The sequence below is a fragment of the Monodelphis domestica genome, chromosome 4, assembly GCF_027887165.1.
Source record: "Monodelphis domestica isolate mMonDom1 chromosome 4, mMonDom1.pri, whole genome shotgun sequence".
Lineage (NCBI taxonomy): Eukaryota > Metazoa > Chordata > Mammalia > Didelphimorphia > Didelphidae > Monodelphis > Monodelphis domestica.
Window position 1 is genome coordinate 137,974,897 of NC_077230.1, and position 72,089 is coordinate 138,046,985.

The following is a 72,089-nucleotide window of genomic DNA, read 5'->3' on the forward strand; positions in this document are numbered from 1 at the left end:
TTATTTGTTTTTTTAAAGTACCAGTGTCTAGTCTTATTAATTGAATCCATAGTTCTTTGATTTTCAATTTTATTAATTTCTCCTTTGATTTTTTAGGATCTCTAATTTAGATTTTCATCTGAGGATTTTTAATTTGTTCGCTTTCTAGCATTTTAATTTGCAAGCCCAATTCATTGACCTCTGTCCTCCCTAATTTGTTCATATATGAACTTAAGGATATACATTTCCCCCTGAGTACTGCTTTGGCTGCATCCCATAGGTTTTGAAAGGATGTCTCATCATTATCATTGTCTTCAATGAAGTTATTAATTGTTTTTACAATTTGTTCTTTAACTAACCGGTTTTGGAGTATCGTAGTGTTTAATTTCCAATTAATTTTTGGTTTAGCTCTCCATGTCCCCTTACTAATTATTATTTTCATTGCATTGTGATCTGAGAGGTTTGCATTTATTATTTCTGCTCTTTTGCACTTGTTTGAAATGTTTTTATGCCCTAATACATGGTCAATTTTTGTGAATGTACCATGTGCTCCTGAAAAGAAGGTATATTCCTTTTTGTCCCTATTTATTTTTCTCCACATGTCTACTAACTCTAGTTTTTCTAAGATTTCATTCACTTCTATTATATATTTCTTTCTTTTTTTTTTGTTTGATTTATCTATTTCAGATAGAGGAAGGTTCAGGCCTCCCACTAGTATAGTTTTTCTATCTATTTCATCCTTGAGCTCCAGTAGTTTCTCCTTTAGAAATTTGGATCCTATGCCATTTGGTGCATACATGTTAAGTACTGATATTTCCTTCATTGTCTATACTGCCTTTTATCAGGATGTAATTGCCTTCCTTATCTCTTTTAACTAGATTTATTTTTTACTTTGACTTTATCAGATATCATGATTGGGACTCCTGCCTTCTTTTTATCAGTTGATTCCCAATAGATTTGGCTCCATCCTTTTACTTTCACCCTATGCATATCTACCTTCCTCATGTGTGTTTTTTGTAGATATCATATGGTAGGGTTTTGGATTCTAATCCACTCTGGTATTCACTTGCATTTTATAAGTGAGTTCATTCCATTCACATTCAGTGTTATGATTACCAGCTGTATATTTCCCAGCATTTTGATTTCTACTCCTAGTCCTGCCTTTTCTTCTTTCACTATTTCCTTCTATACCAATATTTGTTTTTAATCAGTCCCCTAGTTCCCACCCTTATTTTAATTCCCTTTCTACCCCCTCCCTTCCTATCCCACCCTTATTTTCCCTGTAGTCTTTCTAAAATTAAACATCCAGCCTCTCCCTTCCTTGTACTGCTTCCCTCCCTATCAGTTCATTGATTACCCTTCTACTCTCCTATAGGGCACAAATCTACTCTCTGCCCCAATGGATTGGATTGTTCTTCCCTCTTTGGGTCAATTTCAAAGCACGTAAGAGTTGAATATTTCGTATCTCTAACCTCTTTACCTTTCCAGTGCATTGATGTTCTCCCCCCTCCTTCCATGAGCTTCTTTGTGACGTATAAATTTACCCACATTTTCTTCTTTTCCCATTTCTTTTAGTGTTAACCTCTTTTTTAGCTCTAGTTGTGTATATATTTATATATACACACATATATGTATTTATGCATGTACATATCTATATACCTATTGATGTCTTGTCCTTTCATCCTATACAGTTTGTCACTGTTCCCTCTAAGTGTAATTCTTCTAGCTGCCCAGGTGATAACAACAGTTTTTAAGAGTTACCAATGACCTCTTTTCTTATAGGGATACATATCATTTTAACTCATTGAGCCTCTTAAAATTTTGTTGTTGTTGTTTTGTTTTTCTAATTTCCCTCTTTTTAAATTACCTTTTGATGATTCTCTTGAGTTCTTGCTTGGACATCAAATTTTCTGTTCAGGTCTGGTCTTTTCTTTACAAATTCTTGGAATTCTTCTATTTTCTTGAATGACCACACTTTCCCCTGCAAGAATATAGTCAGTTTTGCTGTGTAGTTGATTCTTGGTTGTAGACCTAGTTCCTTTGTTTTCCAGAATATCATATTCCATGACTTTCAGTCCTTCAGTGTAGTTGCAGCCAGATCCTGCCTTATCTTCACTGTGGTTTCATAGTATTTGAATGAATGACTTCTTCTTGGCAGCTTGTAATATCTTTTATTTGGTCTGATAATTCTTGAATTTGGCTATAACATTCCTGGGTGTTGTCAGTTGGGGATTAAGTGCAGGAGGTGGTCTGTGGATTCTTTCAATCTCAACTTTTTCCTCTTGTTTTAGAATATCAGGGAAGTTTTCTTGAATAATGTCCTATAGTATTGTGTCCAGGATTTTTCTTTGGTCACGGTCTTCTGGTAGACCAATGATTCTTAAATTGTCTCTCCTCAAACAATTTTATAAATCCTCTGTTTTGTGAAGGAGATGCTTCATATTTTCCTCAATGTTTTCATTCTTTTGGTCTTCTTTTATAGTGTCCTGCAGCTTTATGAGGTCACTTAGTTCTAGTTGTTGTATTCTCATTCTTAAAGACTGGATTTCTTCCCTGGCTTTTGGTCATCTTTCTCTTTATGGTCTGACTTTCTATGGAGGCCATTTTTCATCCTCTTTACCTCATCTTTCATCTACTTTGCCTCATCTTTCATGTTCTTTGCCTCATCTTTCATCTCCTTTGCCTCATTTTCCAGCTGGTTGATTTTGGCTTTCAAGACACTATTTTCTCCTTTTAGTTCAAGTGCCTATTTCCAGATGACTTATCTTAGTTTTTAAGTTTTTTTTCCCCCAACTGTCTTCAGCCTCTCTTAATTGTTTTTTGAATTGCATTTTGAGTTCTTCCACAGCCTGTAACCATTTCACTGAGATTTCTGATTTATCATTTGCTTATCCCTCTCCCTCTGTTCCTTTTACTGTGCAGAAGCTGTCTATTGTAATTTCTTTCTTTTTTTCTGTTGATTGCTTATATTCACTCCTTCTTTGCTCCCTGTATTTGTCTGTGCTCTTGCTGCTCTCATTTATTTTTTTTGGGGGGGGGGCTTCTGTCAGTCTCCCCTCTTGGAGCTTTGACAGAAGATCTCTTGGTGCAGTCTCTGGGAGAGTATTGTTGGGGGTTTGAGCTTCCCTGTTCTCTGGAGGCTTTTGATTTGATTAAAGTACATCAGTCAATGAGGGAGGGGTGTGGAACCTGGGCTTCCCTGAATTCTGAAGACTTTTGATGGGATTAAGTTCAGCTCGGTTGGGTTGGATGTGCTCTGAGGCTGAAACCTCCTGGAGGGCTGGAGCAAATATTGAGGATCTCCATGGCTCTGGCCAGCCTGCCAGCTCTATGCTCCCTTTCTAGCTCCTTCCCCACCATCTGTGGTCGACATTCTGAGCTTAGCACAGGCCTGCCCACTAGGTACACCCTGCAGACGAGCACCTTTGCCAGCCCAGAGGTTCCTGCTGCTGCTGGAGTCTCAGCACTCTAGTTGGGTAGGGGGAGGGGTCCTGGGACCTTCCTTCTGCCTTCCCCTTAAACCAGAGTGTTCTCAAATTCTGGCTTTTTTGGGGGCATATACTTTTTGAATTGAATCCAGCAGGAGGGTTCCTTGGCTCTGTCTTGTTTTTAGGTTTGATTTTTAGTCCCCTAGGAGCATTCAGTTTGTGATCAGTAAGGAAGGGTATTCAGAGGTCTGACCTTCTGCTCCTTCTAGGCCATCATCGTGACTGCGCCTCCCTCTTTATAGTTTTTCTAAGTGCTTTCACATGATTTTCCAATTGAGACTCAAAACAAACTCTGGGAGGAAGGGATATAGAATTATTCCCAATTTGATCATGGGGAAATTGAGGATAGGAGAAGTAAGTTGGTTTTTCCATGATCACATAGTAAATTAATGGTAAAGTCAACACTAGTAGCTAGGCTCATGATTCTTTTCATATGTCTTTAGATAATACAACTACTGAGATACCATTTTTCAAATTTTGTAATTTAATAGTTCCAAGTCTAGAGTTATTTCAACTGTCTCAGTCTTTTGGTTGTCTGTATTTCGTAGAAAGACAGAATTTGAGAATAGGAATATGCCTCATAGTCCATCCAGTAAAATGTATGCCTAGAAAAAAAAAGCATCTTGCAAGCATTTTGCAAGCATCTTGACAAGTGGTCACCAAACAGACATTTTAGATCCTTAAATAAGGGGAAGGATATGCAAACACTTAATCTATTCCAGTGATTTTTTATTACTTCCAGGATCAAATATAAACTCCTCTATTTGGCATTTAAATATCTTCCTCATTTGGCCTCTCCTATGTTTCCAGATTTTATGCCCTTCAGTGAACTCTGTGACCCACCTGTACTAACCTTCTTGCATTTACTTGAACCTGACTCTCCATTTCCCTTTTCTGAGCCTTTGCACTGGATATTCCCCTCATCTGATAGGTTCTGTTCTTTCTCCTAGGCCTTTTGGTTTCCCTGCATTACTTCAAGATTCAGCTTGTTTCAACTTCTGCAGGAGAAATTGCTACCACTAGCCCAAGTAGTTAGTGTCTTTTCTTCTCAGGTTGCATTCTATCTGCTCTGTGTATAGAATGTCTCCCCATATGAGCTCATGACAGTTTTGACTTTTATTTATATCTTGAACAGTTAGCACAGTAAAGGACTCAAATACTTATTTACCAATTCTCAGATTTACTTTCTGGTAATCTTATTCTTCATCCAGTTTTCAGTGTTTTAGCAGAAGTTTGAGGTGCTCCTTATTTGGTAAGATAAAGAGGTCATACAAGAAGCAATGCCTAAGCAGATATTAATGACTTTTCTTTCACATCATTTCTCCTAATAAAATAATTAGTGTCTTGTGTTGAACAATTTGATAATGTCCAAGACTTTATGGTCAGGAACTTTCCTTTCTCAATCTTTAGTAGCTGTGTCTCTAATATGCATTGCAGTTGTTGGTTTTTGGTAGCTTCAATTTTATCTGATTCTTCAGGTCCACATTTGGGGTTTTCTTGGTAAAGATAGCGAAGTAGTTTGCCATTTTTGTTTCTAGATCATTTTACATATGAGGAAACTGAGGCAAATAAGGTTTAGTTATTGTCCCAGGGCCAATTTTAAACTAAGGAAGATTATTCTTTCTGACTTCAGTTTTACATTCTATTCACTGTGCCATCTAGTTGCCCAAAGGAACAATTACTTGGCTTTATCTCCACAAAAGTTTCTTCCCAGGATGATGGCTAAGGGCTCTGGGCTAAAAATGTTATTCCTAAGGTTTGGGGGCTCAAGGTCATGAGGTATCTCCATTAGGGATTTCAAAGAAATAGTGGTCAAGGTGGCAGAGTTTCCCTTGCCTAAAAAATGATGATTCCTATCTCTCAGTACCTTTCTACTTCAACTATCCTGGCTTGCTTTTTAAGCAAATGCTCCTTAATGGGAATTTGAAAAATTCAATAATAGCAGCAGTGGGGAAAGGAGTCCCTTTATCGAAGCACTAGGGGATTCGATGAGCAAGTGTGGCAGTTTGGCAAGGGAAAAGAGAGCTCTGGAGGGAAAGGTGAAAGGTATCTTTAAAATGTCTGACATTTAGGTCATGACTGAATACAAAAGGAAATTTTACTTGAATAGGGATATTTGATTGTAAGAATGGCAAAGAACTGAGGTATCTAATGCCATGTAGAAGTGAAGATCAAGTATGAAAAGATTGAAGGATTAATGGAGGTGAAAGTATAGGGAACTGGATTCATAGAAGTGGATTCTTGAGTTTTATATCTGGGAGGCAGAACAATTTTGGGTGATACTAAGGATGAAGCAGAATGTTCCTTTCTTCTAGATGTCCTCCATTCCTGAATTGCAGTGCCTCAGAATTCTACCTCATAAAACGTATCTTTTTATTTTAAGATACAGTTTCATCTTGAAGACTTTCTTAATCTTCCCTACAATTGGGGAACTCCTTGCCAAAGTGTCTTGTCAAATGAATTAATATTTACTAACTTTATATTTTTTACACATCTTTATATATGAAGTTGTTTTTTCCCCATAAGTTCTTTGAGAGCAAAGATTGTTTCTTTCTTTGTATTTATATCATTAAAATTTACCACAGTGATTAGCACAGAGTAGGTTTTTAAATGAGTAAAAGTATAGGTGGCTGATTCCTCCATCTTGTGTGGGCCCCTTTCATTGTACTGTTTCTAAAAAATGTCAAAATGTTATACTCAAATCCTTCATATAAATGAGAAATTTATATCTTGTCTCCAAAATTTGGGTTTTTTATTAGTTTAAGAATGTCAGAAAACTCTAAATATGGATTTGCCCTTTTCATAAATTTGAGTGAAATTTGGTTCCTAATTTCCTCATCTGCAAACAGAGAGATTGAATATCATCATCTATAAAGTCTCTTCCAGATCTAACATTTTAAGACTATAAACTGTAAAAAATTCTTGCATTGGTTTTTGCACTGGTAATAGGTTTGACGGAAGGACAGAGTGACCAAAACTCCTAATACCCTTGCTTCAGTCATTTTAAATTGTTATTTTAAATACATTTTTGTATTTAATTTCATAAATTATCCCAATAAATTGGCATATGTTCAAATATGCTTTTAAGCATTTCCCATAATTCAAAATTACTCAGAAGTAGAATAAAGACCATAAAACATGCAGGATTGCTTCCACCTGTGTCCCTGATTATTTTTTTCTTTCTGTCTCACCTACATTTCTGTCCTCATTACCTGAACTCTGGTAAGTTGCCTTCTTAACAAAGAGGTGAATGTTTTAGTCCAGAAGGTACCCTGAATATGAGGTGCACAGGTTTGATTGATTGCTGTTTCCATGATTGATATCCAAATGTTCTGATCATAGCATTTTCTGAGCAACCATAATCACAATTCACTGAAAGTCCTTGTGCAACATTTTTGGTGATTTAGATGAACTAGTAGGAAGGTCCTTCTCTTAGCTTCATCTATATGATACTAAAGAAACATCCAGAGTAGCAAAAAGAAATATTTGAGTAGGTTTGCTGTGGGTTGTCTAAATGGCCTACATTGATTTAATCATCGGATTTCAGACTCTAATCAAAACACAATTTTTCAATATAAGGGAGGGCTTTTGTTTGCTCTGTTTGATAATGGCCAGTTAAGACAGTTGGATCGATTCAAGCACATTTACTGTCATTCTCTGTATAGTTTGTGTTGCCTAATTGGCCAATCTATGATGGATAGATAGTCTTGTTCACTTAAAATTGGCCAAAATATAATCATTTTTGTGTCACTGCTATTTTTGTTTCTTAGTAAAGTGGCCTCTGGTGGGAGAAATTCTAGTTTCTGGAATATTATACGATTGGGTGCACAGTTTTACAATTTACATGAATGAATGAATGAATGAATGAATGAATGAAAAGGCCTTTATTAAGCACTGACTGTTGAGGAAGACCTGAGTTAATAGATGGGGATATAAATGTAGGTTAGGAAGTTGAGAAAAGCGTTCCTTCCCTAGAGGATATTAGACATTTCAGTTTAGTGGGGGGAGGGGAGATAATATAAGGGACTAAGGAAAGGTGTTTGGGTTTGCAGACTTTCAGGGATAATGAGTGGAAATATATGTGGATGAAGTTGATGGAAATCAGCATAGCCTCTCTTTCTAGTAATAGCCACTCAGAACTTCAGGTTCCTCATCTATAAAATGAAAGCATTAGATTAGGTGATATACTTTCTTGTGCTAGGCATATGATTATATAAATATAATTTAACTCCTCAGGGACAAGCCTAGCTAAATATGGAAAGACTCAGCCTCAGAAGAAGGTGAAATTCCTGATTATGCCATTCCATGAAATACAATTTTAATGTATATGTATGTATGCATTTACATATACAGTATATCAATATTTATCTATTTCTAAAAGGACATATATAGGCAGGCAGGCAGACAGAAAGACAGACAGACAGACAGACAGACAGACAGATAGATAGATAGATAGATAGATAGATAGATAGATAGATAGATAGATAGATAGATAAAGATAGATATATGGATAGATCTTAATGAACAGTTTTCAGAGAGTAATGTTTCAAATCACAAGCACCAACAATATTAGTTTATTTGCCAAATTAGCAAACTCTTGAATTTTGAATGAAGTCTGAAAGATTTTTCAGATGTACTTTAGATACCGATGGAATGAAGTTTCTAAGGTTTCTACAAACCTCTAGATTTTTTTAGGCCATACCATATTTTCTAAAAAAAAGGACAAAACTTTTTCAGTTCTTTTCTTGTGCTCATCTTCACATTTAATTTACCAAGTAGTGAAGTAAATATCAATTTAATTTGAAGGATATTTTCTCTCTCCTTTATCAGCAGCTGATTATACTGAGGTTTCCATAATATTCATGGCAGTCAATATGTATGAATTTATTATAATTCCTCCTTGGCAACATTACTATGTATCCTATGAAAAGATGTTGCTATCTGTGGTTTCATGATGAACATAAGCCTTCCAAGTGCTTGTGTATATCTCTGAGCATAATGTAGGTCATTTTTTCCCCATTTAATCACTTCTTTTACTCTTCTTTCAATTGTAGCAAACATAAAATTTTAATCAATTTAATAAATAAATAACAAATAAAATTTGATCCATTATTTCAGTAATTTCAAATTATTGATAAAAAGAAAAAGATTTCAACTTAAAATGGATATGAACAGTTAAATTAATGATGAACAAATATCTGTGAATTTTTGCATTTTCTACTCATTTTCCTTTCTAAAACTCAATTTTATTGATCTCTATTATTTTTACATGATATAGATTTTCCTATATCGTCTTCCTCTTCTGAAAGAACTATTATTAATGAGGCCATTTTTTAAAAAGGGAAAGAAAATTGTCATCACAACTTACTAATGGTGCAAAAAAAATCTCATGTATTGTTCTTTACCTCTACATCCTACCCTCCCCTTTGTAAATGCACTGGTTTCTTTTCATTAAAATGAAACTTAGGGGGCAGCTGGGTATCTCATTGGATTAAGACTGAGACCTAGAGACAGGAGGTCCTAGGTTCAAACTAGTCTCAAACACTTTCTAGCTGTGTGACCCTGGTCAATTCATTAATCCCCATTATTTAGTCCTTATAACTCTTCTGGAGTGGAAGGTAAGGGTTTAAAAAAACTTATTCTTTATAATGCCACAAAATTTAAACAGTGAATTAAAAAATTTATGTGTTTATTTTATTTACATTATAGTAAACTTACAATTAACAAGCATTTAATAAGTATTTATAATGTTTCACACAGGTTGCTAAGTGATAAAATCATTGTATATATTGTTTTCCTGGCCTTCTTTGACTTGGATCTGTCTGTGTAGTCTGCTTCTCTATATTCTTTAAATCTGTCATTTCTTACAGTCATATTCCATTACACTTATGTGCCAAAATATATTTGATTTTTTGACAATTTTCTTTTAAAAAATATGGTATGACCTCAAGAAATGAAAAATGTCAAAGGTTTGTAGAAAGCTTAGAAACTTCACTCCTTTGGGATCTAAAGTATAACTGAAACAGCTAGGTGGATTAGTAGATTGAGAACTAGAATTAGAAATGAAAAGTCCTGGATTCAAATATGACTTCTTATTCTTCCTAGCTGTGTGATGCTGGGCACATCAATTAACCCCCATTGCTTCACCCTTATCCCTTTCTGCCTTAGAACCAATGCACAGTATTGATTCAAAGATGGAAGAAGAGGATTTAAAAATTAAAATAAAATATAACTGAAAAATACTTCAGACTTCACTAAGAACATCAAAAATTGCTAAGCTTCACAAATGATGAATTAATTCACACATACAAACAATGAAATCGACTTTTTCTAAATAGAAAAGGAATTAATAGTTACCACCATTTTAAATTCAGCTATCTGAGTAAAGCCTTATCATACATCAACTGTTAAAAGAAAAATTGAAAATCAATACCAAATTAGAAGGAAGGATGGCAATGAGAAGACATGTTATATAATTATGTCAGCTGTAGTATGATTTTTAAAAAAGATATTGATTTTGGAAAAATGGGAATCATTTTTTAGAAACCTTTAATCAATTTAAGGAGTCACAACAATGAGGAGCCAAGATCTTTATTCAGTTAGCACATACTATATGATTTTATTAAAATATGGATTAAGTTGCTAGAAGATAAAGGTATTATTACCTCAGAAAGCAGAAAAGAAGTTGAGAGAAAAGTAAACAAGTAGCAATATTAGCATGTGACACACATATAAGGCAGATTACTCAAAGTGAATTCATAGAGGAAAATAGAAGGAAGAGAACAGTTACATGCAAACTGAAAAAAAGATATGTAGACAAAGTTTTTGTTTCTCTTTTTTCAATTAATATATTTCATTTTGCCACACTTTCATTTATCTTCCCCACTTTTCCTCTGCTTCTCTTAAATGGTTTTTGAAGTCTTTTGAGTTTTTCTAGAATCTGCTCAATCCATATTTTTCTTTTGGACTTTGTGTGTGTTTCCTTTGCTTTTGCTGTTGTCTTCTGTGTCTGCACCCTGTTCTTTTTCTCCATAAAAATTCTTTAGTTAGGTTCTTTCTTGTTGTTTGCTCATTTTCCCCAATTATAGGTAGACTCTGTTTTCTGGGAAGTTGGGGGTACACTTTTAAACTTCACCCCTTCCTAGGTATTGCTCTCAGCTTATTTTGGGGGTTTTACCAGTTTCAGTTCTTGGAAGCTGATGGGATAGTCTCAGGGCTGAGAGCTCTGAGAGCTCTCTCCCCCTAAAGATTCAATTGTCATTTGAGTTGCTGATGGCTTAAGGTCTTGCCTCAGTCTTGGGCATAAGTTTTTGATCTCACTCTGAACTTGATCAGGTCAGAGGGTGATCAAATTTTAGCCCCAGGTTTAAGCTCAATTTTTTGGTCTCACTGTGTCCTTGATCTAATTAGGCACACCCTTGATTGTCCTGTCCTGGAGCTCTGTCCTTAGTTTTGGGCAAAAAAAGATCAGGGGGAACCCTGTGTTAATTGTGTCCTTATCCCAAAGTGTGAACTGTGTCCTCATCCCAATCCCAGACTGGGATTCATGGCCTAGATCTGGGCCCATAAAGACAAGTCCACTTCATCCCAGACTGCTCTGGTATGGGACTCCAGACTTGACTAGGGGTTTGAAATTTCAAGGATTGTAAGTTGACTTGTACCACTATTTGCCCAGGCAGGATCTCAAGGCCTGAATGTTGGCTTGGACTTAGGTTCTGAATCTGTGACAGCAGATATGGGGTGGGAGTGTGTGGCTTACTCTCAGCTTACTCTTTACTCCTTGCTACAGGCTTTTGCTGGTTCTGCTCTTCTATCACCCCAGTTCCCAGATGTTCTCTGCCTACTTTTTGGGTTTTTCTTTTCTTGAAAGTTGTTTTATTCTGTCTTCTTGTTAGTTTTTTCACTCCTGTATTTGTTTTTTGATGATATTTTAATCTTGGTCAGACAGGATTCTTGTGACAGGGAGCTGCTCTGGTTTACTCCTCTATCTTGGCTCTGCTCCTGGAAGTCTCATATCATCTTCTTCCCAGTTTTTCCTTCACCAAACTGAAATGAGGTTGATGCCAATTTTTTTCTCTCTTAAAGGTAGAAGCCAGAAATTTCTGAAGCAAATGCAGACCCAAGGATCCTAAATATACTCCATTAGAATATTATTATGCTGAAAGGAATAAAGAAATGGAGGAATTCCATGTGAACTAGAACAACCTCCAGGATTTGGTGCAGAGTGAAAGGAGTAGAACCAGAAGAATATTGTACACAGAGACTGACACATTATGGCATAATCAAATGTAATAGACTTTTCTCTTAGTATCAATGCAATGACCCAAAACAATTCAGAGGAATTTAGGAGAAAGAACACTATCCACATCCAGAGAAAGAACTGTGGAACAAGAAATGTATTTGAAAAACGTATGATCAATCACTTAGCATGATAGAGATGTGATCAAGGTTTTGCTGTTAAAAGATCACTTTACTACAAATATGGATAACATGGAAATAGATTTTGAACAATGATACATGAATAACGCAGTGTAACTGCTCATTGGCTTTTGGAGGGGAAAAAAGATAGTGTGAGGGTAGGGTCATGAATCATGTAATCATGATTACATTCTGAATAAAATATTCTGAATAAAAATTAAAAACAAAATAGACTCCATGTGACTTAAAAGAGTCTGGAGATTTTCTCTTTCGTGTTCTCACCAACTCCACTCTGCCCCTCATCCAGGCACAAGGTACTAATAAGGTGAGGGTCTCATGTGGAATTTGGATTATGTAGAAAAAGTGATGGGAGTGAGCTATACTGAAGTGGTAGAATGAACAAGGATAATGGATTTGGATCTGGGCATTGGGATAGAGGAGGGAATCAAAAATGATCATAAAGGGATAAACACGGGTGCTTAGAAAAGGTTTATGTCATCAGAAATAGAAAACTTTTGGGGAACTATGGGTTTCATAGGGGAAAAATAAAATCTATTTTGGATATGTTGAGCTTGATATGACTATTGGATATTTAGTGGAGCTATTTGATAGGCAGTTGATAATATAAGAATGCAAGTTAGGGGAGATTTAACTTGATGATAATAGCTAATCTTTTTGTTTTCCTTTATGGCTTGCAAAGCTCTTAACAGAGTATCTCATTTGATCCTCACAATAACCCTGTGGAGTAGGTGCTATAGTAATATGAGAAGGCTGGGGCTAAGAATAATGACTTTCCAGGATTACATAGCTAGAAAAGCATTTAAACCCAAGTCCAGGTTCAACTCTCTATCTAGTCCCTTACTTAGTTGATGGGTAAATTTGAGAAAGTGACAATAGCCTTTAAGAAACTGATATCAGAAAGAGAAAATGGAATAGAAAACAAATTCAATACAATTCAAGAGATGTTTAAGGATACAAATTCAATATGGTGTAAAATTCTCTCCCATCTTCTCAAAAGTTGATGGTACTTTTAACAAAAGTTGATTGAAATACCATGATGACTACAAATCATATAACTATATTCTTATACCTAGCAAATCTTAATAAGAAAATTCTATTTATATTTGGTTGAGATTTATACCTAATAAGGAACATTAAAAAGTTATCAAATACAAACATGTACAGAAAATGATATAGGTCAGTTATGTCACAAGAGAGCTAATACACCTAATATCCAAACAGTATTAATATTACAAAAGGTAGACATCGAGGTAACTGGGTAGATCCTGAAAGGATACTTCCTAGAAAGATGTAGATGATCATGATGCCTGTACTGATCAAATCAGAGATCCATCTAAGCACTTATGTAATAAATAGTAAATATTTTTGGGGGGATAGTGATGTTTGTTTCTATAACTATCCTCCATACTCTCTCTCTCTCTGTCTCTGTCTGTCTGTCTGTCTGTCTGTCTCTCTCTCTCTCTCTCTCTTTTTCTCTCTCTCTCCCATTTTGAAAAATATAGGTCCATCTTTCCCATGATGCTTACTGTTATTTCACATATTTTTGCTAAAGCTTAGGGACTGGAGAGCAATTCCAGAAAGTAGAGGAGTAATTTCCTTTAGAGATGGGAAAAGGAGATAGAACTCATGGTTTTAGAAACAACTTGCTCTAATAGCTGCAACACAAACCTTGGGAAAAATTCAACTTGACATCTCACAGTATCTTCTCTGCCCTCTTCCCCACTGGGTTCCAATTAGTTCAAAGTACATTTTTCTGTAACACTATTTATAAGACATCTGGGACTTGGTGTTAGCTCTCTGATACCAACAACAATATTTAAGTACAGTTGTAACCAGCATGAGCCTATTTCCACCATAGAAAGAACCTCTCTGCAAGAACTTAAAACTGTAATATGCTCACTTTCACTATCACATTTTCTTTCATTAGCCTTACATGCATCCTTATACCATAATTTCAGTAAATTATGTTTTGAGAAATTTAACAATGACTTCATTATTGGGGTATCTTATCTCTTGAATCTCTTATTTCTAAAGTTCCCCCCACAACACAAACACACACACACACACACACCTACCCCATTTGAATGCCTCAATATTTGTTTTAATGTCACAACACCTATTGTTGGGGAAGCTATCAAACCATTCTGAGCAGCTTGTATAGCAACCTCTCCAAAGTGAGCTGCTGAAGGTATTTCCCTATTTCTCTGAGTTCTCCAAACTTTGCTGCTATAGAACTGAGGTATGTAATAGAGAGAGTGCTCATTTGAGATTCAGCAATATCTGGAGACTCACAAAGACTTTAATAGCAAGGAATATTACCACTTGAAAAAGAGAAATAGTAATAAAAAGTTACAATTATCTTACAATGATCTTAATTAAGGTCAGAGATAGTGGACTGAACCTGTGGTTTCATTGATATAGGGAAATGATGGCAAACCTTTTAGAGACTTAGTGACTAAACTGCATGCTCATATCACATGTGAACTGCCCCCTTACCCCATACAGGGGAAGGAAGAAGCATTTCCGTTGGGCTACTGGGCAGAGAGTTGGGGGATGTGATAAATGTCCTCAGATATGGTGGGGAGGGGGAAGGGAACAGTCTCTCTTGACATGTATACCATAATGGGTTTGCCAACATGGTTATAGTGTTTCCCTCTACTTCTCCTCTGTAACTTATAAAGTTGTCTAGAGAATTAAGAGGCTAAAAAATTTGCCTACAACATGATCAGCCTGTTAGAGGCAGGAATTAACACAGGTCTTCATGGCTTTCAGGGAGCACTTTCTCCACTCTCAGCATCTCTAATCAAAAATGAATTGTTTTATTATCATTTGTCTAAATTTCTCAGTTATTCATTTTAAAAATCTGATGCTAGGTGATTGTTTTAGATAATTAAATATTGGTTATTTGCATTAAAACTAGTATTTCTATAAAATTGTTATTTGTAGGTAAAACTTCCTGGCCTGCAAGATGTTTTAAGTTAGGAAAATAGAAACAGGATAGAAGTTTTGAATCCCATGAAGGGCGTGAAAGAGCCGACCTTTGAGATATGAATAAATGAGTCAGTAATCAATTATTAATATTTGGGAGCCACAGCCCTGCTCCGACCACTGGACATTACTATTAAGGCTATTCACATCCAATGATCCCAATTTAACACTACACTGGTCAGAGGATAATACTAGCTCAGTAGGAAAGGAGATTAGAAACTAAAGGAGTTAGATAATGCTAGGTATTAGCATTGGAAAAGAGAGAGAGACAGGAAGGCCTGACTGAAGGGCCAGGCCTCAGGGAAAAAGATAGAAAGGAGAGAGAAAGGAGAGAAGTTGCTCCTTGGCAAACCTGTCCATGTCCTCAAAGTGGGGGGAGCTTGGCTGTGTGTCTCCCTTTTATTCTCTTTGATACACAAATGAGCTCAATACATATTGATAAATTACATGATGCCTCAATACATATAGATGAGTTACATAGTGTATTGCCATTGGATAATTGCAAATTATGACAAGGTGAAGGTGGGGTTATTATCCTTGGGTGAGTGAGACAAAGGGAAGCAAGGTTTCGCGCCCTAACTTCAGCCACTGGGAATAGAGTTCATTCTCATGCGCCGAATGGCCATGTGCTCACTCACAATCCTTGTCTCTCCATAATACCTATGGGCTGGACTGCTACAGTAGGTAACTTAGCTTAGGCATGGAGAAGAGAACCAATATTCTGGATCACCTATTGAGTATTGACCTCATTATTTAACATATATTTTAATATCTATACACACATACATACATCCTTTGCTGTTGCATCAGACTCAATCTTTTTGCTTTCTTTGTATATCATAAATATAGATTCTAACATGAATCTCCCAGTCCATGATCACAGTGTTATGATAAATGCACAAAGTTTTGCTGGTTGTAAATCCCTTCAGGGATCTCAGAGGCTCCAGGGAGATATTTTCCCCTATGTTCCTCTAAACCAATTGATCAGTTACCATCTCCCAAATATCATTTAACCAGTAATGACTGGCCTACCACAATTTTGATTAGTTGATAAATTATTACTATGACTGATAATGAATTAGCATCAATTATATTTTAATAAAGATATATCTAGAACTAAGTTATAAAAACCTCTGTAATTGGTAGCACTTCTTTTTTTCTACTACCTTGGTACCCATGGAAAGAAGTCCTCAACTCTAAGAGCTGATACTAAAAATCTTAACAAGATTATTTCTGGGTGTGACATAAGCTATGAACAAGCTGCTGTTAGCTTTCAGGCTACAGTGTCTAAGCTGCTGAGTTAATTCAAAGATGGGTGATCAAGCAGGTCAGTCTTTAGGGCTATCTCTGCTGCAATAACTTATAGCATCCTTTGCTAGAGACTCCAGTAGTGGAGCTTCTGATTGTTCTTCAGACCTTTCAAAGAGCATAAGGTTCTGACTTGGATCATTCTTCTCTGAAAGAATGAAGAAAGGAAAGAAGAAACTACAAAAAGACAGAAGGAATAGAGAAAGCTATGTGTCAAAGATCATATGGTAGCCCAGGTGGGAAGAGGAGGCAAGCAATGGCAGCACCAGTTACCTCTCTACTCATTTAGTTTAAAGGAATTCTTATTTTTTGGGGAAAAGAGGGGGCTTTCCTCTGTGACTTTTGGATATACATTTAGTTCTAACTCAGTAAACCATTTTAGAGTCTTTTAGTTCCCAAGCAGCAAACTGATAGGAAATTGAATACACTTTTCCATTATGCATCAACATATGTTTCTAGAAAATATTTGTTTATCTTCATCTGTGTTGAAACCAAGAATGGCAAATTGAAGTCTGGACTTCTAATTGACTTCTATTCCATGCAATTTTGCTGAAAATCATAAAAGAGGGAATGGACCCAAATAGGATAAGTACTTAACTTTCCATTTGTCCCATTGATATGCTGATTCTTCAGCCATTCCCCAATTGAAGGGCATCCACTCATTTTACAATTTTTGGCCACCACAAAGAGAACAGTGAGGAACATGTCTTTTTCATTATTATCTCTTTGTAGTCCAAACCCAATAGTGCTATGGCTGGATCAAAGGTCAGACAGTCTTTTATCACCCTTTGGGCATAATTCCAAATTGCCATCTAGAATTATTGAGTCAATTCCCAACTCTACCCACAATGCATTAATGTCCCGACTTTGAGACATCTCCTCCAGCATTCATTACTTTCCATTGCTGTCATGTTAGCCAATCTGCTAGGTGTGAGGTGATGTCTCAGAGTTGTACTGATTTGCCTCTCTCTGATTATAAGAGATTTAGAACACTTTTTCATGTGAATATAAATAGTTTTGATTTCTTTAATTGAAAATTTCCTATTCATGTCCCTTGACCATTTATCAATTGGAGAATAGCTTGATTTTTTGTACCATTGATTTAGCTCTTTGTAAATTTGAGTAATTAAACCTTTGTCAGAGGTTTTCATTATGAAGATTGTTTCCCAATTTGTTGCTTCCTTTCTAATTTTGGGTGCATTGGTTTTGTTTGTACAAAACCTTTTTAATTTGACGTGATTAAAATGATTGATTTTACATTTTGTGATTTCTTCTAGCTCTTCTTTGGTTTTAAAGTCTTTCCTTTCCCAAAGATCTGACACCTAGTTTGCTTATAGTTTCCTTCTTTATATTCAAGTCATTTTATATTCTTTATATTCAAGTCAATCACCCTTTCTTACTTTATCTTCATGAAGGGTGTGAGATGTTGATTCAAACCCAATATCTCCCATACTGTCTTCCAATTTTCCCAGCAGTTTTTATCAAATACTGGGTTTTGGTCCCCAAAGCTGGGCTCTTTGGGCTTATTATAGACTGTTTTGCTGAGATCACGTACCACAAGTCTATTCTACTGATCCTCCTTTCTGTCTCTTAGCCAGTACCATATTGTTTTGATGACCACTGCTTTATAGTAAACTTTGAGATCTGGGACTGCAAGGCCACCTTCCTTGGTATTTTTTTTTCATTATTTCCCTGGATATCCTTAATCATTTGTTCTTTCAAATGAAATTTGTTTGTTTTTTTCTAACTCAGAAAAAAAGGTTTTTGGTAGTTTGATGGCTATGGCACTAAATAAGTAAATAAGTTTGGGTAGGATGGTCATTTTTATTATGTTAGCTCATCCAACCCATGAGCAGTTAATATTTTTCTAATTGTTTAGATCTAGTTTTAATTGTCTGGAAAGTATTTTGGATTTTTGTTCATATAGTTCCTGTACTTGTCTTGGCAGATAGATTCCCAAGTATTTTATATTGTCTAGGGTGATCTTAAATGGAATTTTTCTTTCTAATTCTTGCTGCTGAGATGTGTTGGAGATGTATAGAAATGCTGATGACATGTGCGTTTATTTTGTATCCTGCAACTTTGCCAAAGTTGTTGATTATTTCAACTAGCTTTTTGGTTGATTCTCTAGGATTCATTAAGCAAACCATCATATCTGCAAAGAGTGACAGCTTGGTCTCTTCATTACTTATTTTAATACCTTCAATTTCTTTTTTGTCTCTAATTGCTACTGCTAGTGTTTCTAGTACAATGTTAAATAATAGAGGTGATGATGGGCATCCTTATTTCACTCCTGATCTTATTGGGAAGGCTTCTAGTTTAACCCCATTGCAGATGATGTTTGCTGATGGTTTTAGATACATACTGTTTATTATTTTTAGGAATGGCCCTTCTATTCCTCTGCTTTCTAATGTTTTCAATAGGAATGAGTGTTGTATTTTGTCTGCATCTATTGACATAATTATGTGATTTTTGTTGGTTTGCTTGTTGATATGATCAATTATGTGCATGGTTTTCCTAATATTGAACCATCCTTGAATTCCTGGGGGAATCCTACCTGGTCATAGTGAATAATCCTTGTGTTCACTTTCTGTACTCTTTTTGGCTAGTATCCTATTTAAGATTTTTGAATCTATGTTCATTAAGGTGATTGGTCTATAGTTCTCTTTCTCTGTTTTTGACCTGCCTGGCTTTGAAATCAGTACCATATTTGTGTTGTAAAAGGAATTTGGTACAATTCCTTCTTTGATTATTTTGTCAAATACTTTCTATAATATTGGGATTAGTTGTTCTTTGCATGTTTGATAGAATTCATTTGTGAATCCATCTGGACCTAGGGATTTTTTCTTAGGGAGATTTTTGAGGGCTTGTTCAATTTCTTTTACTTATATGGGGTTGTTTAGGTAGTCTATTTCTTCCTCTGTTAGTCTAGGCAATTTATATTTTTGTAAATATTCATCCATATCACCTATATTTCCATATATATTGCCATAAAATTGGGCATAATAATTTTTAATGATTGCCTGAATTTCCTCTTCATTAGAGGTGAGGCCTCCCTTTTCATCTTGGATACTATCAATTTGGCTTTCTTCTTTCCTTTTTTTAATCAGATTGACCAGTACTTTGTCTATTTTATTTGTTTTTTAAAAGTACCAACTTCTAGTCTTATTTATTAAATGAATAGTTCTTTAACTTTCAATTTTATTAATTTCTCCTTTGATTTTTAGGATTTCTCCTTTACTCTTCATCTAATGATTGTTAATTTGTTCACTTTGTAGTTTTTTAATTTCCATGCCCAATTCATTGACCTCTGCCCCCTCTAATTTGTTAATATATGAACTCAAGGATATCAATTTTCCCCTGAGTACTGCTTTGGCTGCATCCCATAAATTGTGAAAGGATGTCTCATCATTGTCATTTTCTTCAATGAAATTATTAATTATTTCCATGATTTGTTCTTTAATCAATTCTGGAGAATCATATTGTTTAATATCTAATTATTTTTTTATTTGCCTCTCCATGTACCCTTACTAATTATTATTTTCATTACACTGTGATCTGAGAGGTTTGCATTTATTATTTCTGCTCTTTGGCTCTTGTTTTCAATGTTTTTATCACCCAGTACATGGTCAATCTTTGAGAATGTACCATGTTGCTGAAAAGGAGATGTATTTCTTTTTGTGCCTTTTTATTTTTGTCCACATATCTACTAACTCTAATTTTTCTAAGATTTCATTCACTTCTCTTACCTATTTTTTGTTTATTTTTTGGTTTGATGTATCTAGTTCTGATATAGAAAGGTTCAGGTCTCCCACTAATATAGTTTTTCTATCTATTTCATCCTTGAGCTCCACTTGTTTCTACTTTAGAAATTTGGATGCTCTTCCAGGTAAGCATGGCTGCAGAGTAGTCTTGACTCACTTCCTCTCCTCAGACCCAATGACACAGATGACCTCAAAAGACCCCTCAAAAACAGACAAACAAAAAAACCACCCATCCTCATGAGAAAGGAGAGACCCCACACTAAAGCGCAGGACTGAAGGTAGGTGGGATCCCGGCATTTCTGCAATATAAGGAAACAAAATGCTATCTCACCCTCCCCCACCCACCACACCAACAGGAGCCAGAGTTTAAGTGAGCAATGGCAAGAATCAACAAGTGAGGGAGGGACACCCCAGAATTGAACAACAGGCAGCCCCATGTCTGGGGACCTGAATAAGACCACCAAGAACATACTTCTGAGAGTAGTAACACACAAAACCCCGGCAGGTGGGCGAGGGGAACTCAGATCTCGGGCACCCAGAACTAGCATGCTATAATCAACGAGTGCACGAAGGGATCCCCTGAAGTGAGCAAGGAGCACCCTCAGGCTTTGGGAGTTAACTAAGACCACCAAAGACCTACACCTGAGAGCAATAATACCTGAAAAGCTGGCAGGCAGGGAAGGGCAGACCCTGGGCTACCCCAGGAAGACAGTGCAGCTGAGGAGAACCAAGAATTAGCCCAAGGCTAAAGCCTTGATCATTGGACACTCACACTAGAGCAAGCCCTCCTCACTCAAATTTCTGACTGGAAAAGGGAGGGAAAAAAAAAAACATAGAGATGGCAAACAGTGCACAGGAGCAACAGCCTCCCAACACCAAGAAAAGCAAGAAGAAGGGGGTGACTTTGGATACATTTTTTGGAGGAAAAAACATAATAAAGAGGAAATAGAAGAGGAAACACAAACAAATGCTCCAAAACTTTCCAAAATAAATGGAAATTACTTCTTTTTAACAGTTGGTAATATTTTTTCCTTGGTCTGATAGTTCTTGAATTTGTCTATAACATTCCTGGGTGTTGTCAATTGGGGATTAAATACAGAAGGTAATCTGTGGATTTTTTCAATCTCCATTTTTCCCTCTTGTTCTAGAATATCAGGGCAGTTTTCTTGGATAATTTTCTATAGTATGATTTTTGCCATGGTCTTCCGGTAGACCAATGATTCTTAAGTTGTCTCTTCTGAAATGGTTTTCTAAATCTGTTTTGTGAATGAAGTGCTTCATATTTTCCTCAATTTTTTTCATCCTTTTGATTTTGTTTTATAGTGTCCTGCTGCCTTGTGAAGTTGCTTGTTTCTAGTTGTTGTTTTCTTGTTCTTAAAGATTGGATTTAATCCCTGGCTTTTTGGTCATCTTTCTCCTTCTGGTCTTATTTTCTTTGGAGATCATCTTTCATCTTCTCTGCCTCATCTTTCATGTTCTTTGCCTCATCTTTCATCTTCTTTGCCTCATTTTCAAGCTGGTTGATTTTACCTTTCAAGACACTATTTTCTTGTTTCCAGATGACTTATCTTAGTTTTTTAAGTTCTTTTCCCAGTTGTTTCAGCTTCTCTTAATTGTGTCTTTAATTATATTTTGACTTCTTCCAGAGCCTGTATCCAATTAACTGGGGCTTCTGGTTTTTTGTTGTTGTTGTTGTTGTTTTTTGCTTAGTGTTCCCTCATCCTTCTCTATTCCATTTGCCGTTTGTTTATTGCTTGTATAGAAGCTGTCAATTGTAATTTCTTTTTTCTTTTTCTGCTGTTTGCTCATATTTAGCCCTTCCTTACTCCCTGCAGTTGCCTGAGCTCCTGCTCCTCTCATTTTTTTTTTTTTGTGATTTTGGACTTTTGTTTCCACCTTGACCCTTGGAACTTTGTCAGTAAATCTCTCAGTTAAGTCTGTGAGGGAGGGGTATTGGAGCTTGAGCATCCCTGCTCTTTGGAGGCTTTGATTGGATTAAGTAAAGCATTCTGTAGGGGATGGTGTTAGGAGCTTGAACTTCCCTGCCTTCTGGAGGCTTTGATGGGATTAATTCCAGCTGGGTTACTGGGTGTGCCCTGAGGCCAAAACCCGGGGAAGGCAGGGGTTGGGGGTAATATGGAGTTTCTAAAAGAGAGGTTTGAAACACAGGGGGCCCATGAATACTGGAGCAAGAGCTGAGGACCATCAGTGGAGATATAAAGAAAGAGATAAATCTATAGAGTTAAAATAGGAGGGAGGAAATAAAAATATACAAGACAATTCAGAAAAAGAGAATTAACAGCTTGAAAAGCACAAAATGTTAAGGAATATATTGTCTTAGAAACAGAATTAGCTAATGTGAGATTCAAAATGGTTGAGGTCTTAAACTGTAGTGATTAAAATAGTGGAAGATATAAATTGTGATAGACATAAGAGAGGGTGAGTAAATTTGACCACAGAAATATGTTTCACTACAGTGTCTTGGGTTTTAAAATCAAATATAAGGTGGTGGCCAGGGAAATATTCCCAATTATTCAAAATATCCAAGTCAATTGGGTTTTATAGAAATTTTAATTAATAATACAATGAGTAATCAAAGAAGGAGAGAGAGAGTAAGAAAAGAATCAGTTTTTTTAACACTCACCACAAGGTCTGACTAAACAAGGATTTCTAATGACACCAGGCCAGCGTCCTTCCTCAAAGAGTCTTCCAGCCAGAGATTGCTTCAAAGGGCCTCTCTCAAGAGCCTCCAGAGCTCCTACCCCAGAGGGACAGAGTCCTTCAGAGGAGCTCCTCAAGGAACTCTCCTTCAGAATGAGAGTCAGAAATTGAGCCTCTTGCTCTTCTCTGAGCTCTTATTTTTAAGGGCAAAATCTTCTCTGTCACCTCCCCTAAGTCCTTACATCTACCAATCACTGTAGATGTTTCTAAAGGACTGCCCATTCTTAGTCCATACCTAAGAAGGTGTGGATTTTTGAGTAATTCACACCAGGAAAAGCTCTGAGTAAGTTTTCCAGTTCTTTGTTCCTTGTAAATTCACAAGTTGCTTGACCTTTATAGGTACTTAGTTTAAGAAAAGTATGGGTTTAATTCCTTTTCATTGTTCAGAAAAGAGTTTACAACTTTATCTTCCCCTAGGGCAGACCCATGTAGGTAAAGTAGAATTCTCACATTCATGCTTTAAGTAGAGTTCACTGCCCAAATGGGGAATGGTCTTAATCCAATCTTATAAAGTAGGGTCTGGGAAATTTTAAGGTTTACACTAAATGGTAAAAGAGGTAGAAAAAGTTACTAAAGAAAAGAACTTTCATCAGAATTGCTTCAGAAGGAAGAATATTTTTATATATTTGTGTGTTATATACATTATAATATTAGATATGTATGAGTACACACATGTATGAAGAGAATAAAAGCTAAGGTGGGAGTGTATACTAGGGAGGGGATAGTGGCTAGAAGCAAAACAAACTTTTAAGGAGCTATGGGATTAAAAGGGAGAGAGAAAGATAAAATGAAAAGTTGGATAAAAGGAAATGAGCAGTTAGTTATCCAAACTATGAATTAGAATGAGATATACATCCCATATAAACAATGGAAATAGAGTGAAGAATGCATTACAAGTCAGAATACACATGGGACAGAATGGCATGAAGTTAAAGTAAAGGGTTAGAGCACAGTCTATTATGCTTCAACTTAAGTGAAAGGGGCAAAGGTGAAAATAACAATATCAGACAAAACGAAAGCAAAATTAGATCTAATTGAAAAAAGATAACCAGTGAAATATACTTTGCTAGAATTTACCCTAGAAGACAAAATAATATGAAAAAGTACATCAAGTTTCTCTGATATTACATCTCATTTCTCAAATACATAGGACACTCAGTAAAATTTATAAAAATAATTGCCATTTACCAATTGATAGTCAAAATATATGATCAGGTAGTTTTCTGAAGAAATAAAAGCTATCTATAGTCATATAAAAATCTGTATTGATTAGAGAAAAGTAAATTAAAACAACACTGAAGAACCATCTCACAACTATCAGGAGTGACAAATGCTAAAGTGAAAGAGGAGGAAAATAGGTACATTCATGAAATTAATGAAGTGAATGGTTGCAACCATTCTGGAGAAGAATCTGGAAGTAGGCCTAAAAAAGTATCAAACTCTATACCCTCTGATTTAGCAATATGTTTTCTAGATCTTTATCCCAAAGAGAGGGAAAAAATGGAAAAGAATATATGTACAAAATATTTATTTCAACTTTTTGTGGTAGTAACGAATTGGAAATTGACAGGATACATATCATTTGAGCAATTGTGCTATATGATTTTAACGAAATAATATTTAATGTAAAAACTGGAAAGGGAACAGGTGAATTCAGTAAAACATGGCAAGATCTCTATGAACTGATTCAAAATGAAGCATGAATTGCGAGATCATTGTGCCTAGTAACAACATTTTAATGATGATTAACTATGAAAGACTTGATTATTCTACTCAATATAGTCATCCAACACAATTACAAAGGGCTGATGATGAAAAAATACTATCTACCTCCAGAGAGAAATGATGAAATCTGAGAGCAAATGGAAGTATAATTTTATCACTTTTTAGCAATCTTTGCCATAGTTTTTATAGAAGCATATTTGCATATTCTCACATGTATATTTGACATCATATTGCTTGACTTCCTAGTGAATGGGGAAGCTATAGGAGAGAGGAAAAGTATCTGAAATTCAAAATTTTAAAAAGAATGTTTAAATATATATACATATATGTATATAATATTTATTTTAAAGATATTTTCTCCCCTTTACCTTCCTCCAACTACCAGGGCTCATTTCCCTCAAAAAAAAATCATAGAATATTAGGTTAGAAGTGACAAAAATTTTAGTTAGTCATATCTAATCCACTATTTTATAGATGAGGAACCAAGCACAGTTTCTTCCCCAAAGTTACAAAGTTGAAAAATCTGAAATTAAAACCCATTTCCAAAGCTTCTTTCACTACTCAATGCTGGAGTCTAGAGACTATTCACATGGCTTGTTACAATGGAATTGGAAACAGGACCATTGTAAGGTGAATGTTCATGTTTTCTCCCTCCAAAGGGAGGGTGAAGGAAATCAGGATAAAGAGGAGATAAGCAACTTTGGGATGAAAGCAATTTTTGAACAATATCTACTTTATCTTGGACAGTGTTCATTTTTCCAAGATAATATTATTTTCATTTATAAAGTGAATATTAAAATGGCCAGCTTATACAGGAGGCTGATTTATGCCTGCAATCTCTATTATGACAGTTCACCCTATTTAGATTACAATTTTTCATGTTTCAAAAAAATTGTGTTTTTTTCAAAACAATTAAAAAAACAACTTGCTTGAGAGAAGCATGAATTTTCTTTATATCCCCGAAGAACACTAATGAGTTAGGCTAAATTCAACATGAGTCTTTTGGTCTTAAGAGGGAGAATTCCAAGTTACTTCTATGATAAGGTTACTCTAAGACAGTCATGGAAAATCTTTGGAAGGAGTGCCAAAGATGATGCATAGTGTGCTCTTTGTGGGTATGTGGTTACCCCAACCCCCCCAGAGTTCATGACTAGAAAGGCAGAGGGACTCAGTAAGACCTGCTCCCCTACCCCTCTCCACCCCTCAGGACAGTATTTCACATCCTTGCTCCTCTGTCTAGCAGATCAATGGTAGTGCACAGGGTCCAAGGTGGGCAGCTCATAGGTGGGCAGAGCTGGAGGAGAGTGGAGAACTCAGGCCACTCCCCTTTCCCTACCACCCCTCCACCCAGCAGCTCAAAGGGAGCACTTGCTCCCACCCCTATGTAGAACAAAGTGTGGACATGGTGTGCCCAGCACTAGGAGGTGGGGTATGTCACTTGGTCTGGGGGGGTGAGGTGGGACCAGGGTCTGGCACTTTGTCTCTTAAAGCAGTGATGTCTATCTATCTATCTATCTATCTATCTATCTATCTATCTATCTATCTATCTATCTATCTATCTATCTATATCTTCTGGCTTCTGAAACTTGGATGGCAAAAAAAAGATACAGGGTAATTTCTTTTTGCTATAATTTCTCCAACATTATTAATGTAAGTAATTTCTTGCCCTTACCTCTTCTTTCTTCGTATCTTGTCCCTTAAGTCTGAATTGAAAAACTTGAACTGTTTTTATTTAAAGTACATTTTAATAGATATCTTAGGGGGGACAGCAGGGTAGCTCCTGGATCAAGAGCCAGGCCTAGAGATGGGAGGTCCTAGGTTCAAATTTGGCCTCAGACACTTCCCAGCTGTGTGATCTTGGGCAAGTCACTTAACCTCCATTGCCTACCTTTACCACTCTTCTTCCTTGGAACCAATACACAATATTGATTCCAAGACAAAAGGTAAGGATTTAAAAAAAAATAAATACCTTTACTATTTAGTCATCATTATTGAGTACATAATTAGGACTATTTGATACCAGAAAGGTAAAGTCATATTAATAGTTACCAATATATTGTCCAAATTTTTGTTACTTCATTATAATCAATTAAAGCATTTATATAATTTCTGTGAAAGAGTGATATTTTTTAAAGTTCAAAGGAATTCAAATTTAACGATGATTAAATTAACATTGTTGAGCCTTAAAGAAATATGGCTATGGGTATAAATTGAAGAGAATTTAAAGGTGCCTGGAGTTTGTGTTAATAATACCTACTGTTTTATCAGTGGTACAAAATATTACAAGGAAAGAGACCACTTATTTTTGTATCAGCAGGTCCTTTTCTTCTATTATTATTCTTTTTTGGATACAGACCTTGTAGTAGTTATTATTGGATCAAAGAACATTCACAATTTGATGGACCTTTAACTATGGTTTGGGTGCTCTACAGAATGATTTTATTAGTTCATATCTCCACCCACAGTATCTTTGTGTCTCGATTTTTCCAAATCCTTTCCAATATTTATTATTTTCCTATTTTGTCATGTTGCCAGTCTGATAAATGTGAAATGGTAACTGAGAATTATTTTAATTTGCATTTCTCTAATTAATTGTGGTTAAGGGAGTCAGCTAGTTGACACAGGGGATAAAGAGTAAAGCTTAGAGTAGAGAGGTCCTGTGCTCAAATTTGGCCTCAGCCATTCCCTAACTGTGTGACCTGGGCAAGTCACTAGCTGACTTGTCCTAGCCCTTACCTATCTTCTTTCTTAGAATCAATATATACTGTTGAGTCTAGAAAGATAAGGATTGATTAGCATAGAGATCTGAAATATTTTTTCAGTTTTAATTTATTCATCTGAGAATTGCCTCTGCAATCGGACTATTTGTCACCTGGGGAATGCTTTCTATTCTTATAACATTGAATTAGTCTTCTTCACATTTGAGGAGAGACTTGTTATAAAGGTTTTCCCCAAGTTTCTTTTTTATTTTACTCTTAATCTTGGTTGCATTCCTTTTGTTTGTGCAGAAACTTTTTTAAAATTCAATAAAATCAAAGTTATCTATGTTACATCTCATTATGTTCTCCAGGTCTTATTTTTACCTAAATTCTTTCCTTATCCCTAAGTCTGGCAGGTAAACTATTTAGGAGTCTGCTATTTTATTTATGGTATCATTCTTTATTTCTAAATCATGTAATCATTTTGACTTTTAGCATGAGGTGTTGGGCTATACCTAATTTTTGTCATATTATTTTCCAGTTTTCCCAGCAATTTTTGTCTAGGAGTGAATTTCTCTTGAAGAAGCATGGATCTTTGAGTTTGTCTAGATTATTATAGTCATTTATCATGAGTGCCTCATCTATTCTATTGTCCTCTACTCTGTTTCTTAGCTAGTAGCAAATTATTTGAGTCGTTGCTGTTTTATATTATAGTTTGAAAACAAGTATGGCTAAGCTACCTTCCTTCAAATTTATTTTCATTCAATCTCTTGATATTTCAGGACTTTTGTTTTTCCAGATGAATTTTGTACTTTTTCCCTACCTCTATGGAATAATTTTAGGGCACTTTGATTGACATGCCACTGAATAAGATAATTTATTTAAGAATTGTCATTTGTATTTCATTGGGTTGGTCTGTTCCATGACCAATTGAGGTTTTTCCAGTTGTTTAAATCTGGCTTTAATTGTGTAAAAAGTGTTTTGTACTCATGATCACATAGTTCCAGAGTTTGTTCTGTCAGGTAGACTCCCAGGAATTGCATATTGTCTGAACTTATTTTAATTGACATTTCTCTTACTATCTCTTGCTTTGGGGCTTTACTGATAGTGTAGAGAATTGCTGATGATTCCTCTAGGATTATGTTACAATTCTACTAAAATTGTTTAATTATTTTGATTAATTTTTGGTTAATTCTCTAGGCAGGCCATCATATCTGAAAAGGTTGATGACTTTATATTCACATTGCCTATTCTAATTCCTTTATTTTCTTCTTCTTCCCTTATTTCTATAGCTAGCATTTCTAGTACAATACTTAAAAGTAATGGTGATAATTGGTATCCATCTTTTGCTGCTGGTTTTATTTGGAAGATTTCTATCTCTCATTATAAACGTTTGCTCCTAGTTTTAGATAGATGCTATTAATTACTTTAAAGAATATTCTATTTATTCCAACATTCTCTAGTGTCTTTAATAGGAATAGGTACTGTATTTTGTCAAAAGCTTTTTCTGTATCTATTGAAATAATCATGATTTCTGTCAGTTTTGTTAATGATATAGTCAGCTTGTAGACAGTTTTCCTAATATTGATCCACCCCTGCATTCTGGGTATAAAATTCACCTAGAAATAATTTATGAACCTTATATTATATTGCTGTAATCTCCTTGCTAATATTTTGTTTAAGATCTTTTCAACAACATTCATTAGGGATATTGCCCTATAGTTTCCTTTCTCTGTTTTTGCACTTCCTAGTTTAGGTATCAATACCATATTTGTATCATAGGAGGAATTTGGCAGTCTTTGTTTTTTAGCTATTTTCCCAAAAAGTTTATATAGTATTGGGAATAATTTCTTTAAATGTTTGGCAGAATTTACTTGTGAAGCCATTTGGGTTGGGGCTTGGCTCTGCTTACTTAAAATCAATTCATATGGATCTTACCATTCTTCTCTATATTTATTGTACCTTAATTCCATGTGTCACAATTGTTTAGACATTCCCTAATTGATGGACAATGTTTTGCTATCAGAAAAAAAGTGCTACTCTAAGTGCTTTTAAATATCTCAAAAATTTTAGGTCTTGATTAATGACACAAGTAAAACCCAGTGGAATTACACGTCGGCTACGAAGTGATGGGTGAGGAGGAGGGAAGGGAAAGAACATGAATCATGTAACCATGGAAAATATTCTAAATTAATTAACTAAATAAATTTTTTCAATTCAGAAGAAAAATAAACATATCAGAATTTTTTTCTTATTCAAAAGTTCCTTTAAGTACAGATATAGTAATGTAGTCTGTTTCAAAGAATATAGACATTTTAGTCCCTTTTTCTACATAATTTCAAATTGCTTTCTGAAATAGTTGTGCCATTTTACACCTCCATCAACAACTCTCCACACTCCTTCCAACATTGTTTGTTGCAATTTTTGTCATTTTTGCCAATTTGCAGGATGAGAGTTGAAACTTCAGAGTTGTTATGATTTGAATTTCTCTTATTTGTTGCTTATAGTATTTTTCATGTGGTCATCATTGTTTTGTAGGGTTTTTTGAAAATTATTTATTCATGTCTTTTGACCTTTTATCTACTGGGGAATGGCATATACACACACATATATATGTATAGTCATATATATATATATATATATATATATATATGTGTGTGTGTGTGTGTGTGTGTGTGTGTGTGTGTGTGTGTGTGTGTGTGTATGTGTATAAAGAGTTCAGTTTTGTATACAGAGATATACTTTGGATTCCAAATCCTTATTAGAGATTTTTGATTTGAAGGTTTTTTTTTCCCACATTCAACCACTTTCCTTCATATTGTGGATGTCTATTCAGATTCTTTTTTTTAGTTAAGAAGATATCTCTTACCCATAGCTGTGAGAGATACATAATCTGTTTCTCTTATATTGTTCAGTATGATCTTTTATATTAAAGTCACATATCTATTTAGAATATATTGTTAAATCTGACATGGAGTATTATTGAAGCCTAATTTATACCAAACTTCTTTCCAAATTTCCTAGCATTTTTTATCAAATAGGGAGTTTGTCTCTACAAAACATGTTGTCCACTTCATCAAACACCTGGTTGTTGAGTTCTATTGTTTCTGAATTTCCTTTTCCTAGTCTATTCCATTGAGCTATCTCCCTATTTTTTAAGCAATACCAGATGGTTTTTGATGAGTACTGATTTATACTAGAGTTTGAGGGGACTGAAAGTACTATGTTCCATTTGTCTCTATTTTTTCATTATTTCCCTTGACATTCTATAATTTTTTCTGAATACAATGTTTTTTCCCTGAAACAGAAAACTGACATGGACTGATCAAGACTCAAGTTAATTGTAGTAACTAGCACAATTTAAGAAGCTTAGGGTCCATCCAGGCTTTAACTAGGTAGATTTTTCTTATTTTCTTTTATTACCTTACTCCAGTGCATTATTCCCATAGTTAAATATACTTCTGTATTCCTCTCCTGCATAAATAAATCTCAAAAAAGACTTTATGTGACCTGGAACTTATAGGGCCAGAGAAGAAAAAAAGGAATAAAGTGGCCATGTAGATCATATATTTAATGTGGCAATAGCTAAAGCCTGGTGACATAAAATTGGGAATTAGAACTAGAGTTAGAAGTAGTTCTCTGTATGTAGGGAGCAAGGAAGACAACATCAGGGACAGTCTAGATGGCTCAGGACTTTAAATTTGATATACAGTGATCAGTGCCAACTTAGAAAATTCTGAATATTTTGGAGAAGATAAAAGGGGATATCATAGTTAACCTTGGTTGGTTCTAAGAGGTGTTAACTACTCCCAGAAATTTAAGGTTCAGAATTGGATCTTAAATATATTTATATTATGTAGGCTAATATATATTCTATATTTATACTATCCATAGACATATATATTTCTGTGTATGTATATGTGTACATATACAAATTTATATATAATACATATGCAGTATCACTTCTTATGTTATAATATGAAATATATTAATAAAACATATAATGTATTAATAACATATATAAACATGTATGTAAGTTTATATGTATATAGTTATGTGGTTTAAAGATGACAGAGGAAATAAGAATAATGCTAGAGAAATTCCAATAACCCAGACTACTCCTATTCAGTCTGCTCTCTTTGGTATAGGCCATTTTAGTTTACCCTCTCAAGTTCATATTCTCTTTTTCTGACTAAAAATAAGAATAATGTCAAGGAAAAGTAAATGCAAAGAAATAAAGAGATGATTTACATAGGTATTTCCTACTCATATGGATTAGCCAAGTATTTATGAAAACTTTCTGACATTTCCCCAGAAAAGTCAAAAGGTCTACTATATGTGTTTTCTTAATTACACATTACTCATATTTCCCAAATATCACTATGGCAAGTTAATAGGAAAACATCCTTTAGGTAATATACCTTGACAGTTCTATGAAATATTTGAAAAAGAAAAAAAATATTCTGATACCTTGGCATTTTAATGGAGTTAATTATCTGACTGTTGACATTGAAAGCTGTGAATGGCACTGGTTATGTAAATGATAAAATAGGTTATTAAGGAAATTCTGTTAAAAAGGGTTCTATTCTGCCAGTTAGGTTTGGTTGGTCAAAAGAAGTGATTATTCAACTGAACATCATTAAAAACAAAAATGTAAAGGCTTGAGAATAAAGTTTTATAGTTTCTTCTTATTAAAATTGAATTATGAATTAAAGTGCCATGTTTTCTGAGTATGTATATTCTCAAAGAAGGCATTTGGAAACTCCAGTGAGAGTTTCTAGTGAAAATGTTTCAAATATACTTCTGGGAAAGGCAAAGATGAAGTTTTTCAAGGAGCTATTTTACTAAAGATTTTTTCACAGCCCACTGGAGGCTGAAAAATGTCTTTCTTGCCCTTCCACAAAGACATGGCAATTTAGAAACTAATATATTGGTTTCAGTTCTGAAGATATGATACCTTCTTATCAAATCTAACCCCTATACCCTTGATCTCATCCCCTTGCTTGTTCTCCAAGAAACCTACTCACAATTATCTTCTCTGTATCTCTACCTCTTTCTCTGGCTCTGACTCTTTCCACCTCTCTCTTTCTCTTTGTTTCATTTTCAGTCACTCTAATAGATTAGTTCTTTCTGTGGCCTATTAGGGTAGCAATTATGAAAGCAGAAATAAAGAGATAGATAGAAATATAAAAATGTCACACCAACACCCTTTGGAAAGTTAACATTAATCTGAACCTTCTTTTGGCACCTCCCAAACATCATTTTGATTTTAAAACAATCTTATGCCTGAACCTCAGAAACAAATCTCTCTGAAGCCATGGGTGGAGTCCTTCCTCTTCTTGCCTACCATGCTTTAGGAGACACCATACCTGCAATTCGCGGCTATTCTAAAATCCAACTGGTTATTGCTGGTATCTGGAAGACCCTCCTCTTTTCTGGAATGATGTCTGAGTTTTCCAAAGAAGCAAAGAAAAAAAGATGTCACAAAGGTTATAAATTGGCATAGGTGATAGGAGGATTGAAAAGTTGTACAGTCTGGCTTTGGGCTGATAGAACCTGCTCATGGAGGAGGTGGCTAAGAGAAATAGCCAGCCTCATGTGGCTCTGGCTTTTTCCTTCTCTGGTCAGCTTTTTATTATTTAAACAATAATTATAAAATTAAAATATTCCCTCCAGAGAATTTTAATAATAAAACTATATGTCATTCAATGTGGTCTTTTTCTGCTTCTTCATATGACTATAGATCTTCAGAATTACAGAGCTTGATGCAATCATAATGATGCTGTCCCCAAAAAGGAGCTTTTAAAGCTTTAATAAGTAACATTTTAGAGACTGTGTATCATGCCCTGCCCCCACTGAGACCCCCTGCCATGTACCCTGCCATGTCTCCTTACCCCAGACAGAAGAAGAAGTACTTCTTTTGGGCTTCTGGGCAAAAGGGTAGGTGAAGTGAAAAAAAAAATTCCTCAACTGGGGAGAGGGGGAAGGTAGCAGCTCCCTCAAGACCCTCTTCCTGTCTAGTAATGAATTCTGACTGGCAATGACTCATATGACCACAGAGAGGGCTCTGTGTACCCTTTTTTGAAACATGTGCCATGTTGTTTCCCTTCTAAACTTGGTTGCATTGGGATTTTTTGTGCATAAACATTTTAATTTAATGTATCATACCAACTATTTTTGGTAACATATATCTATAGACACATGTATGCATATATACATATTTGTGTCTATATGTATGTATGTACATATAATATATAAATATACCCAAATATATGCATACTCACATATAGTAACCCCTTTTTTTGATGGAGAGACTTTTTTTTCACAAAACTTTCCCAGTCAAGCCTCTTCATTATATTCAATCTTATTATATTGTTGATTCCATTTATAACATGCATATATTTTCTGATCCCACTTATTTCAAACTATATCTGTTTATATAAGTCTTCCCATGCTTCTGTTTCTTAATTCTTTCTACCATTGTTTCTTAGAAGCCAATAATATTACATTATAATTTTAAACCTTAAAATTTCTTAGACTTATGAATGTTGGAAATTTCACCATTGGGAAATTTCATACTTGGAAAAAATTTCCTACTGATAGTAAGAACTCTATTGGAATGTGAAACCCCTTGGCATGGGAGGATCCTTCTCCTCCCTACTTAAGACTACTTTAGGACAGAAACCTTTTGCTAAACAATGGAAAGGGCTTTGACCTATGCTTAAGCATAGAACAGGAAGTTCTTTGAGTCATGATTGATTTTAGAATTGATACAATAGAGATACTTGGAATGACAGAACCAGGTCTTGGAAAATACAATCTCCACCCTACTTAGAGTAACAGGATTTAGGAAGGGCTGCAGCATAGATCAAGATTTAATTATTTGAGAATATGACCTTCAACAGACATGTGCAAAGCCACAGACCTCTGGGTGGTCCTGGGTTAAACTAGAGCCACCATTGGCACAGGGGAGACATTGACAGTGATTGGTAGATGTGAGAACTGAGGGGAGGGAACTTAGATGGTTTCCTTAAAGATAGCGGGGTCTGAGGAGAGAGGGAGGAGAGTTTTTTGCTCTGAGGAGGTTTTGCTCTGAGCGAGGTGGCTCTGAAGGAAGACTGAGGAGGTTGCTCTGTTGGAGGACCAGGAGAGAAGGCTGGCTCTGAAGGAGGAGAATTCTCTGGAAACATTTCTTGAAAGGAGGCTCTCTTGAAGGTGGAGCCTAAGATTGGCATGAGAAGCCTTACCTAGAGAGATCTTGGGTCAGTGATAAAACCAACTGACTGATTTATTCATTCTTATTCCTTTCTTACTTTCTCTCTTTTTCTATTGATTAATCAGTGTATTATAAATTAAATTTCTCTATAAAACCCAGTTGGCTTGGGCATATTCATAAATTGGGAATATATTCCCTGGCGACCATCTTATATTTATATAAAACCAAGACACAGTAGAAAACATATTTCAATGGTCATAATTGATATATATATATATTTCCCTTGCTCCCAAACATTTTAATTATCACAGTTTATGGCTCCCACTCTCTTATCTACAACTAATTAACACTCAAAACTATTTTAGATCTAACATATTCATAAGCCACATTTGTTTAGCCATTCTCTGATCAATTTGCTTTATGATATCACAAACGTATTGTAATCAATATTTTGTTGTGGCTGGGATGAAATGGTTTTTTCACAAACAATAAATAATAAACCTAGTAGGATTCGTTTTTATTTTTTGTCTCTTTATCAGTTGTATGATAGGAAAGATATGCTCTACTTGATAATATCACTTGAGAAAGATTATTAGACACTACTAATATTTTATTGAAGAAGCCCTAAATGCTCCTTAACATTATTCTTATAAAATGTATAGATGGGAATGCAGCTCGGTAATTCCTTATACTTTCTTGATTACCTGTTTTTGCTATTACTAATGTCTATGATTTGGAGTGTCCCTTCATTTGTCATAGAAAATGATTGCTTGGCACATGCACAATTAAATGTATCACCTCCATCATGCATATTTTTTTCTATTTATACTTGTTCAGATCCACAGTTTTTACTTTCTATCTTTATTCCCTTTAACTTCAATTCAAGCTCCTCCACTAACATATAAAAAATATACATTAAAGTTCAATTCTGGTGGTACCTTAATGGTGAAAACATATTATTTTATGCATTTTTCTTCTGGTTCTTGTCCTTTCATTTAGATCTTAAATGCTCTTGAGATTACTCCTTAGTTTAATTTGTTGCTGAATTTGTTTCAAACCACCCTCCACTGCTTCTCTCTATTTTTTAAGAAACTACTGATCATAATTATCAGTCATGCTTCACCAATAGATTTAACTAATAAGTTTATATTGTAAACCAGTACTACTCTAAACTCTACTTGGCAAGTAAGGGAAATGCTTGTTTAATAAGATTCTTTTGATATTCTCTTGATTTTTTTTTGTTATTTCAACTGGATTAAATGAGTCAAACTTATATATGATATTGTAGACAAGGTTTATGTTCTTTCTTCAATCTGTATCCCATTTTACATTATTAAAATTTTATATAAAAATATCAGGAAGATTATTTTTATTACTTCCTTATCTTCTCATATTTATTCTTTCTTCTTTTTTAAAGTACTCTTAATTTTTACAAAATCTAGAAAGTTTGTGGGTTAGCTGTACATAAACAAATGATTTGGAAAATGATTCATTTTTCTATTCTTTGAAATAGAATCAATTCCATTTTTTCCTTACATTATTCAGTGTTTGCTATAGTAAATCCATGCCAGTATTTTTTATTAAAAAAAAGAATTTATACTGTATAGGAATGAAGCACCTATGTAGTATATGCATATTTAATTTCTCATTCTTTATTCTCAGTCTGTATTTTCCCAATTCATACCTATTTTCACCTTATTTCAAAGGATTTATCAATTTAATTTGGAGGATCCTATTGACTTATTTATATAATTTGTGCTTAATAAGCTTCAAATATTTCCATGGTGGTCCTTTTTTGCAAGAGTTTTTAAATGCTTCAGTAACAGATGAAAAAAAAATTAACATTAAATGGTATTTTGTTGCTTTTGACAACACAATGAACTTTCTTTGCCTGCTTCTTTATTTGTATCTTGAAGGATATATATGAGCCATCCTTCTATATTTTGGTACAATTTTTTCTTCTTTTTATATATATGTTTATACAAATACATACACACACACACATATATATATATACATATATATGTAAATATATATACATACAGAGAGAGATAAAGAGAGAAAATTTTAAAATATTGGGCCCCTTCTCTCTACTCTTATGTGCTCTACTCAAGCCATCATCATTTTCTGTCATGATTATTGTAATATCCCTCTAGCTAATGCCCTTCCTCAGATCTACAGTCCATTACATCCTCCACAGTTCTGCAACAGGGATATTCCTAAAGTACCCATTAAACTATTATACTTCCATGGTCAAAAATCTCCAGTGGTTCCCACTTGCCTTTCAATACAATACAGTTACTTTTGCTTGGTATTTCAATGCTTTCACAATCTGGCTCCAAGTTATCTTCCCATATTTATTATACATTACTGCCCTCAAATACTCTACCTTCCAACCAAACTGGCCTAGTTGTTCTTCATAAGTGACATTTAGTCACCTGTCTTCATATTTCTGTACAGTAGGCTTCTAGTCATATTTTGAACCCTAGCCCCCTCTAAAGCTCATCTTTAGTGCTTCCATCTGTAGGACTTTCTTGTTCTTCCCAGTTGCTAGTCTCCCCTTTGAAAGGCAAATTGATTTTATATGTGTCTATAAGCACACACACATATGATCTTTACTTTGAATTGATTCCCCTAATAGAGAGCACCTTATGAGTAGGAATTGTTTCATTTTTTCCTTTGTAACTCCAGTTGTTATCCCAGTGATGGCAACAGAGTAAAACAGTAAATGATTATTGATCAGTTGATTATGTTTTAAGAGTAGCATGATCTTTTGGCAGTCCCTGGCTGAGACTCTCACATGTAGAACACTAAGAGTTGACGTAAAAGTTTAGAGATAATCTAAATTAGTGAGTTTTAATGCTAATAGCAGGCCTTGCCCTCTTTTCTGGTCCACTGCCACCAGTATTTCAGAAAGAAACACAGATTCAAATGCGGAAGGAGCAGGGGAGAAGAACAGAAAGGTAGGGAATTAATCTTTGTTCTTAATAAGAATCAATAAGGTAGAAAGACATGATTTGTGATCCTCATACAAGTTATGATATTGTTTTGCTATGGTGAAAAGAATAATATATATTTAATAGAAAATAAATAGTGATGCTCAATGATATGTTTTTGAATATAAGGGTCCAATGTACTCTGCCTCAAATATGTTTCTTTTAAAAATTTTTAAAAATATATTTATTTAATTAATTAATATAGAATATTTTCCATGGTTATAATTAGTATTCTTTCCCTCTTCTTCTCCCTTTTCCTCCCATAGCCAATGAGCAATTTAACTGAGTTTTACAAGTCACTGATCCAGACCTAATTCCATAGTTTTCATATTTGAATTAGAATGATCATTTAGATTCTACATCCCCAATCATATCCCCATCGAACCATGTGATCAAGGAATTGTTTTTCTTCTGTGTTTCTACTCCCATGGTTCTTTCTCTGGGTGTGGGTAGTGTTCTTTATCATAAGTCCCTCAGAATTGTCTTGGATCATTGCATTGCCTCTAGTAGAGAAGTCCATTACAATCAATTTTATCACAGTGTATCAGTCTCTGTGTACATTGTTCTCCTGGTTCTGCTCCTTTCACTCTGCATTTTGAATCTTAAAATTTCTCAGATTGTGAATCTTAAAACTTCTCAGACTCTACCTTGGAACATTTGGTTAAGGCTATTCCCCATTTTAAACAATGGAGGTACTTAGTCAGGAATGTATATGAGAACTTTACATTACTCCACCCATACTTAAGCATACTTTAGGGGAAGATAAAGTTGTAAACTCCTTACTGAACAATGAAAAGTACTTAACTCATACTAAAAGTAAAGCTAAAACCCTTAAGCTGGGTCTATTTTTAGATCTAATACAAAAAGGTGCTAAGTACCTATGAAGGTCAAATTAATCACTAAAAGGTCAGGCAACTTGCAAACTTGCAAGGGACAAGCTTAACAAAAGAGGTGTGAAGTTTTAGTCTACTCAGGTGTGAATTACTCAAAAGTTTTAGTCTACTCAGGTGTGAATTAAGAATGGTCAGTCCTTTGGAAAACATCTACTGTGATTGGTAGATATGAAAACTTAGGGGAGGTGACATAGGAGAAAATTCTCTTTAAAAGGAGGTCAGAAAGGCCTCTGAAAGAAATTCAGCTATGGAGCTGAATTGGAGGCTGGTCTCTCTCTCTGTAGCTGAACTCAGGTCAGCTTCCTGAGCTAAATTGGAGGGTCTCTCTGAACACTAGAATTTTGCTTGGAAGGATCTTGTGGTGAGTTGATAAAAGACTGACTGATCTCTCTCTCTTAAGGCTCAGGTATTCTCTCTCCTTTTTCTTAATTCCTTTATTTGTATTAATTAAAATCTCCATAAAACCCAGCTGACTTGGGTATTTTCATATTTGGGAATTTTCTCATGGGGACCAGTTTATTTTTAATATAAAACCAAAACACTAAAATTTATCTTTACAGGTTTGGCTATTCAAAGTCTTGAAACCATATTTTTGTGGTCAAAGTTTAAGGCAACCATTCTTTTGTCTGTAACAGCATCAATTCCTGGAGGTCGTTCCAGTTCACATGGAATTCCTTCAGTTAATTATTCCTTTTAGCACAGTAGTATTCCATCCCTAACAGATGCCACAATTTGTTCAGCGCTTCCCCAATTGAAGGACATCCCCTCATTTTCCAATTTTTTGCCACCACAAAGAGTGAAGCTATGAATATTCTCATATTCTCTCCTCTCCTCTATAACTAGTGCCCAAGATGTTTTTTGCCTACCTTTTGGGTTTTAATTTTCTTGAAATGTAAGAGATCAATGCTATAGAAAATCTGGAAAAACATGCAATGAATGGAAGCTTAGAGATCTGTCCATGAAGGAAAAATTCCAGAGAAGAATGTGACCTGGAGAAGGCAGTTAAACAGGAAGACACAAACTGATTCTGACTCACTCTTTTTCCTGATACTTGAGGAGGAAGAGCTAAGGAGATTTCTCTGCCTTTTGGTTACTGATTTTCTCTCTGAAATATTTGGAGCTTGGCTCTGAAGGCCTTTGAAACTGTTAACAACATCCCTCTTATAAGACTATATAATTATACTTACTCATTTTAAGATTTACAATAGATCAGGAAAAATACTAAATCCCTCTCTCCTTTCCAAACTCCCTTACCCCCCCCTTCCTTCTAATAAACCCCTGTTTATAACAATTTAGAGAGTGAGTTATTTGTTAAAATTTCAATCAACTTAATCATTCTGAATCCCAGCTTGACTCCAACTGAAGAGGATAACAGAAGTTGGTGGGGGGAAGGAGAGAAAAAGAGTCCTGACTTCTCATTACCTTATTGCTCAGTGTGCTTGCCCATCAACCCAAGATTACCATAAACCTCCTCACAGAAGAACCACCTAATACAGAAAGTTGTTTCACTCTGTCTCCTTGTTGGTTCTTTTACTCCTGTATTCATTTTGTAGTGATATTTTAATCTTGATTGGAGAGGATTCTCATGGTTGCACAGAGCTGCTCTGGATAACTCATCTATCTTGGCTCTACCCCAAGAAGTCTAATCTTTTGTTTTATCCTAAATGCAGTGAAGAACCACCTTTTTTTTCTGATACTCACATATGCTTGTAACTTCCCTAAAAATTAGTTTCATTACAATTTGCATCTATTCTCCATATATCTATATTCATGCAGATTATCTTCATCAATTAGAATGCTCTCTGAGGGAAGAGAATATTTTTGTTCTTGTTTTTGTATTCCTAGCACTTATCAAGATTTCTATTATATAGAATGTTCCTTAAAAATAAAGTTTAACATAAAATTGTTATAAGAATTGCCAGAGGAACAACTTAGATACACACATTTTTTCAACTCATTTATAAAAATTAATAGTAATATCTCAAACTTTATGAATTATAACACATTTTTATCATGGCAAAACTATTGAGAAGTTAGTAAGAATATTTTTCTGCCTATTTAAGAGATGAGAAAATTGAGTCTAAGGAACTTAAAGAGATTCCCTGGTGCTTTTTTATTTTATTCTACTTAACTACAAACTAGACATATTAATTATTGTAAAAAGATTGTAACACAATGTTTAACTTCCTAGTGATCTTGCCCTCCTCTGATTTCTCATGACATGTTGCATCTGATGTTTCTGTACATATTCTATATTCTATCATTGTTTAACTTTTCTAACTTTTCTCTAAATTCCCCAATTGTATTGCAAGCTTCTTGAGGACAGGAACTTTGACTTATTACATATTTATGTATTTCCCAATAGCTTAACACAATATCCTCCACAAAGGAAACTTAAGGAACCTTGATTGATTCTTCATTTAAAAGATCCAAATTTCTTCCCTAAAATACTATGAGGGGAAGGGCAGTGTATTCATAGGTAGCTGAGCTGTGAAAGGGGGAATCAGACTGAAAAGCAAAAGGAGAAGAATTGGTTAATGAGCAGATCTGCAATAGCCCTTCACCTTTTCTTCTAGTTTTATTCACTTAGTACATTCAGGTTGGAATTCTGTACCCAGTAGGGTGTGCTGCACAGGGTCAGTCTGTTAGAAAGACTTTGAAGGGAGCCATCATTAGTAATCTAAACTACACCTGAACCATAATTCTAAGTAATAATGTTCCATATGGATACTGTCTACTCCTTCCCAAGTGCATACCCTGTACACCCTTGAATTGGATGCCTGCCAAGAAGATAAATTAAACCACTTGTGAGTTACTTTCCTGCAAGCTAACAAATTGCACAGTGTTACAGGCTAGAGACCATTCATTAATAACAAAAAATTTTAAATAAAAATTTTCTTTGCCTCAGCTAACATCCATGAGTTTTTAGAGTTATGAGCTTTGACATGTAGCCATGCTTTACAGATGTTGCTTAATAAGCTATCAGCAAAGAGGTATAAAAGAAAAAAATCTTCCTCATCTCTTTTTTTTCCATAAAAACATATCTGAGTTGAAGGTTATGATTAGTTTACTGGGTTCCCAGGCATTTCTTGTTTATTCATCCCATGCTTTTGGATTTCCTGTTAAGATTGAATACCTAACATCACACCTGTACTTCTCTATCAGTCTATAATTGTGCATTTCAACTACAGAAAGGTCTTTTACAAAACTTTCCTTGAATTATTCAGAATCAATTAGATATATGGGAGCAAATGTGAAGTGGACATTAGCTAACTTTCTGGGTCTTTAATCTTGTAATAAACTCATAAAGAAGACTTAGGGACCCTTTAGCTCTGTGTATTTACTTACATAATTAGTATAAATGATTGAAAAAATTGACAAGTTGCCTGAGTCAATTGACCATTCATTTTGGTCCAGATGGTTGAATTGATTGTGCCCATATTCTCAGGAAAGAAAGCAGAATTTTCCTAAAAAATGCAAACAAAATTCCAAAAGCACTAAGTACAACAAACTCATAAATTAACAAATACAAAATTTTGGCAGGCTGTGCAGAGGCCATCAATCAGCACAAGTTCATGAGAAGAATTGATGTCACATGGAGTATAATAGAGTGGACACTTTCAAAGTATTCCATTCAGTTGTCTCTGAAGCAATAATGTATTCCATTCTGATTTTATTTTCATCATATGAGCACAAAGAGAAGTATAATAATTTTCTCTGTTATTCATGGGGGCTTTGCAATATTAATTTAGGAATGAGGAGAAGCTTGCTTTACAGGAATATAAATGAAAAGGAAACATAGGTATCTGTTTCTTAAAATTTCAAGTACTCTCCAAGAATCATATTTCACAAGCTGAGAGATATATTTTGGTCACATGCCTTGAGAGGCAAATGGCCTTATATTTCAATTCAGGGACAAAGAAAATTTCACAGAAATAAATTGGGTGACATACAGTCTCCTTTACTCTATTGCAAAAAGGTGTTACGTATTTGCAAATCAAAATCTCCTCTGAAGGGAAAAGGATAAAAAACAAAAACACTGGTCACAGCTTTCATCTTAACAGTTTTCTCTTTCAAGAAAATTACAGTTATTTTTTTTTTCCTTATGCAAAGAATAAGAAACTTCAGCAATGACAGTGCTTAAAATGAATTGAAGCAAGTTGATTCAGACAAATATATCCCTGAAGGTCCCAGGCTAACCTTAGTCTGTGAAGAGATATTAAAGGTGACAGCCAACTCTAATTTTCAAATTGTGTACCAGAGTGAGACACTCCTAGTCTATTAAACTGCCAAAGTAAAAATGGGTTAAACACAACTCCAAGTATGAAATCATAGAGTCATGAGGCAAGATGACTTCAGATGAGGTCATTCACTTTATTTTGCTGTTTCAGGGAGAGAGTAGAAAGCCAGTCCTAAGAAGCTGCTGCCTAAGTGACTCACCCTGAGTTACTGAAGTAAAATAACTTCAGCTGGACCCAATATTGAATCCGGAACAACTGAATTCAAGATCTGACAACTAAGCTGAAAGAAAGTCTTATCAGTTTAGGGCAAGAAAGTAAGTATAAAAGTAGATATTCACTATTGGGAAAGTTAAAGTGAACTTTTATAAAAACATAAGCAAAACATTAATTGACCTATTGATTTTTTACACATAACATAATGAAATAATAATCACTTAATATAATAAATATAATAACACATAGTAAGTGACATTAATATGACATTATGTGCCAAGCACTGTGCTAAGTGCTTTAAATTTAAATCTTTTTGCATCCTCACATCAAACCTGGGAGATAGGTGCTATTTTCATCCTCATTTCATAGATGAGGAAAATGAAGGAAACAGAAGATAAGTGACTTGCCCTATGCCACATAGAGAGTAAATGTCCAAGGCCACATTTAAATTCAGTTCTATCCTGACTCCAGATCCAGTCCTCTATCCACTCTTCTTTCTAGCTGTCCAGATGTCCAAGGGGATCTAAAAGTCTTTTTTGCTTACAAGTATAGAATAGAGTTTATTTTATAATTTTAGGTTGATTCTACTGCAAACATTCTTAAAGCAGCATCCATGGAACCTCAGGGAGTTGATGGATAGATTTCAGTGGGTCCACAAACTTGGATGGGAAAAGTATACTTCATTTCAAGATAATTTGTTTCTTCTGTGATATTACAGGTTTTATTTTATGTATTTAAATATATAAACCTAAGAAGGGGTCCATAGATTTCACCAGACTGCCAAATGGATACATGAAATATACAAAAAGGTCAGAGCTACGGTTCTATGAATAATTTTTTAGATTCTGGGGCTATTGAGATAAAAATTACATTGTTTCTACTTTTAAGGAACTTCCATTATATTAGGAGTAACAAAATGTACACATATTGAGTATTGAATATACACATGATATGTAATATATTCATCCTTAGAAACTGTATGTATTATCTGCCAATACATACTTAGAAATAGAGATAGTTTTGCATTCTATATCACATATTTATTCAGATATATCAAAAGCTAAAGGAAAGAACTAATCTTTTTTCTTTTTTTTTAACTCTTACCTTCTGTCTTTGAATTAATACTTAGGTAGCAAAGCAGTAAGGACTAGTAGTCAACGAGGATTAAGTGACTTGCCCAGGGCTAAATATCTAGGAAGTACATAAGGCCACATTTGAACCTAAGATTTCTCATATCCGGGCATGGTTCTCTATCCAATGAGCCACTTAGGTACCCCAAGAGCTAATCTTATTTCTAAATGAAATTCTCATAAGAATGATATTGGTGATACTTGAAGTGTAATTAGAAATCTGCCAATAAGTTATGGCCCTCTGTAATAAGGAAGGATACCCATGTAGAAAACCTGTCTGGTGGTACAAACTACCCAGGGGTTTGGCAATCACAAGTCTTTTTGAAATGTGTATTCTGCTGCTAAATTTGCCTCTGCTGGGTTAGGATTAGGAAACTTGGTTTTGAACCCCGAATCTTCTTTATCTCTCAAACTGGCTCCTGATAGAAATTTTTTGGTTTTATTTGGGCTTTTGTTGGATAAATATCTTTTCAGAATGGAAGATAAGTTGTTAAAAGCAACAACCACTATGGAATAAAAAGAACACTGAAGACTAGAGAGAAGTCATTTCCATCGGAACAAGGAAAAATCAAACAAATATTTTGTTAAACTCTTAATTTGGTTCATACAGTCAGCCAGTCAGTCAACTAGAATTTATTCAGGACCTACTACATGCTAGACACTGCTAAATGTTAATATTGTTCCAAGTGCCATGGATATAAAGATGATACGGTCCCTATCCTTAGTGAGTATCTATTCTGATATGTACACATATATCTACTGTAGGGCACCCATAATCACTGATTTATTACTGCTCATTCAGTTACCTATATCTAAATGGGGGGGGGGGATGGATTTAAGTGAGACAAAGTTGCATGAAGTTGTCATCACCTTCCAGAGTCATTGAAGTGCATTATCAAAACAAAAATCAGACCAGCTGGTGATGGCTTAGTATGTAGTGGATGACCTTGGCTTCTTTGTTATCTGACCAAGATCTAAGGATTCCATAGCACTTGCTTCAGTCATCTCCATGGCCATTGGAACAAATTGCTCTCATATGCCCATTCTACCAGGGAAAGTCTCCACATACTTGGAGTAGACATCTCTCTAATTCATTCACAGGTTTGTGGCCATTTCTTATAAGAAACACACTTAGAAAAGAAAGGCCTACATAAAATAAAACTAAGAGTGAAAAAAAGTATTATGCATCTAATTAATCCCTTCAAAAGCAGGAGTTTCAATCATACTTATATCTGACAAAGTAAAAATAAAAACTCAAAAATGTAAAAAAGGATAAATAAGGAAAATGCATTATGTAAAAAGTCACCATAGACAACAAAGCAACAATATATTAACATATAAGTGATGAAAAGAATGATTCTTCATAGTCAATCAGGCCTTTTATTCATATTGTATCCACTTACAGAGAAAAAAAAACAGATTGGAATTTACATAATGGCAATGACCTTGAAGAATTAAATTCGATATGAAGCATTTCCCTCCAAAGAGCTATCTGGACACCAGGGTAAGCTAATACATCTTCTCTATCCACAGGGAAATACAACTCTAAGGAAATGAGGATTTGAACTCTCTACCACAAACTCACATATAATATTCACAAGATTCAGTGAAATATAGTTCACTGTTGTTAAGTTGTTAAGCAAATTATAAAATTGCCTTCGCACCCATTTGATTATTTTGTAAAGTGTGAACTCCTTTTTCTAATAATTAAGTGGGTCAACCTCACAAGGTTATCAAATTTTAAAAAAGGAAGTTCTTTTGAGGGCCTTTGATATCTCAGCCCTGCAGAGAATCCTAAGCTAACAGTCAGAAATGAATAAAGAACCAGTGCCCTGAATGGGAATTGCTTTTGGGCAGGAAAATCAGGTTTCCTTCTCCAACATCTACCATTGGCTACCTTTGAACCAGAGCTATTAAACTGGTAACAAACACTGTCTACAAACAAAAGCAAAAGGAAAAAGTAGCCCAGAGGGAATAATTCCTCTTGTAATACCAATTGGGAGAAAATTTTCCCTTGAGGGTTTTCTGCTCATCAGATCAGTGGGAGCTGAGGTTTGTTTTCTTGGCAGCAAGAAAGTATTTGTATTATAAAATCCTAGATTTATAGCTAGACATCTAATTGATCCTCTCTCTAATACAAATAGGGAAACTAAAATTCAGGGATGTTAAATGATTCATCCAAAGTCTCACTGGCAGCAGAAAAATTGAGAATCAAAAAGGTCATCTAATTATAGATTCAAATGGCTTTATGCACATTGCCAGTATTTGGTTACCTGTCAAGACAATCTCTACAATGCACCAGGGCACTCCTCTGTAGAATGGAGAAGGAAGAGGAGATTTGGTCCTGAAACTTGCCTCCTTTCCTTTAAAACAGCCTAGATTCCACCTTATGGTGGAAGGAGCCTGAAAAAGGATTTATAACTAAATCCCCTGAGACACTGAATGAAAAGGTTTTGTTTTATTTGTTTGTTTGTTTGTTTGTTTGTTTGTTTATTTATTCATTTATTCATTTATTTATTTATTTTAGATGACCTTTGAGATCTGGAGAATTCTCATCTGGTATTATGTTTAGTGGACTCAACTTCTCCAGATACTGTATCCACAGTGATAATCCTTCTTGAAAAGCCTTGATAATTCTGTCCTCAAGAGTCTTCAAAAGCAAATTGAGCTGTCTGCTTACTTAGTTCAGAGAAGTCTTCAGAGGATCATAAAAGCTGAGAGAGAAGATGTTTGTAAGTGGAGTATGAATGGGTGAAAAATAGAAAAAAAAAAGATGACAAAGGGAAGATATAGGGAAGGGAAGAAGGGGGAAAGGAATAAAGTTAGAAAAAAAGATAGGTAAAAAGTAAGGAAGGGAGATAGAGGGACAAAGAGATAAAGAGAGCAAGACAAAAAACAAGTGGAATATCAGTATTCCTGGGGTAGGAGTGATTATTTTTATTTTCCCTGAAGGAGATGAAAACAGAAAACTGAAACAAAATATATCACTGCTTTAGCATTGAATGAAACTCACTGTTATGGGTTATATGGGTAATTACAGAAAAATCACTCTTTTCTTCCTAAGCTATCTTTTAAATTTGTTTTAGTATTAGCTTCTCTAAACATGAAAACGTGTAAAGAATGACTTTGTTGTTTGCTTCAAAAATTTTACAGAAGGTCATTATTGTGTAGTAACAATCCTCTGAGGATGAATCTTTATGTATGTTAAAGTCACTTAATGTGTGTATACACACACACACACACACACATATAAAGGCATATATGTATAAAATATTTTTCTGGGGCAAGTGTGGTAGTACAATTGCTATCTAGATTTGAAATGAACTGGAAAAGACAGAATCCTGAATGTTTTAAAAGGTGTATATGTGGATGCATAAGATGACAGCTGGAAGTCGGAATAGTATTTGATTCTTAAGGAATATATTTTTAAAGAAGTCTGAGGGTGGAATTTAGAGAATCTAAATTTATTTTGCTTTGGGCTAAATAAACTACATTTAAATAATAACAAAGACTGTGGGAATTGATCTTTTCTAAGCACATTCTTTCCTCTAAAAACAAAATCAATGACAGGGAAATGGCACCCTTTGGTTTTATACAATATATGGAAGATTGAAGGAGATTTCCCCCATACCATGCCCTTCAGGAATAGTCAGATTGTCATGATAGCAACAGGTTTAGTGGAAGGCAAGAGAAGTGGGTCAGACAGATTCTAAATAATGAATGACAAAAGGACTCCCAGAAAACAGGGTAGGGGCTTGAAGGAGCTTTATTCATTCTCTCAGTTATATCTACAGTTACTTAGACACTGAGAGAATATCATTGAATAAATGTAAAGCAAGAATGCCAATCATAATATAGTTGGAATTATCTATGTTCTAAGCTGAGTCAGAGAGGTTAAGAAAATAAAAAAGATGTAATTAAAGCAGCTTCTAACGCCATCATCTTAATCCCCCTACCACATTTGAGAGTTTAAAAATTTCCAATGAACCATGTTATCAATTCAATCAAACTGGATGATCCAGAAGGGATGATGCAACACTGAAATACAGTAAAAATACTCAAATTGATCTATGGTCTTACTGACTTGAATAGTTCTGCCAACAATTAAAACCACATTCCCTCTATAGGCATAAATGTATAGCAGCCCATTCTGAGTGAGTCCTGTGTTCATCTCCTCAATTTGCTGTGATGGATAATGATGTTACCAAAAAATGCTAGAGATATTTTTTACTTTGCCCTGACTTCTTACACAGTTACCAGAATAAATTCAATATGCTCCTATCCATATCACTTTCCCCCTCAGTGAATGGCAGTTGTTTTTTCTGAATGACTTCCTACAGCAAACAGAATTGTCACTTAAAGCACACCACAACCTGTCCCAAAACCTACCTTTCCAAATACATACTTGTCCTTCTCATACTCTTTGCTCACCCATTCTGGATCTCTTATTGTTCCTCCATGCATGACACTATCTCTTATCTCTGCATTTGTATTGGCTTTCCTCTATATCTATAATGTGCTCTTCTGCAATTTCCATATCTTAGCATTTTTTGTTTCTTTCAAGGTTTAAGGTAAAAAATCTACATGAATACTTTTTGTGATTCTCTTACATGATAGTATCCTCCCACAATCATCTTATATTTATTTCCTATTTGGCACATTTTAAAAAATTAATGTATTTAGTCAATTTAGAACATTATTCTTTGCTTACAAGAATCATATTATTTCCCTACCACCCCTGTCTCCACCCTACCTGTAGCTAACGCGCAATTTCACTGGGTATTACATGTGTCCTTGATAAGAACCTATTTCCATGTTGTTAGTTTTGCATTAGGATGTTCATTTAGAGTCTATATCCCCAATCATATCCCCTCAACCCATGTAATCAAGCAGCTGTATTTCTTCTATGTTTCTACTCCTACAGTTTTTCCTCAGAATGTAGATAGTGTTCTTTCTCATAGATCCCTCCAAGTTGTTAAGGATCACTGCATTGCCACTAATGGAGACGTCCATTACAGTCAATCATACCACAGTGTATTGTTCTCTGTGTACAACGTTCTTCTGGTTTCATTCACTTCTTTTACCTCTTTTTTATTAATTTTTTGGTTTGATGTATTTAGTTCTGATAGAGGAAGGTTCAGTTCTCCCACTAGTAGAGATTTTCTATCTATTTCATCCTTGAGCTCCACTTGTTTCTCCTTTAGAAATTTGGAGGCTATGCCATTTGGTGCATACATACTGAGTACTGGTATTTCCTTATTGTCTATACTGTCTTTTATCAGGATGTAATTACCTTCCTTATCTCTTTTGACTAGATCCATTTTTACTTTGGCTTTGTCAGATATCATGATTGCAACTCCTGCCTTCTTTTTATCAGTTGATGCCCAATAGATTTGGCTCTATTCTCTTACTTTTACCCTATGCATGTACACTTTAATCATGTGTGTCTCTTGTAGATAGCGTATGGTAAAGTTTTTGGTTTCTAATACACTCTGCTATTCACTTGCATTTTATGGGTGAGTTCATTCCATTCACATTCAGAGTTATGATTACCAATTGTGTATTTCCCAGCATTTTGATTTCCTCTCCTAGTCCTGCCTTTTCTTCTTTCACTATTTCCTTCTACACCAATGTTTTGTTTTTAGTCATCCCCCCTAATTCCCACCTTTATTTTACTTCCCTTTCTATTCCCGTTCCTTTTTATTCCCCTCTTATTTCCTTTACAGTCTTTTTAAACTACCCCCCCCACCCTTTCCCTTCCTTGTACTGTTCCCTCCCCACCAATCCATGTGTTACCCTTCTACTTCCCTATAGGGTGCAAATCAATTGTCTGCCCCAATGTATTTTATTTTTCTTCCCTCTTTGGATTAATTTCACTGGACGTAAGACCTAAGTATTTCCTATCTCCAACCTCTTTACTCTTCCAGTGTATTGATGTTCTCTGTCCTCCCACCATGGGATTTTTTGTGACATATAAATTTAACCCTTTTTGTTTCTTTTCCCATTTCTTTTATTATTAACCTCTTTTTAAAGCTCTAATTATATATATATATATATATATATACATATATATATGTGTACATACACATATATATGTATTTGTAAATACATATATCTATATACATATTTACATCTTGGCATTTCATCCTATACAGTTTGTCACTGTTCCCTCTAAATGTAATTCTTCTAGCTGCCCAGGTGGTATTTTTTGTTCAGGTCTGGTATTTTCTTTACAAATTCTTGGAATTCTTCTATTTTATTGAATGACCATACTTTCCCCTGCAAGAATATAGTCAGTTTTGCTGGGTAGTTGATTCTTGGTTATAGACCTAGTTCCGTTGCTTTCTGGAATATCATATTCCATGCCTTTCGGTTCTTCATTGTAGATGCAACCAGATGCTGTGTTATCCTCACTGTAGTTCTATGGTATCTGAAATACTTCTTCTTAACAGCTGATAATATTTTTTCCTTGGTCTGATAGTTCTTAAGTTTGGCTATAACATTCCTGGGTGTTGTCAGTTGGGGATAAAGTACAGGAGGTGGTCTGTGGATTCTTTCAATCTCCACTTTTCCCTCTTGTTCTAGAATATAGGGCAGTTTTCTTGGATAATTTCCTGTAGTATGATTTTTGCCATGGTCTTTTGGTAGACCAATGATTCTTAAGTTGTCTCTCCTGTAATGGTTTTCTAAATCTTCTGTTTTGTGAATGAGGTGCTTCATATTTTCCTCAATTTTTTCAATCATTTGATTTTGTTTTAAAGTGTCCTGCTGCCTTGCTTGCTTCTAGTTGTTGTATTCTGGTTTTTAAGGACTAGATTTCATCCCTGGCTTTTTGGTCATCCTTCTCCTTTGGATTGTTTATCTCCTTTGTCTCATTTTCAAGCTGATTAATTTTGGCTTTCAAGATACTATTTTCTCATTTTAGTTCAAGTGCCTCTGTTTGCAAATGGCTTATCTTGCTTTTTAAGTTCTTTTCCCAGTGGTCTTCAGCATCTCTTAATTGCATTTTGAGTTCTTCCAAAGCCTCTATCCAACTCTCTGGGGTTTCTGTTATTTTATTATTATTTTTTTTTTTTGCTTGGTGTTTCCTCACCTGTCTCTGTTCCATTTGCTTTTTGTTAATTGTTTGTATAGAAGCTGTCAATTGCAATTTCTTTTTTTCATTTTCTGTTTTTTGCTAATATTTACCACATCTTTACTCTCTGCAGTTGTCTGAGCTCTTGCTACTCTCATTTTTTGTTGAATCTGTCATTTTGGGCTTTTCTGTCAGCCTTCACCCTTGGAGCTTAGTCAGAAAATCTCTCAGAGCAGTCTGTGCAGGAGGGTTGTTGCAGCTTGAGATTCCTTGACCTCAGAGGGCTTTGATGGGATTAAGTACAACTGGGTTGAGCTAGATGTGCCCTGAGGCCAAACCTTGGGAATGGGGTGGGCAATATGGAGTGTCTCTGCTGCTGCAACTAGACTGCCCACTCTACACTCTGTGCTTCTTCTCCAACTGCTTCCCCATTGCCTGTGTTCGATGTTCTGAGCCTGGCACAGCTTTGCCAGAAGGTACACCCTCCAGACCATCACCTCTGCCCACCTAGAGGTTCCACCTACTGCTGGAGTCTTAGCACACTAGTTAGGGGAGGGATCTGGGAACTTCTTTCTTCCTCTTAAACCTGAGTGTTTTCAAATTCAGATTTTTGGGGGCCGTACCTTAATTTGAGTCCAGCAGGAGGGTTCCTTTGCTCTCTCTTGGTGTTAGGTTTGATTTTCAGTCCCCTAGGAGCATTTAGTTTGTAATCAGGAAGGAAGAGTTTTCAGAGGTCTGAAGTTTTGCTGCCTCTAGCTGCCATCTTGACTCCGTCTTTTGGCTCATTTTTTTAAATAGATACATATGTTTCTTCAGAGGGCAAGTAAGGTTCTTAAAAGATAAGATTGTTTCTGTTTTCTTTGTATTCTCAGTGCTTGGAATGCTGTCTAGAACATAGTATGTATTAAGTAAATGCACATTGATTAATTGTTTGATAAGGATAGTCAAAAGAAAGTGAACATGAAGTTTTATGAAATGTAGATAGTGAAATTAAAACAAAAATAACATAATCAGTCTCTCCTTTCTGAGAATATTGTCTGTATATTTTAAAGAAATCTCTACTAGGAGTGGAAGTATGAGTATATTTGAAAACCAATATGCTAAAATGGAATAAGCATAGAACTAGATATCCAAAGGTCTATTTTCTATCTCTAGCTCTGCCCACTATATGTTCTTACTCAAACCACAGGAATTCTTGAAGCTTCTATTTTGGCCTCTACCTTAAGGGAATGTGAAAAGGTGATATCTCATCAGAAAGAGTTAGAAAGAGAAATTTCATTTAAAATCACAGATAATATAAAATGTTTAGGAATCTATTTGCCAAGACAAACACAGGAATTATATAAACACAACTACAAAATACTTTCCAAACAATTAAAATTATATATAAACAACTGGAAATACATAATTGATTATGGGTAGGACAAGCTAACATAAAAATAATGACAGTCCTAGGCAGATTAATTTACTTATTCAGTGCCATACCTATCAAACTATCAAGAAACTTTTTTATTGAATTAGAAAAAAATCTAGCAAATTTAATTTGGAAGGACAAAAGATCAAGAATATCAAGGGAAATAATGAAAAAAAAAATGTGAATGTTGGGCACCTAGCAGTACCAGATCTTAAATTGTACTACAAAGCAGTGGTCATCAAAACACAATATGATACTGTCTGAGAGATAGAAGGGGGTTCACTAGAATAGACTTGGGGTAAATGTGTTAGATTTAAATTAGTTTTGAGCATTAAATAGTTGTAGATAAGAGAGTGGGAGCCATAAACTGTGATAATTAAAATGTTTGGAAGCAAGGGAAATATATAACAATTATGACTGCTGAAATATGTTTTCTACTGTGTCTTGGGTTTACATAAATATAAGATGGTCACTAGGGAATATATTCCCAATTTATGAATATGCCCAAGCTAACTCGGTTTTATAGAGAAAGTTATAATACACGGATTAATCAATAGAAAAAGAGAGAAAGTAAGAAAGGAATAAGAATGAAAGGGTCTCAAGCCAATAAGACCTAGACCGCAGTCCTAAGAGATAAATCAGTCAGTTGATTTTATCACTCACCCAAGATCTCTCTAGGTAAGGCTTCTCATGCCAACCTCAGGTTCCACCTTCAAGAGAGCCTCCTTTCAAGAAATGTTTCCTGAGAATTCTCCTCCAGACTCCTCCTGAGTTCTCCTTCCACAGCCTCCTTCAAGACCACTCCAGGAGCCCCTCCTGGGGTCCCTCCAGGACCTCTCTCCTCTCAGACCTCCTTCAGAGCATCAACCTCCTCTCTCCTCTCAGCCTTCCTTCAGAGCAAAAACCTCTCCCCTCAGTCCTCAGATCCCCGCTATCTTTAAGCAAACAATCTAAGTTCCCTCCCCTCAGTTCTCACATCTACCAATCACTGTCAATGTTCCCCCTATGCCAATGGTGGCTCTAGCTTAACCCAGGACCGCCCAGAGGTCTGTCTCCTTTGCACATGTCTGTTGAAGGTCATATTCTCAAATAATTAAATCTTGATCTTTGCTGCAGCCCTTCCTAAATCCTGTTACTCTGAGTAGGGTGGAGATTGTATTTTCCAAGACCTGGTTCTGTCATTCCAAGTATCTCTATTGTATCAATTCTAAAATCAATCATGACTCAAAAGATTCCTGTTCTATGCTTAAGCATAGGTCAAAGCCCTTTCCATTGTTTAGCAAAAGGTTTCTGTCCTAAAGTAGTCTTAAGTAGGGAGGAGAAGGATCCTCCCATGCCAAGGAGTTTCATATTCCAGTAGAATTCTTACTATCAGTAGGAAATTTTTTCAAGTATGAAATTTCCCAATGGTGAAATTTCCAACATTCATAAGTCTAAGAAATTTTAAGGTTACAATGATCTAAGCAAGATAGTGTACAATAAACCCAGAGATCCCAGCTATGGGGACAAAAATCTACTATTTGACAAAAACTGCTGGGAAAATTAGAAAACAATATGGGAGAGATTTGGTTTAGATCAACATCTCACACCCTACACCAAGATAAGTTCAGAATGGGTGAATGACTTAAATATAAAGAGGAAAACTATAAATAAATTAGGTGAACATAGAATAGTTTACCTGTCAGATTTATGGGAAAGGAAAAATTTTAAGACAAAGCAAGAGATAGAGTATATTACAAAATGTAAAATGAATAATTTTGGTTACATTAAATTTAAAAAGTTTTTGTACAAATAAAACCAATACAACCAAAATTAGATGGGAAGCAACAAATTGGAGGGAAAATCTTTATAACACAAACCTCCAACAAAGGTCTAATTACTCAAATTTATAAGGTACTTAATCAATTATGCAAAAATATATTAAGCCATTCCCCATATGATAAAATGGGCAAAGGACATGAATTGGAATTTCTCAGATAAAGACATTGAAACTATCATTAAGCACATGAAAAAGTCTTCTAAATCCCTTGTAATCAGAAAAGTGAAAATCAAAATAAGCCTCATCTCATTTTGGATACAGGAACTGGTGACATTGGTAGCTCTGTCAATCATTACCCAGTTCTGAGTCACAAATCCAGGGAGGAGGAAGAAGGGAAAGTATACCTAAAGGTGTCATGCTAGAATGAGGATTGGTGGAGGGGGTTGGGGGTCCTGGGCTCTGTGGAATTTAAACTATAATTTATAGTTGATTTTTTACAATATGCATTCCCTTATAAGTCAATTCTATTGATAAAATTTGGTGAACTTTGCTTTGATGATTCCTTGAATGTTTAGATTCTTAATTATTTATTACTAGATCTTATATGAGTATTGATATTGTGATTAATGTGAAAATTTGAGTTTACATAATTAGAAGTTACTTATTAGTTCTTGAAAATGTCCATTTTTTCATTTAAGTAAATTCAAACATTTTTCACTTATGTAGATTCAAATATAGATATTTAACTTAGAATTTAAAGTAAAGTTTATTTGGACAAAGAAGTCATAATTAGTTGACTTCATTTACTATTTCTATAATTGAAAGAACTTTTTCTGTAGGCTATTTGCAATTTTATATGTATTACCCTTTAAGTGGTGGGAGTTCATGTTGGGGGGCCACAACTTTCTGGTGCTCTATTGAATTAGGACACAGAAGAATTTTGTCTGATTCTCTAAGGGGGAACATTTAGGGTACAGAGGACTCCTAGAGGATTTTGATGCAGCTCACGTAGGGCTACTTGATATTTGTGTCTGTGCATCAACTGAATGGCTTTATTCACTAAGGAAATCTTGGAAGAATTTCTACCACAAGAGTTTTCTCATTTGAAGGAAGGGGGAATGCTTAGTTAACTACAGGTCTTAAGTATTTCTGATGAAAAGATCAGAGTTGCACAGAAAGTTTAAAGAAAAAAAAATGTAAGTAAAGACAAATTATAAAAAGGAAATAGAAAAAATATCAAAAGAGTATAAAGTATACATTATTTACATTATAATATGAGGAGATGTTACATGTGTCAGCTCTGAACCCCATCATTATTAGAAGTCGTACAGGGAGTTTCATTAGAAAGAGGGCCTGGGAGTCACTCTGTAATGTTTTGATGATTTAAAAAACGAATATAAAATAAATGCAAGAGGAATATTCTGGTGAATGAAGAGGAAGGGAGGGAGAGGTTAAGGAAAATTATTTCATGAAATTGGGATGTAAAAGTAGAAGTCTATAGAAAAAGGTGGAAATGATGGGGACAATAGGTACATCTTGACATGCACTGTAGTTTGAATTGATCAAAGAAAGGAAAAATGATAAACACAGCTGAATTTAGGAATATAGTTCACTTAACAGGAGGAAAAAAGGATAAGGGAAAAAGGGAAATTGGAGGAGTACATTAAGATAGTGTATTCAAGGGAAGGTTAATTTGTAACTGAGGGGTTCAGTCTTTCAGTATAGAGAGAGAGGAAAAGAGAAAACACCCTCCTTCTCAAAGTGGGGTTCAGGGAAGACAGCTGATGTTTAAGGTTGGCTCAGAAAGAGGAGAGGGGGTTTGAAGATTTTCTCCCTTTTGCCTTCCCTCTTTAGCTAAGGCTGATCTCCCAGATTCGCTCTTGTCCCTCTTGTCCCCTCTCCACTATTAGAGACCAAAGGGTCTTCCTTGATCTGTCCACTAACACACAGGTTGGGGAAAAGATAAGTATTTTAATGTCAATTTAACTCAATCAGGATAATACAAAGGAAAACCTGGCAGGGAAAGAATGGGAAAGGAAAGTGGAAAAGGGGGGTCTCTGTCTCTATCTAAAATCCTTTCCCTCCCTCCTTGAAGTTGGGGGGAGCTCAGGCTTTGGCAGCCTGAGCCCCCTGAGAGAAAGTCAGGTTGACTCACCCTGGGTTTGAACCCTTGGCCACAGTTCAGACTCAGGGCAACAGGAGCTGAAGTAAAGTTGGACAGAGATTTAAAATGTCTTTCTCAGGTTTCTTCTTCAATAATCTTTTCAATTGGGAAATGTTGGGGGGAAAGATTTCTAGTCACTGGTAGGAAAAGTGGGTAACCCTCAGGAGAAAGTCTTTTTCCACATTCTCTCTTCAGCTTTTCAAGACTGAGCTCTACCAGTCAGAGTCTTCTCCACAAGATTCCAAACACCTGGGGCCCCTCCCCAGAAGAGGTGATCAATTCCACACACTCTTCATCCTGGCACTTTTTCTTTAGTGCCAGCCTATTCCACAATAGGAATTAGACCTAAGCAAAATAAACTAAAAGTATACACACATATTTATAGTAGCTCTTTGTGCATTGGCAAAACAATTGGAAATTGAGGGAGTACCTGTCAATTGGGGAGATTAAACAAGTTTTCTGAACCCTATGCTCTGTTAGAAATTATGAAAAGGACAGTTTCAGAGAAACTTGGGAAGACTTGTATGAACAGAAACAGAGAAGTGAGGAGAATCTTGAGAAAAGTGTATGTGGTAAAATTATTAAGACATACAACTTTGAAAGACCTAGGAACTCTGATCAGCATACTCACAAATCACAATGCCAGAGGACTCATGAAAATATGATCTGCTCACCTTCTGAGAGAAAGGTGAAGAACTAAGAGTGCAAAATGAGATTTTTGTTTCATTTTGTTTTGCTTGACTATCCATGTTTTAATAGGGAGGAAAAGAATGCTATGAAAGAGCAGAACACTATGGAGGATATTAAAATAAAATTTATTTCAATTGTATAAGGAGAACATGGCTCTGACAGTTCCATTCAAGTATATTTAGCAGTACATTCAAGCATATAAATAGCATATGTATAAAATGAGAAATAATACTGTGGTTTCAGGCTTCACTGAATAAAAGTATAGAAATTTTGAAGCAAACGAGTTAAATGCTTGCCAAATAAATGACTGTGGATGAATTGTTTTTCACTCACTGCTCTTACTAGTAACAACATGGGGTTGTCTTTCCTATATGATATAAACCAGTACATTTTATTTTTCCTGTTACATTGTTCCAATTTCCCTGGCAGCCTAAAAGGTGTGAGGGAGGGGGATGATTTATGAAGTCTTTGACAAATTTGTTTTAATTTTCTTGAAAAAGAAACCTGTATAACCAATGTACTGATGGTTTTAAGTTTGTGATGTCAGAAAAGCAATATGAAAGGAAAAATAATGAAAGAAAAATTCATGGGTCAGGTCCACAGATGCTTATTTCACCTACTTTTCTGGTATATGATTCATCAATTTCCTGACCTAAAATCTACTTCTACTGTCTAATTGCAATTTTATAGGACTTCATAGGAATTACAAAATTGACAAGTGAAATTGACAAGTGAAGAAGCAATTAAATATAAAAATGTAATTAAAAATAGGAGAGGAAACTCAAATATATTTTCAGACTCTTAAATTTTCTTCATGCTTTGATTTATTCCATTTCTAATTAATTCTTTTTTGTACTATTGACCAGTAACATTCCTATAGTATTGATGCCATTGGGTGCTTACCACTCCACTAAAAATATTCTTCAGCAGCTGGCTGTGGTGGTGCACATATGAAGGTGGAAATTGAGCTCAGAATTTCTGAGCTATAGTAGTGTTAAAGTTGATCAAGAGTACCCACTAAGACCAGTAATAATTTGAGTCCCTAGGAATGTATGGTGATTGATCTGACTGAGAAAAAACAAAATAAAATTCAGGTTAGGAAGTAAGCAGATCAACTCTCTCAGGGAAGTTAGCAGTGGGATATGGCCTGCAATAGCTGGTATATTTACAGCTCTCCTGGATGACACCCAGTGTTACTGCTATACTGCTTACTTCTCAGTCACAGAAACAAAATTAAGAAGAGCAAAACCAAAAATAAAGAAAAAATGAAAACCCTTCATTAGCTTCCCATTGTCTACCCAAAACTATGCAACTAAAACCTCTACACAATCACACTTCAGTCTGTGTTCTCAACTTAATTTCTTTTTTCCTTTTGTATACAAAAGCATTTTTAGCAGTTCTAAAATGCTTTTAAAGCATTGTGGATAGAATGCTTGGCCTGATATCAGGAAGATTCTTATTCAAATTTGGCCTCAGATATTTATTAGCTGCATGACACTGGGTAAGTCACATAATCCTACTGGTCTCAGTTTCTTCATCTATAAAATTATCTGGAGAAGAAAATGGCAAACCACACCAGTATCTCTTCCAAGAAAACCCTAAAAAGGGTTTATGAAGAGCTAGACATGACTGAAAACAACTGGATAACAAAATACACTTTCGCGAAAACTGGATTTTTCTTAATTTCCCATTATTGATGCTTCCTTTTCTATCTCTATGTCATGAAAAATAGCATCATCTCCTATGTGTGTGTTAGTCTCCTGTCTCCTGAAATCTTTAGCCCGTGTTGCAGATCATTAGGCGGTAATTTTGGTGCTTAGAGTTCATTTTAATTGAGTGGTTTAGGAAGTGACAAACAATTTATTCCAGTCAGTTGATGATATTCCAGAGTTTCCAGGATATTCACCTAGATCAATCAGTGACTCCTATTACCCCTCATCCCTGGAAGGAGTTGGAGGCATCAAGTAGGTGTGGGGTGAGTTGTGAGGAAACCCAGTCAATGGCAAAGAGCTCAGTTTTCAATAGGACTCTTTGCAATTACAGCCTAAAACTTGGTGAAATAAACAAAGCAGTCTCTCAGAAGTGTAAAAGAACCTAATATGTAGTTAGAAAACATTTTGATATTTACAGTAGGCAGAAAATCATCATGAGGAGGAATCAAAACTCCAGATACAAGTACTCTAGAGACAATCTACTTTGTTGTGGCATGCATTGATGCATTTCCCTTCTGTCCTCCTTGATTTTTCCCTTATTCACTCAAAAAAGTAATCTTTCACTTTCTTTTTGAATTTCTTATATCCATTAACCTTTTCTTTGCTCTTATCTTTTTAGATAGTTGTATTTATTTGTTCTGCTGTCCATTATACTAGTAAGATCCTTGAGACTGGAACCCATTTCTTTTTCATCTTTGAAACTTCAATTCCTACTATTGTGGTTTGAATAGAGTACTCACTAAATAAATGTTAATTGAATTCTGTTGACTATGATACAATAGTTAATCTGATTCTACAAGTTATTAGTTGGAGGCTAATTTTCACAAAATCATTGAAGGAAGTGCTCAATGTCTCCATAGGAAGACACAAGAATTCAAGTCACTCTACTATTGATGGAGTAGAAAATGTCTATTCCCCTTCTGCATCTTTGTAGAGTATATTGTTATAAACTCTTGAACCAGAAATAGAGAATCAGAATGATTAATGTTATGTTTTGTTTACTTCCTATTTTTTCTATTAGCTTACATATTAAATTAAAAGAGAAGCTATAATTGCATTGTGCTTTGTACCATGCTTAGTAAATAGTTTAAATTAGTCAGTTTCTCATGTCATCTGTGTAATCTGAATAGAGATATCTACTGCACATCAGATACACAAATATTTAGACCAAGTAGTCTCAGTCTAAATATAGGATACATCTAGGTCTCTGTCATCTATATTTATGATTTTATATCTATATGTACATCTTTATCTATTAAACATTCTACAATGCCATTTTTTCCCAGTATGGTTAGATACATACTTATTAAGTTACTAAGTAGTGAGGCCAGTACCCAGTTTCAAATTTGCTGTTGTGGTAAAATTAAAGATTTGTAGGTCATTGAATAAGTTTAAAAAAGTAAATTTTCAAGGGAGACATGGAGGGCAGAGTCAAGATGGTGGCATAGAGGCAGTGAAAGTTTAGGCCTCTGAAAACCCTTTCTCACCAATTAAAAACAAAATGCTCCTGGGGTACTGAAAACCAAATCTGACAACAGGACAGAGCTAAGGAACCCTCCTGCTGAACTCAACTTAAAAGCACACACCTAAAAAGCCTGAATTAAAAAAAAACTTGGGCTTAAAGGGAAGGAAGAAGGAAGGTCCCAGGACCCCGACCCACTTATAGTACTGAGCCTCCAGCAGTTTGGAGTACCTTGCCAGCAAAGCCATTCCAGGCTCAGGGCTTTGGACACAGGCAGCATGGAGTCAGCTGGAGGAGAACTTCAAAGAAGGCAGGCCAATCAGAGTTGAGACACTTCATATTGCCCCTCCCCTTTCCTGAGGTTTTGGCCTCAGGGAACATCCAGCTCTGCAAGTTTAACTACACTGGGCAAAATCTTATCAAACCTTCAGAGGGCAGGGAAGCTCAAGCTCCAAAACCCCTCCCTCACAGACTTCTTTGAGAACCTTGCTAAGCTCCAAGGGTGAAGGCTGACAGAAAAGCCCCAAACCACAGATCCAGCACGTAATAAGAGTATAAAACTAGAGTTTAAAAAGAGGTTAATACTAAGAGAAATGGGAAAAGAAAAAAATGGGGTAAATTTATATGTCACAAAGAAGAAAATGGTGGGAGGGTAGAGAACAACCATACATTGGAAAGGGAAAGAGGTTGGAGATAGGAAATACTCAACTCTTATTTGCATTGAAATTGACTCAAAGAGGGAAGAACAATCAAATATATTGGAGCAGAGAATTGATTTGTGCCCTATTGGGAAGTGGAAGGGTAACAAATGGACTAGTGGGGAGGGAAGCAGTACAAGGGAGGTAGAGGGTGGGGAGTTAATTTAAAAAGATTGTAAAGAAAATAAGAGGTGAATAAGGAGGTAGTGGGGTAGAAAGGGAAGTAAAATAATGTTGGGAATTAGGGGGACTGATTAAAAACAAAACACTGGTGTAGAAAGAAATAGAGAAAGAATAAAGGGCAGGACAAGGAGTAGGAATCAAAATGCTGGGAAATACACAGCTGGCAATAATAACTCTGAATGTGAATGGAATGGACTCACCCATAAAACACAAGTGAATAGCAGAGTGTTTTAGAAACCAAAATCCTAACATATGCTGTCTACAAGAAAGACAAATGAGGAACATAGACACACATAGGTTAAAAGTAAGCAGATGAAGTTAAATCTATTGGGCATCAACTGATAAAAAGAAGGCAGGAGTTGGAATCATGATATCTGACAAAGCTAAAGTAAAAATAGATCTAGTCTAAAGAGATAGGGAAGGTAATTACATCCTGATAAAAGGAGGTATAGACAATGATGAAATATCAGTACTCAACATGTATGCACCAAATGGCATAGCATCAACATTTCTAAAGGAGAAACAAGTGGAGCTCATGGATGAAATAGATAGAAAAACTATACTAGTGAGAGACCTGAAATTTTCTCTATCAGAACTAGATAAATCAAACCAAAAGATAAATAAGAAGGAAGTAAGAGAAGTGAATGACATCTTAGAAAAATTAGAGTTAGTAGATATATGGAGAAAAAGAAATAGGGACAAAAAGGTATACACCATCTTCTCAGCAGTACCTGGTACATTCACAAATATTGATCATGCACTAGGGCACAAAAACATTACAAACAAGTGAAAAAAGCAAAAATAATAAATGCAACCTTCTCAGACCACAATATGATAAAAATAATAATTAGTAAGGGTACATGGAGAGGTAAATCAAAAATTAATTGGAAATTAAATAATATGATTCTCCAAAATTGGTTAAAAAACAAATCATAGAGGCAATAAATAATTTCGTTGAAAAAAATGACAATAATGAGATATTCTTTCAAAGGCTATGAGATGCAGCCAAAACAGTACTCAGGGGGGTGATTTATATCCTTGAATTCATATATTAACAAATTAGGGAGGGCAGAGGTCAATGAATTGGACATGCAAATTAAAAAACCAGAAAGTGACCAAATTAAAAATAATCAGATGAAAACTTAATTAGAGAACCTAAAAATTGAAGGATAAATTAACACAACTGAAAGTCAAAGAACTATTGATTTCATAAATAAGTCTAGAAGCTTGTACTTTAAAAAAACAAATAAAAGAGACAAAATACTGGTCAATCTATTTAAAAAAAGGAAAGAAAAAAAACAAATTGATAGTATCCAAGATGAAAAGGGAGACCTCACCTCTAATGAAGAGGAAATTAAGGCAATCATTAAAAACTATGATGCCCAATTATATGGCAATAAATTTGGCAATCTAGGTGATATGGATGAATATTTACAAATATATAAATTGCCCTGATTAACAGAGGAAGAAATAGAATACCTAAACAACCTCATATCAGAAAAATAAATTGAACAATCCATCAATGAACTCCCTAAGAAAAAAATCACCAGGAGCATATGGATTCACAATTTAATTCTATCAAACACTCAAAGAACAACTAATCCCAATATTGTACAAACTATTTGACAGAATAAGGAAAGAAGGAGTTCTACCAAATTCCTTTTATGACACAAATATGATACTTATTTCAAAGCCAAACAGCTGAAAAATGGAGAAAAAAAACTACAGACCAATCTCCCTAATGAATATAAATGTGAAAATTTTAAATAGAATACTAGCACAAAGACTGCAGCAAGTGATGATGAGGGTTATTCATTATGACCAGGTAGGATGTATACCAGGAATGAAAGGATGGTTCAATATTAGGAAAACCATCCACGATAATTGACCATATTAACAAGCAAACCAACAAAAAACACATGATTATTTCAATAGATGCAGAAAAAGCCTTTGACAAAATACAACACTCATTCCTATTGAAAACACTAGAAAGCAAAAGGAATAGAAGGGCCTTTGCTAAAAATAATAAGCAGTATAAATATATAAAACCATCAGCAAACAATATCTGCAATGGGGATAAACTAGATGCTTTCCCAATAAGATCAGGAGTGAAACAAGGATGTCCATTATCGCCTCTATTATTTAACATTATACTAGAAACACTAGCAGTAGCAATTAGAGAAGAAAAATAAATTGAAGGTATTAAAATAGGCAATTAAAATAGGCAAGCTATCATTCTTTGAGGATGATATGATGGTCTACTTGAAAAATCCTAGCAAATCAACTGAAAAGCTAGTGGAAATTAACAACAAATTTAGCAAAGTTGCAGGATACAAAATAAACCCACATAAGTCATCAGCATGTCTATAATTCCCCAACACATTTCAGCAGCAAGAATTAAAAAGAGAAACTCCATTTAAAATCATTCTAGAGAATATAAAATATTTAGGATTCTATCTGTCGAGACAAACACAGGAACTATATGAGCACAACTACAAAACACTCTCCACACAATTAAAACTAGCTCTAAACAATTGGTAAAATATCAGTTGCTCATGGGTAGGATAAGCTTACATAATTATAATGACAATCCTACCCAAATTAATTTACTTATTTAGTACCATACCCATTGAACTACCAAAAAACTTTTCTGAATTAGAAAAAAATAACAAAGTTCATTTGGAAGAACCAAAGTTTAAGTATATCCAGTGAAATAATGAAAAAAAAATGCAAAGAAGGTTCCTTGCAAGTACCAGATCTCAAACTATACTATAAAGCATTGGTCATTAAAACAATATGATACTTGCTAAGAGACAGAAAGGAGAATCAGTAGAATAGATCTGGGGTAGGTGACCTCAGCAAGACAGTCTTTGATAAACCCAAGGATCCCAGCTTTTGGGACAAAAATCCACTATTTGATAAAAACTGCTGGGAAAATTGGAATGCAGTATGGGAGAGATTGAGGTTGGATCAACATATACACCCTACACCAAGATAAACTCAGAATGGGTGGATGACCTGAATATAAAGAAGGAAATTATAAGTAAATTAGGTGAACACAGAATAGTATACATGTCATATCTTTGGAAAAAGAAAGATTTTAAGACCAAGCAAGACAAGAAAAATATCACAAAATTTAAAATAAATAATTTTGATTTTATGAAATTATAAAGTTTTTGTACAAACAAAACCAATGCAACCAAAATTAGAAGGGAAGCAACAAATTGGGAAATAATCTTCATAACAAAAATCTGTGATAAAGGTCTAATTACTCATATTTATAAAAAGCTCAATCAATTGTATAAAAAATCAAGCCATTCTCCAGTTGATAAAAGGGGCTATGGACATGAATAGGCAATTTTCAGTTAAAAAAAATCAAAGCTATTAATAAGCACATGAAAAAGTGTTCTACATCTCTTATAATCAGAGAAATGCCAATCAACACAACTTTGAGGTATCACCTCACACCTAGCAGATTGGCTAAAATAACAATAAAGGAAAATAATGAATGCTGGAATGGATGTGGCAACATCGGGACATTAATGCATTGCTGGTGGAGTTTTGAATTGATCCAACTATTCTGTAAGACAATTTGGAACTATGCCCAAAAGGCACTAAAAGACAAGACTGCCCTTTGATCTGGCCATAGCACTGCTGGGTTTTTACCCCAAAGATGTAATAGGAAAAAATACATGTACAAGAATATTCATAGCTGAACTCTTTGTGGTGGCAAAAAAAAAATGGAAAATGAGGGGATGCCCTTCAATTTGGGAATGGCTGAACAAATTGTGGTATATGTTGGTGATGGAATACTATTGTGCTCAAAGGAATAATAAAGTGGAGGAATTCCATGGGGACTGGAATGACCTCCAAGAATTGATACAGAAATTAAGGAGCAGAAACAGCAGAACATTGTACACAGTGATTAATACACTGCTACAATTGACTGTAACGGACTTCTCCATTAGTGTCAATGCAGTGATCCTGAATAACTCTCAGGGATCTATGAGAAAGAACAGGATCCACATTGAAAGGAAAAACTGTGGAAGCAGAAACACTAAATAAAAGCTACTGGTTGACTGCATGGGTCAAGGGGAATATGATTGGGGATGTAGACTCCAAATGATCATCCTAGTGCACACATCCAACAATATGGAAATAGGTTCTGATCAAGGACATATGTAAAACCCACTTGAATTGTGTGTTGGCTATGGAAAGGGGTAGGGAGTGGTAAGAAAAATTTTTAAAAATTAAAAAAAGGAAATTTTCTCAGCTCTAACAGAAAGTATATGGAATTAGGATAAAGAAACACTTTGCTTTTATGTCCATGCCTCCTACTCCTACTCCCATTTCCTTATTCCATTTATTTGAAGTTTTTTATACCTTTTGTTGACCATCAAGAGGGTGAGAAAGGGAGAGACTTGGATCTAACTCATGTTACAAGCTGAGTGAGAAGAAACACATGTAAATATCAGTCCTTTCACATACCATAAGGTCTTTCCATTGTTTAACAGTGTGTCTATCCTATAAGTAACAGGAATAATTTTCCTGGCTTTTCCAGCACAGCAGTTATTGAGTCACCATCATAACTAAGGTAAATAGGGTCCTGATTCCCCTTTGGCAGTGACCCAGTATCCAACAATAGTGAACAATATTCCCTTGTTTTACCATCCCTGGTCAGTGGACCTTTCTTAGAGCTCACTATTTTTGAAATATTATATACAGAAGAAAAATAATTTTGATTCAGCCATTTTTACTTCCTGCATATTTTTTTCTATTTTTACTTTCACAAGTCCCTTCCTTTTCTTCTGCTCATTTTAAAGTATTGCACACTGTTAATGATACTGATAGATTTGTCCAGGAGAAGTGAATTGATTTAATAATATGTAAATTGATCTCTTTCTCTAACAACATTATCCCCAATATATGGTGGCATTTATCTTTGGAATGAAATTCACTTTAAATGTATTTTTAATTTTTTTTGTTATTTCTTTGGGTTTTTTGATGTTCTTCATACACAGATTAGTAGCACTTATGAATCACCTTCTTAGTTTATAATAATATAATTATCCTCTGAACTAAACAGATTACTTTTAAAATGACAAAGCTTAATGCATTTTTTTGTGATGTGCTTAGATCCTTTTAAATAGTAAATATAATACTATTATAATATATCTTTTTAATCATATTCCCTATGAACTTTTTATTGGATTTTCTTAAGCTTGCTCACATACACACCTACACAATCATTAGGAGATAAAATTTGGGAGATTATATTAAGTAGTTAATAGATTGTATTTGACTTTTAAAGCACAGAAGCCTGACTATAGGCTGAACTAAAGTGTCACTCTTGTTCAAAGGAGCCATCATAACAGCCTGGTACCATCTGCACTTTACTAAATGAAAAATTGAATGGAGGTGATAAATCATCTCATTCTTTGAAAAAATTCTACCCTTTTATTCATGCTTTCCTAGCAAAACCTTATCTGATAGGGTCTATTGAGAGTGTCCCAGTTTGGAAATCCAATTCTATACTCAGATTCCTGTCTCTTATGAAATAGCTCATCTCCATTCCCATATGCCTGTAACTTTCTTGTGGCTGTCTTGTGCCTTAGTGTATTTCGGGGGTTTGCTTTTCCTTTTCCTAGTCCTAAAACAGGTAGAAACTTTCCTTCCTACTTCTTATCTCCCTAAAGAAAAAGCCAAAGAATGTAGTCACCAAAGGCAGGTAAGGCCTGAGTAAAGTAACTTTAGTATTTACCCCATTTTTTTTGTCTGAAAAATTTCACAGGTCTGACAAATAATGATGAAAATTTTGTTAAATGATCAGAATACAAATGTTCTCTGTAAAGTATGATTTGGAAATATATTCTGATATAAAAAGAGGACAAAGCAATGGTAGATAGTAGAATATGGAGTGGAGCTTTATAATGAAAGAGATAATCCTCTTCTAGGAAGGAAAACACTGGGAAAGACAGCAGAGGTTTTATAGCAAAATGACCAAGCAAAAGGTTTTAGTTAAGCATAGCTTTTCCTGAACACCTTGAAACAGCTAGAATGGTGCCAAATAAAGTAAAATAGATATAGCAGCTAAAGGATGGGAAAGGAAGGACATCCTCAAGAGAAAATCCCCACAGAAAAATTATTAGAGAGACTGAAGAAATGAGCAAGCAAAGAAAAGCTCTTAATACAATGAAGAAATAATATGAGATAAAGGAATGCCAGGAGAAATTTCTGGGAGAAGAGGGTAATTCTTCAATAACTACATCTAAAATCCCAGAAAGAATAATGGATTTTTCAACATTGTTGAATATTAAAAAATAATTATGAGAATGATTGCACAATATAAAAATTATTAAAGTAATTGATAAAAAATTAGAATTTGAGTTTAATGAAAAGTTGAAAGGAAAATTGATAGTTTGTAATAAAAACATAAAAAAAAACCTAAGCAAGGGAGTGGACACCATGATGGAAATAATTAAGTAGTGAACAAAAAATGAAGTTCATATATATATATATATATATACATATATATGCATATGTATGATTGTGTGTACACACATGTTTACATATATGCACAAATCTAAAAATAATTATTAAATAAGATTTTAAAATATTAGAGAACTAGAAAAATATACAGTTTCTTGAATTATAGTAGAAATGATGATAATTTTAAAACATCAGCAACAACACAGGTTTTCATTTTTTTTAGTGCTGTCGTGGCTCTACTCATTCTGCATCAATATATACAAATAATCCTTCCTTATAGGACAATGCTATCTTACTACATTTTCATACCATAATTTGATTATCCATTTCCTAACTAATGGTCATCAGAGTAGATATGATGGATAATACTACTCTCCTCATTACAGAGAGAAGATGAACTAAATATGCAAACAAAGTGACTGACTTTTGGAAACAGTCAATTTTGGAATTAGTTTTGCTTCACTATGCAAATTTGTACCATGAGTTTTTATTTTGTTTTTGTTTTTGAGTGTTGGGGAGATGGGAGAGACCAAACATTGTTGATTAGTTAGAAAAAGAATTTAATTAAAATACATGACTTGGGCTTCTTTAGGTAGAACACATTGAACCCATAATCATCTAGTGGAAAGTTTTGGCTCCATGTGTTAAGATTCTGTACCATCAAAGTTCAATGAGAAGCTTCCTATATACATGAGCCAAGTCTTTAAAAAAAACCAACATACAAATTGAAGCTTTCAGAAATGTGAGAAGGGAGTACATTTTATAGAGAAGGTTATTGCAGTCAAAATATTAGTCTGCCCATAGTCATGCAGAAAAGAGTAAAGTGGTTTCAAACCAAGATCTTTTGTTTTCAAATCTACCTTCTTCTGTCTTTAAATCTTTCTGAATCTAAGCTTTGGCTAATGAAATAAAATAGAAGTGTGTGTAATAATTGAACACTATTGTTTATTAGCAATATTTCTATGTGAATCCATTCATTTTCTCAAATCATTATCTCTGAAGGTATGGCAGTTTGATTATCAAACTAATATGATTATACCCAGGTCCTAGGACATTTAACTAAGCCTAGATCTTGGTCTTTTTTTTAAAGGTAGGGTGGATACTTTTACTCTTTCTTTGTTTATAAACAAGAATCCACCTTTCCCAAGGCATTCAAAAGAATAAACCATTTGTTTTTGCAAAACATTATCTAGATTTAGGGTGACCAGATCTACAATAGGAAAAAAGCCACTAAAAGCATGATTGGGACAATTTATGTTTTTGTATCCAAAGTTGCTAGAGGAAGATGAATTTCATAAACTACGTGGTATTACATTTCCGAAAGTTCCAGAGCAGTGTGAATAAGGTAGCTTGGTGAAGCTGCAGGGATCCAGAGGTAGCCCTTTCCTTCCCTGTGTAGATGAAGTAATTGGAGAGGAGTTGAGATCTCCAAGTCCACCTACTCACCACAATGATGACATTACAATGTCAGGCCAATCAGAAGGAAGATACAATTCTGTTATAAGGCTCTGTAGTTTCTTTTTTGTTGTCTTTTCTCCTCCCCCTCCCCTTTTTAAACCATTATCCTCTTTCTCAGAATCGATATTGTTTCTAAGATAGAAGAGTGGTAAGCACTTGACACTTTGGGTTAAAATAGGAAGTGTCTGAGGTCAGATTTTCAACTCTGACTAGGTTTCAACCTTCCCAGCTGAGTATCTCTTATTTCTCCCACCTTCCCTCCCCTCATTTTAAATCTCCTCTTGTATTTTTTTTTCTCCTTCCACTAGATTCTAAGCTTCTTGAAATAAGGGACTGCCTTAATTTTTTTTCTTATTTGCATCTTTGGTATTTAGTTAGTCTCTGACTCATAGTAGCTCCTGTTAATTTTTTTTTGTGGTTGGACTTGAATATATTATTAATTGGTGGTCACTAGGGATTTAATTTCTAAATGCCAAAATAAATTGCTGAAGTAAAATAGGAATTTATGGTAGTTTATTTACAATACAGAGAAGATATAAAGGAATGAGAGAAAGAGAGAAAACTCCAGCTTCCTCTGAGCTAGGTAGAAATTCTAAGGCCCTAATCAGGGAAAAGGAGTTTCAAGATGATGGGCCTTTCTTTGAGTTTCAAACCTCCAGAAAGGGCCTGGAACTAATTCAGCCTTTACACTCACCATGGTGACCATCTAAAATGAAAGCAGTCTGAGGTCTCCTGCAAGAATTCCTCCAGGGGTGCAGTTCCACAGCCAAGTCCCAGTGTCTGTCTTCTAGTCTCTCCTCAAGTGTCTGTCTTCTAGTCTCTTCTCTGAGTGATTCTTCTTCCCTCCAATGTTGAGAGACTGATCCTCCAGCCCAACCCTGAGTCAGAGCATCTTTGATCTATATCTTGTGTGCCTCTGTTTCCTCTATTTAAGGATCCTTTTCTCTTGTGTAACCTCCCCTAAATTTTACATCTACCAATCACAGTAGATGCCCACTCCAGGACTGCCCACTCCTATCCACACCTTTTTTGGTTAGATTATACCTTTAGTAGTTAGTTCCACCTTTAATGGTTAGTTACCTTTTTGTAGATTAAAATGGGTAGATCTACTTCAAAAACTCAGTTAACACTTTTAGGGATTTAAATCTAAAAATAGACTGGGGATTACAATTCAATCTTCCCAATAAAGGAAGAGCTAAGTATCTTCATTGTTACAAGCAGGGGAGAGCTAAATCCAGTCTTCACACTCCTTAATAAATGTTCACCGAATTGAATTGGTTATCAGGATCTGATGAGAAAACACAAGATAAATGCTTTGCTAATATTAACATGTCGTACAAATGCAAGCTTTTTTTTCTTGGATAATTCATTTTAAATTTTCTCAATCTGAGATGCTTTCAGCATGATAAAAACTGGATAGAGATTAAGGTCCCTTTGAGGTTTTAATCCATACTTATATCTCCATAACCATGATGTAATGATCTGAATGTTCCTAATACACTTGAAATAACTTGAAGAAATGAGACAAATCTCTATTAAGAAAATTGTAAATTATCCATCTAAATTGTGGGCAAATTCTCCTCTCTCTCACCTGGCACTTTTCCAACTTTAAGAATTTAAAAAATTAAGAAATGTTCAAAGAAAGCTGAATATGATTGTTTGGCGTTTTCTATCTCTGCTGAAAGGACAAATGAACACACATACACACACATTGAGATTATTTATCCCCTTTCCCCCATCAATTAAAATAGAATAAACTAATTTTTATTGAATCAATCTAAGAAAGACAAGAGCACTGTCAATTTTTAGCTATTAAGATTATCTAGTTTGGTCTCCTCATTTTATAGACAGTAAAAATAATACAGTGGGATTAAATGACATGCCCAAGGTCATATGGCTAACCAGTTGGCAATGATAAAATCTGAACCCAAATATCTTGACTCAAAATTCAACATTCTTTTCACTGCACTATATAGTCTATTTACTTTTTTTTTAAACAAATCCTTAAATTCTTTGTGAGAGTCATAAAACTAAATAATTAGCTTCTAGGTCTTTCACAATAACAAAGCTAGTTGTTACAGAATTTCCATAGATTGAATTTTAATGCACCCCCAAATATATTTGTAGGATTGGCAAAGTATATGTATTGCTTATGGAGATTATATATACATATATGTTTATATACCAGTTATATAAATGTGATTTCAAACTATGTCTGGGAAATACCACCCATCCTTTGCAAAGGAGACTTTAATTTCTGCCTAGAGAGAACCTGGAGAAGAGGTAGTATGGCAGGTAATTCTTTTCTCTTATATTGTTCTGCTTCTCCTAAATATAACTAATCTGGGTGAAATGATTTTTAGGTTTAAGCTGCTTCCCTGCTACTATCCCATAAAGGTGAAGTAATGTGGTTTATATCTGAGAATTAGTTCCTTCCCCCCAAATTCTAGCTATCCAAAAGACCAATAGCAAAAAACGCATTTATCCAATTAGGTATCAAACAGTTATCAACTAAATTATGTAGATAAAATATTAAAAATATAGCATACAACATGGAGTTAATGTGCTTTCTTACTTGGAAAGATAACTCAATAGAGAGTCTCTCATCTTACTAAAAGGTGAAATTCAAACATGCTATTTTCTGAAAGTGTAATCAAAATAAATATAATGTAGAAAATACTGATAGGTAATAATAGATCATAGTAAATGAGGAAGAACATCAAAGTGACTCCTTGTTATGCTAATAACTATGGTAATAAAATAATTTACAGTGGAGATTCTTTTTAGTTGTGGGTTAGAATAAAACACCACTAAGATCTCACTCATATTCTGTGATGCTATAATCATATATTTAGCATCAAAAGGTCTTGTAGAAGTAATCTAACCCAACAACCTCCTTTTCAGGTAAGAAAAAATGGAGTCCAGGATGACTTATGCACAGCAATGTTCTAGGATATGTTTAACAACTATCTCTTTGTTGGGGGGGATGTTTATGTCATACTTTCAAAGTTTATTCTATGTTATTAACATTTTCTCCATTACTTTTTAATATCTAGAAGTTAATAAAACAATAAATCAAGACCTGATCTGTAATGTTTGTCAACTTCTGCCTAGTAAAGATTCACATGGAAAATTTAATAGTCAGCTCTCTAAACCCTGTACTAGCTGACTCCAGCCACCCTTGT